Source organism: Podarcis gaigeae (genome assembly GCF_964106915.1).
Source record: "Podarcis gaigeae genome assembly, chromosome: 5".
In the NCBI taxonomy this organism is placed as follows: Eukaryota; Metazoa; Chordata; class Lepidosauria; order Squamata; family Lacertidae; genus Podarcis; species Podarcis gaigeae.
The window spans coordinates 71,057,800-71,129,888 of record NC_139681.1 but is presented as its reverse complement, the minus strand read 5'-3'; the positions used below and the strand labels follow the sequence as shown (position 1 = coordinate 71,129,888).

Here is a 72,089-nt window from a genome sequence, read left to right as displayed (position 1 = left end):
AATTTTGTTCTTTCTCATTTCCCCAATCTTTAGTTCAGCTGGCCACATTTACAAATCAGTTTGCGATGTTAAGTTGTCGTGAAAATTCACTGACATTTCAGTGCAAATTGCTCCATCTTTTGTGTGCAATTTTGCCCAATGGACACATTCTTCCAAAGCAATTTTCCCAATTTTCATCAATATATGCATTGTTAAGCACACTTTAGCCTTGTTGGCATCCATCTGTCTCAGAAGACAATGGAGTGCACCTCTGGGAGGAGGTGAAATCAAACAGCTGGAGAAACACTGGTACCCGGCAACCGTTGTCTCTTGCATTGTTTCTGCTGCAAGTCTGAGCAGTGTGTGGAGGTCCTGGAGGATGACAAGACCCTCCTCTCAGCCTTGCTGACGTGGTCCAAAGGAAAGCAGGGGAAGAGATTTGGCACCAGCTTGGCTGGTTGATGGAAAGAGGCATACAAGATGCCAACCAACCTTTTTAAGGACTCCAATTGGGATTTGTGTAGGGTTTACTCCTTAGCCTTTTCTTCTCCTGCATTGCAAAATGGATTTTTTTTCTTTTTTTCTGTTAAAACAAAGCTTATTTTATTTTGACAGGCATATAGCATTGGGTAAGGGAAAAAGAAGAAACAAAAAACAAGAACAGCGAAGCAACCAAAGAAAAGAACCGCATGAGCATGTTAAAAAGGTAAAGAACCCCTGTCAGTTAAGTCCAGTAGCGAACAACTCGGGGGTTACGGCACTCATCTCGCTTTACTGGCTGAGGGAGCTGACGTTTGTCTGCAGACAGTTTTTCCGGGTCATACGGCCAGCATGACTAAGCCGCTTCTGGCGAAACCAGAGCAGCACCTGGAAACACCATTTACCTTCCCGCCAGAGTGATACCTATTTATCTGCTTGCACTTTGATGTGCTTTCGAATGCTAGGTTGGCGGGAGCTGGGACCAAGCAACAGGAGCTCACCCCGTTGCGGGGATTCGAACCATCGACCTTCCAATTGGCAAGCCCAAGAGGCCGAGTGGTTTAGACCACAGCACCACCCGCTGTTAAGCATACATAAAAGTGATAATGCAATACTTACAGGGTTTGCAATAATGGATAGGAGCACAAAGTGAGTGGAGAATGAAAGCATTTGCCAAAATACATAGAGAAAAGGTAAGTAGCCGGGATAAAAGTCAGAGGTGTTTCCAGAGCAACTTATACTTAGCAGGGACCATGTACATGCAGTTGTGGGTGTATGTCATGAAAGCCCACCAGACAGCTGCATAATCCACTGGTTTCATTGCACTCTGCAATACTGTGAGATGGTGAGTCATGAGCTGTGGGGCAAAACCTGGAGTCAGGGAAGATCAAGAAGGAAACCTTAATTCAGGACCACAGGAAAGGATATTCTTAAGGATGTGGAGAATTGTCATTGTGGTTGCATATACACCCTACAGTTTTAGCACATTGCTTCCCACAAATAATATATCCCACACATAGCTACAGTTCCCAGGATTCGGGGGGGGGGGTTCATGTGCTTTAAGTGTGCTTTACATGTGTTTTAAATGCACAAGGTGTATGCAGCCTGTGTGTGTTTTTTTAATGGGATTCTTTCTTGCCAAAAAAATTCTGCAAAGTTGTCTTTTTTGGGGAGGGTAGGAGAAAAGGAAAGGAAGTCTCAGAAATTTTCTCAGGAGGAAAAATATTCTGAGAAATTTTCTGGCTCAGTTCTATTTATAACATCTTTGAAATGATCCTTATTGTCATAGCAGAGGTTGCTCCTGTGGAGAAGAATAATTTTTTGAGTCCTGTGTTCCTCACCACCATGACATTCTAAACATCTCAAAAACATTAGCGAAGCTAGGCAGACACAGTCGCTGCATGGATTCAGTTCAATATCAGGCCATCCCTTTTACTCCCAGACTCTTCTTCCTGTGACCATGGCAACAATAGCCACATAATAACCTTAGATGTCAGATGTGTGTTTGTGAGAGTTTTCCTCCTTTGATCAGACAAGATTTCAGTTTTAGCCGCATGGTCACGTGGAAGCTGGTTCGAAAGCAGTGCTGTCTGAGCTATAAGCATCTCAACCCAAATAGCAAGGGTGAGATGGATATTTTAAGTGAGGGGGGGGTACAAGTCACCATTCTGGCAATTTCTGCTTAAAACTGGTCTGTAGGATGAATGCTGGGATATATCCCAATCACCAGGGCTGGCCAGAGATGTTTTGCTGCCTGGCAATGCCCTCACCCCACAATGATGCTCCCAGATCTGGGTCTCCACCCCTTCCTGCCCCCGCTGTCATGCACACAATGCTGCCAGCCTCAGCACCCCAATTGTACCTTCATCTGCATCTGCATTGCCACCACAAGGCTACAGAGGCAGCGAGGGCAATGGGGCTGGGTTGGCAATGTGGGTCATGCCCTGGTGAGACTGGTATCAGCGCAGTGGTGGGGAGGGGAGGGAGGGTGTGAGGAGGGATCAGGGAGAAGGGCAGATCCAATGCCTGAAGCAAATGGCTTCATATCGCCTGATGGACAGGCCACTCCGGCCAGTCACTGATCTTAGGATTCCTTCCAGTAGCACCTTAAAGACCAACTAAGTCAGTTCTTGGTATGAGCTTTCGTGTGCATGCACACTTCTTCAGATACACTGAAACAGAAGTTTCCAGACCCTTCTATATAGTGAGAAGGTGGGAAGGGTCTGGAAACTTCTGTTTCAGTGTATCTGAAGAAGTGTGCATGCACACGAAAGCTCATACCAAGAACTGACTTAGTTGGTCTTTAAGGTGCTACTGGAAGGAATTTTTTTTGTTTTGACTATGGCAGACCAACACGGCTACCTATCTGTAACTGATCTTAGGATGTTGCTTTAGTAGCAGCATTTCAGGACCGCAATATTATTTTCCTACTTCTACGTATGGCAACGACAAAACACACACACTAGCATTTATCTCCGTTTCATGCCAGAAGCATTCCTCCTCTCTGTAATGGTTTAGCATCACTTACTGTTCAACGAAGGACTGTCATCAAGAAGGAGGACAACTTTTAATTTCAGGGCTCATCTTTGAGCAGGAAGGTTCAACAGGTGCGAGTGCAGAGGGGTAGAGAAGGTGTTTAATCTCACTATATTAAGATCTGCCTGCACTCAGTTGCATATTTTACCACATTTTTGTTGTTGATGTTGTTGCCATTTAACATTTACTGCTATTTTCACCATCAAGGCACCAATAGCTCGACATATTAACACAATTTTTATGAGTCCCCTGCTCAGGAGTGCTCTGCCTGCAGCCATCAAAAGATGAATACAATTTGTCTCTCTTAAAGGAAGTTTTGCTTTCAGCATTTGTTGTGTCTTAAAGAGCTTGCCTGCTCCTTGATATCTCCCACCTTCCCCTTTCCTCTGCAAGTGCTGTGAGCGATAATTCATTTAGGAAACCGTATCGGCGGATTGCATTCAGTTTACCATGCAGGTGATTTACTGCAGATTGCTCAGCTGTGCTCAGGAAAAGAACTGAATGAAAAACTGAGCAGGGTTTCCATAGACCAGTTCATGTCGGTTTCAGTTACAACAAATCTGGGTAGCTGGTATGTAGTGGAGTTTAGACTGAAGAAGAAAATAAGAGTGGGGGGGCTCCTTAGCACCACCCTAGTGGATCCCCCACATTGCTCAACACTACTCCTCTACCCTACCCCCTGTACTGCTCCCAGGACCATCCAAAAATAGGGGGTGGAGCCCAGAGGCTTGGGTGTGGGAAGTAAAGATGGCAGTGACTGCTGTTGCTGGCCAGTCCAATAGTCAAACCAGTAGACAATGCTGCCTACTGACTTTGCAGCGTAGCGCCACAGTACTCCCAATGTAAACTTAAGAGGCATCAAGATATAGTTCCTTCCAGTAGCACCTTAAAGACCAACTAAGTTAGTTCTTGGTATGAGCTTTCGTGTGCATGCACACTTCTTCAGAAGAAGTTCTGAAGAAGTGTGCATGCACACGAAAGCTCATACCAAGAACTAACTTAGTTGGTCTTTAAGGTGCTACTGGAAGGAATTTTTTTTGTTTTGACTATGGCACACCAACACGGCTACCTATCTGTATCAAGATATAGTGTTTAGGCTGTAGCATTTTTGCAGTTAAATACTTTTTCTGGGTTGCTGGGGAACTGTACAATGCACAGGGTGGTTTGGTGTAGTGGTTAGAAAATTGCTCCCAGGACGTCTTGGGAATAGTATTCATTTTATTGAGATTAGCTCAGGAATTTTTATTTTTACTTTTAAATTAGGCGTAAAGTTAAGCCAGTCCCTTCAAGCCAGTGGAACCTCCTTATCACATGTGGGAAGCAATTGTAAAGTTGGTGTAGGAGCGAACTGGCAATTTAAGTAAGAGTGAGGTAGTTCTGAGGGCCGAGGCAGACAAAGAAGTAAGAGAATGGTATATTGCCATCCTGTGCAGGTTTACTCCAATGCAAATCTCTCGGAATCGATTTATTTCTTTGCACAGGTTTATGCAAGTAATGATCACTTGTTTGCATGCACGCGTGTTTCAGAATCATCTCATAAACTGGAAATTAGGGGCAAGAAGATGAATCCTGCTAGTAGGCCAGCTCTTTACTTCCCTTACCCATCACCATGGACCAATTTTGAGGTGTGGGCAGCCCTGTACACCTGTCAAAGTTCAAAAGCATTGATCCACTGTTACAGTGAAGTCCATCTGTAGTCATAGTTTGGATTCAAACTACAAAGGGAACATTCTTCCTCTGTGGTCTGTCTACTGTGGTTCTAAGTACACATGCATGGAAATGGATTCCAGTGCTTCTTCTTTGGTTCATTTTAAAGTGTTTGGAATAAATGAACTAGACATTCATATAAATTGGAGTAGCTAAGCTGTTACACTCCACTTCTCACTGACTCCAACTCCCATCATCCCAAGCCAGCAGGGCCAATGGACAGGAGTGATAGAAGTCCAACAACCTCTCAAGTGCTACCTCCTTACTGCTGTATTGAATTTCACCTGCTGTGCCTGGACATGTTCATGACCCCTGATAAACATGCTCTTTGTATTGTAACATTTTGAGCAAGAGAACTGGGTCTTCCTGTGTATTTATGAGTAAATCTATTCTTCTGGTCTTTCACCATTGAAGTGATTTGTGAATTCAGTACCATTTCTGTGGGGTTAATATGAACATGGTTTCGTGTCCAATTTCACTTGCAAATTTAAATGATTTTCAGATGCTTTTAAAAGAAGGCGACTGGATTTAAAGCATGGTTACAGAGGGAAATAGCCTCCAGCTAAACTGGTAGCTAATTAAACCCTTTTACCTTATCTAGCAATTTAAACACAAAGCAACAGCACTAGAGTTATAAATAGAGCTCACTGAGATAGAAAATGAATTCATTTGCATAAAGGACCCAAGCAACTGATGAGATGTAATTGGCATCAGAATATGCAAAGGTTCATTAACACCATTGGTAAGTTCTGCAAATGTCAACAATTAAAACCTTTTGTAACAGAGCTGCTGATTCTATTCATTTTCTGCCCCGTAGGGTTGTTTTTATATAACCTTTTACGGAAATATGATTAACACACCACAAACATGCTTCCTGCATTTCTTTACCCTTTTGCTTGTGGGAGAATAATTAGTTAATCAAGTTGTCTTAAGTCAGGTCAAGATAACTTCTGACTTGCCAGGCTCAATTCAGCCCACCAGCGATGTTTTGAGGCTTGCCAGGTTCTTCATCAAACTCCTCCAGGTTTTTTTTTCAATCCCAGTCAACAAAAACAGGAGGCCTCCGTGGACTGAAATGGAGCTTGCTGAATCACAAGTGGTGGATCTTAGGTCAAGGTAGCAACCAGGTAGCAACAGCAGTAGCATTTTCACAAAAGGTTTCCACGAAAGAGAGTCTACCTAATTGCTGCTTTCCCCTTGCAATTCAGAACTTTAAACTCCTGAGCATTAAACTACAAAAATATTTCTGCTAGGCTGAGAGAGCAAGCAAGAGGGGAAGGCTGAGGAAAAGCTACAAACATTGCAAGTCCTATGCATCTGCTGAGATAAATAAATATGCTCATCATGCTTCTCGTGTCCTAAAAATAACAAGGAGAAATAAAATGTGTTTATCCTTTCTAAGCTAAAATATGAAGTTTCCATTTCGATTCCTTGTAGATGTACATATGTCATTCATATCGAATAGAGATTTCAATACGTGTTGTATGGAAACAGGTGCTATTAGCACTGTATTTTTTTAAAAAAAAATATTGTATGCCCTTCTAGGTGTATCTAAATGACATGTTGTTCAGATGCCTGATTATCGTCTTCCAAAGCAACCACTCTATTCTGAACTTAAAAATGGAAAGTGTAATGCTTGTGGTCAACAAAAGAGGTTTAAAGACTCCCTCAAGGCAAATCTTTAAAAATGTAGTATAAACACTGACAATTGGGAAACACTGGCCTGTGAGCACTCCAGTTGGAGAACAGCCTTTTCCAAAGGTGTCATGGACTTTGAAGATGCTCAAACTCAGGATGAAAGGGAGAAATCAGCTAATAATCATAATAATCATAATAATTTTTATTTATACCCCACCCTCCCCAGCCAAGGCCGGGCTCAGCAATAATACAAGCAATAATAAAAACAGGTTAAATGATTACAACTTAAAAACAAAATTAAAAAATACAACATTAAAATATTGAAACATTAAAATATTAAAATGTAGCCTCATCGCAGAAGGAGAAGGAAATGAAAAAAGAGAGGGAGGGAATCAAATTGGCTCCAAGCCAAAGGCCAGGTGGAACAACTCTGTCTTACAGGCCCTGCGGAAAGAAATCAGATCCTGCAGGGCCCTGGTCTCGAGAGGCAGAGCGTTCCACCAGACCGGAGCCAGATGTGCTGGTCCCGGGGGTAAGGTACCGTGGGTGTAAGCAGAGTCCACACGAAGAGGGGCGAGGTCCGAGGCGGAGAGCCGGGCGGGGAACAGGAACGCTGGAACAGGAGACCGAGCAGGGAACAGGAACACCGGATGATCAGGAACAGGAGGCCGAGCAGGGAACAGGAGCACCGGATGGTCAGGAGCAGGAGGCCGAGCAGGGGTCAGGAACACAGGAAGGTCCGAAGCCAACAACGACGTTGCTCCCGCAACCTGGGACCGGGCTGACTAGGCTTTTATCCTCTTCTAAGGCCAGGGCGGTCCCGGCCCCCAGGAGCCCCGCCTCCTCTGGCCTTAAGGCGAGCACTCCTCCTGGGAGCAACCAGTTCCCTTCGCCTCTCTGCCCTAAAACTCTGCAGATCAGGAGAGGCCGAAGGGTTACTGGGCCCTGGAGGAGGCTCACCTGACGCCACTGAGTCCTCAAGCACCTCTGGGGCCAGAAGGGTTTCACCTGGGGCCAGCTCCTGGTGCTCTGCCACAGGTGCAGGCTCTTCAGCATCTAGGCCTTGCCCCAGTTCAGCCGGCCCTGGAGGCGGGGACTCCTGTGCAGGCTGGGATTCCTCTGGTTCATCCTCTGAATCGGAATCCCAGGCCATCACACCATCCCCCCTCTCAGGCCCCCCCCCAACCGAGGGTCTGGACCCGGCTTGCCGGGGTACGTCGCATGGAACTCTCGGAGGCAGGCAGGTGCGTGGACGTTGGCCGCTGGTTCCCAGGAACGGTCCTCCGGTCCGTACCCCTTCCAGTCAATGAGATACTGCAGCTTTCCCCTGCGGTATCGGGAGTCCAGGATGCGTTCCACCTCGTACTCAGGCTCTCCCTGAACCAACACTGGCTGCGGTCGGGGACGGTTCGGGTGGAACTCGTCGTGTGGGGCCACCGGACTCAGAAGGGACCTGTGGAAGACCGGGTGAACCTTCAGGGTTGCGGGTAACTGGAGACGGAATGCCACACGAGAGACTTGGTCCACGATAGGGAACGGGCCGGTGAAGCGGGCGTCCAACTTCCGCGAAGGTCGAGAGGGGTGGAGGTGGCGAGTGGAGAGCCAAACCAGGTCACTGACGCAAAGTTCCGGCCCCACCTGGCAGTGGCGGTTGGCCTGGGCTTTGTACGCTTCCTTGGCCTGGTGCAGTTGCTCCACCAAAAGCTGTTGCTGGGACTGGAGCTCTTGTAGCCACTCCGTCACCGCCGGGACCACGGAAGCCGGCAGCACATCTGGAAACAGCCGTGGATGATAACCGTAACTGGCCTGGAACGGGGTCTGCTGGGTGGACGCATTCACCGCGTTGTTGTAGGCGAACTCCGCCAATGCCAGGTGGTCGACCCAGTCATCCTGCTGGTAGCTGCAGTAACACCGGAGGTACTGCTCCAGCACCGCGTTCGCCCGTTCCGTCTGGCCATCGGTCTGTGGGTGGTAGGCTGACGAGAGGCAGAACTCTGTCCCGAGAGTCTGGTGTAATGCTCGCCAGAACCGGGACGTGAACTGAACGCCCCGGTCGGACACCACGTGCTCAGGTAGGCCATGCAGGCGGAAGACATGCTGAAGGTACAGCTGAGCGGTTTCCTTGGCTGTGGGTACAGATGGGCAGGGGGCGCAGTGCACCATCTTGGTGAAATGGTCGGAGAAAACTAGAAGGCAGGTACAGCCACGAGATGGGGGTAAGTCCACTACAAAGTCCAACGAAACCGTGTGCCAAGGGCGTGGTGGAACTGGCAATGGCTGAAGTAGGCCGGGGGGTCGCCCGGTAGGGCCCTTGGCGCGCCGGCAGACCTCACAACCAGCAACGTAGCGAGCCACGTCAGCCTTCAGGCGGGGCCACCAAAACTCACGACTTACCAGATGGGTGGTCCGATACCATCCAAAATGCCCCGCTGCTGGGGCATCATGAGCCATCCGGAGAACCTCCAGCCGCAGTGGCCCTGGCGGGATATACAGACGACCGTGGTGCAGCAGAAGGCCCTGATGCAGGACCAGCCCCGGATACTGAGGGCTGGACCCCTCAGCCAGCTCCCGGAGTCATTCCTGGGCCCAAGCGTCGACCCGCTGCTGTTCCCGCACCCGAGCCTGCAGTGGCTCCGCCTCCTGGGTGGCCAGGAATGCAGCTGGAGGTAGGATCGTGGTGGGTACTGCTTGCTGTACCGTGTCTGCGTTGTCTTCAGGTTTCCGGGACAGGGCATCCGCTTTCTGGTTCTGAGAGCTAGGGATATAGCGGATCCGGAACTGGAACCGGGAAAAGAACAACGCCCACCGGATCTGTCTTTGGTTCAGCTTGCGGGTGGTCTGGAGGTACTCCAGGTTCCGGTGGTCGGTTCTCACCTCCACCGGATGTCGTGCCCCCTCAAGATGGTGGCGCCAGACCTCAAAGGCCACCTTGATGGCCAGTAGTTCCCGCTCCCACACAGTATAGTTACGCTCCGCTGGTAGGAGCTGGCGGGAATAGAAGGCACAGGGTAAGAGTGGCGCTTCAGGTCCATTCTGTTGAGACAGGACGGCACAGAGAGCCGTACTGGAGGCGTCGGTCTCCACCACAAAGGGTCGAGAGGGGTCAGGGTGTTGTAAGATTGGCGCCCTCTGGAAACAGGCCTTCAACCCCTGAAACGCCTCCTCTGCCTCCTTGTCCCAGGAAAACGGCGTCTTTGGGCGCAGTAGCCGGGTCAACGGGGTGGTGCGATGAGCATAATCTGCAATGAAGGTCCGGTAGTAGTTAGCGAACCCCAGGAAACGCTGTAGGTCCTTGCGGTTCCGGGGTGCCGCCCATTCTCGAACTGCTGCCACCTTCCCAGGGTCCATCCGCACCCCATCTGGAGAGAGCCGGTGACCAAGGAAGTCCACAGTCCGCTGATGGAACTCGCACTTGCTGAGCTTTGCATACAAACGGTCTCACGCAAGCGCTGCAGCACGGTCCAGACATGTCCCTCATGGCGAGCCGGGTCACGGGAGTAAACCAGTATGTCATCCAAGTACACCACCACATACTTGTCTAACAAGTCCTGGAACACGTGGTTGATGTAGCGTTGGAACACAGCAGGAGCGTTGCACAAACCGAAAGGCATAAGCAAGTATTCGAACTGCCCGTACCGGGTCCCAAATGCTGTCTTCCACTCATCCCCAGCTCGGATCCGAATCAAGTTGTAGGCCCCCCGGAGGTCCAGCTTGGTGAACACCTGTGCCCCTTGCACCCACTCCAGCAACTCCGAGATAAGGGGCAAGGGGTACTGGTCTGGGATGGTAATTTTGTTCAGGGCTCGGTAATCATGGCAAGGGCGGAGTTCCCCACATTTCTTCTTAACAAAGAGCACTGGTGCCGCGGTAGGCGAGGTGGAAGGCCTAATGAACCCACGCTCCAGGTTCTTGTGCAAGAAGTCCTGCAAAGCCTCGTGCTCTGGCTCTGTTAGAGAATATAAGCGACTCACTGGTAAAGGCGCTCCGGGTTGGAGGTCTATGCCGCAGTCAAAAGGCCGATGTGGCGGCAGCTGGTCTGCCCCCCGTTCCTCGAACACGTCCTGGTAGTCCTGGTACACGGCTGGGAGCGTGGGTGCTGGCTCCTCCGTGGGCGCGGCCGCCAGCGTCTCGGATTGAGCATGGGAACATGGGTCTGGGAAGTGCACAGTCCGTTTGACCCAGTCAATCTGAATGTTGTGAGCTTCCAGCCAGTCCATCCCGAGCACTAGGGGGAACCGGGGCATAGAGGCAATGTCCAAAGTTCGCAACTCCCGGTGCTGCTGGAGACACAGGACCAGGGGCTGGGTCTCCTGAGTAACGGCACCCGAACGCAGGAGCCGTCCGTCAATTGCCTCCACCTGTACCGGTTCTGGCTTTTTCCGAAGTGGCACCTGATGATGAGCGGCAAAGGCAGCGTCCATATAGGAGCGGGTTGCCCCCGAATCTACCAGAGCGTGGGTAAGAATCCAGGGCCCACCTGGAGGGTAGAGACGCACCGGAACCATGAGATGTCGCAATTCCACTGGCGAGGGCCCCTCTTGCATGGTTTGGGACCCCAGGTTGCTAGGGCCTTCGGCTACCGAGGTTGGCGGTTTTCCTGTGACTGGCATCTTCTCGGGACAGGATCGGGCGTAATGTCCACTCCCACCGCAGTAAAGACACAGGTTCCCCTCCTGACGCCGCGTCTTCTCCGAGGGGGAGAGGCGAGGTCGCACAGCCCCGAGTTGCGTTGGCTCGTCCGGCAACTCAGCTGTGGGCGTGGACCTGCTGGGAAGGACTGGAGCCAGGAGCCGGGGGTGCTGGCGGTCCCGGGCCTGGCGACGGTCCTCCAACCGATCGTCTATCTGCAGGCTCCGCTGAATAAGGTCGTCCAGCGTGGTGGGACGATCCATCATGGCCAGCTGGTCCAGTATCTCATCCGAAAGCCCCTCAAGATACTGGTCCCGAAGTGCAGAGTCATTCCAAGACAAGTCTTGCGCCAACAACCGAAATTCCATGGTGTAGGCGGCCGCAGTAGACTTGCCCTGTTTCAAACGCCTAATTGCCCGGTTGGCCTGACTCTCCTTCTGGGGGTTGCCGAACGCGGCCTCCAAATGGTTGCAAAACCCCATATAGTCTGCCAGCAAGGGGGAGTCTTGCCTGAGTAGCGGCAACGCCCACTTGGCCGCCTGGTCCTTTAACAAACTAATCAAAAAGTGCACCTTGGTGCGGTCGTCAGGAAAGTTCCGGGCTCGCCCCTGAATATACAGCTTGGTCTGGGCAAGGAACATGGGAAAGCTGGCCGGGGCCCCATCAAATTTCTCAGGCAAGGCCACTGGGTACTTGCCAGGAGCCGGGGCGTCGGCCCCAGGAGCCGGTAGGGCTTCCAAGCGCTGCTGAAGTGCCATAACCGCGTCGCTGAGCTGCTGCACGGTGTGAGTCAAGGCCTGGTTCTCCTGGGCCAAAGCCACCAGTGCAGCAGCCTGGTCAGCCATGGCCTCTGGCTCTTCCCGAACGCACCCCAACGAAGGGGGAGTGCGGGTGTGGCGGGAGCAAACTGTGCTGGTCCCGGGGGTAAGGTACCGTGGGCGTAAGCAGAGTCCACACAAAGAGGGGCGAGGTCCGAGGCAGAGAGCCGGGCGGGGAACAGGAACGCTGGAACAGGAGACCGAGCAGGGAACAGGAACACCGGATGATCAGGAACAGGAGGCCGAGCAGGGAACAGGAGCACCGGATGGTCAGGAACAGGAGGCCGAGCAGGGGTCAGGAACACAGGAAGGTCCGAAGCCAACAACAACGTTGCTCCCGCAACCTGGGACCGGGCTGACTAGGCTTTTATCCTCTTCTAAGGCCGGGGGCGGTCCCGGCCCCCAGGAGTCCCGCCTCCTCTGGCCTTAAGGCGAGCACTCCTCCTGGGAGCAACCAGTTCCCTTCGCCTCTCTGCCCTAAGCCTCTGCAGATCAGGAGAGGCCGAAGGGTTACTGGGCCCTGGAGGAGGCTCACCTGACGCCACTGAGTCCTCACCTCTGGGGCCAGAAGGGTTTCACCTGGGGCCAGCTCCTGGTGCTCTGCCACAGGTGCAGGCTCTTCAGCATCTAGGCCTTGCCCCAGTTCAGCCGGCCCTGGAGGCGGGGACTCCTGTGCAGGCTGGGATTCCTCTGGTTCATCCTCTGAATCGGAATCCCAGACCATCACACCAGAGTTGAAAAGGCCCTGGCTCTGGTTGAAGCCAATCTAATTTCCTTAGGGCCCGGGACCACAAGGGTGTTGCTATTTATGGACCTTGAGGCTCTCCGTGGGGCATACCGGGAGAGGCGGTCCCGTAGGTACGAGGGTCCTAGGCCATGAAGGGCTTTAAAGGTCAAAAGCAGCACCTTAAATCTGATCCTGTACTCCACCGGGAGCCAGTGCAGCTTGAAAAGCACTGGATGAATATGCTCCCATGGCAGAGACCCCGTGAGGAGTCTTGCTGCAGCATTCTGCACCCTCTGGAGTTTCTGGGACAGCTTCAAGGGCAGCCCCGCGTAGAGCGAATTACAGTAGTCAAGCCTGGAGATGACCGTCGCATGGATCACTGTGGCCAGGTCGGGGCGGGAAAGGTAAGGGACCAACTGCTTGATGCGGCAAAGGTGGAAAAATGTCACCTTGGTCGTTGCTGTAACTTGCGCCTCCATGGAAAGGGAGGCGTCAAGGATTACACCCAAAATCTTAACGGAAGGCAATGGCACTAATTGGGCCCCTGCAAGAGAAGGGAGTTGGTCCCTCATCCCCATGCCATCCTGACCCAGCCATAGGACCTCTGTCTTCGAAGGATTTAGTTTCAATCGGCTCCCACGAAACCATCCAGCCACAGCTTCCAAGCATCTGGTCAGTGTGTTCAGGGCTGAGTCGGTGTGGCCATCCATCAGCAGATAGAGCTGAGTGTCATCAGTGACAGCCAAGCCCAAAACTCCGGATAATCTGGGCAGGGGGGGCATAAAGATGTTAAAAAGCATTGGGGAGAGGATTGCGCCCTGCGGCACTCCACACACCAAGGAGTGGCGCGACGACATTTCCCTCCCTAGTGCCACCCTCTGTCCCCGACCAGAGATAAAAGAGCACAGCCAGTTACGGGCTATGCCTTGTATCCCCACATCTGCAAGGCGGTGGTCATGATCATGATCAACCATGTCAAAGGCTGCTGACAAATCTAAAAGGATCACCAGTCCTGACCCGCCTCGATCCAGCTGTCTACGGAGATCGTCTGTTAGGGCAACCAGAGCCGTCTCGGTCCCAAAACCAGGACGGAAACCGGACTGAAATGGATCTAAAGCCAAGGAAGGCACACTTGGCAAACCCTCACCATGATCAACTCCCGCCCGGAAACTTATGTCCCCACTGTGGAAGATACAGAATTGGCCTCCACAGTCGCTTAAGGACTCACTATTAAGATTGTGTTCATGGAAGACAATCTGACTCTGCTCTGAATGATCGCCAAAGAAGAAGATCTAAATGACAACCTAGAAGCACACTATGTGTTACTCTGTCTGTCCTTTAAAAACACACACACAACAGGCTTAAGCTAGCTACTTTTATGTGAAGAAAAAACAGCCATGGGGTCTAGATCTGACCTGTGTTTCAGAGATGGAGAACTTGTGGTCCCCCAGATGTCACTGGACTCCAATTCCCATTGGCCCCACCAGCATGGCGAATCCTAAGGGATGGTGTATCATCAAGGAGTTGTAGTACCATAACATCTGGAGGACAGCAACTTCCCCATCCCTGCCCTAGACAAGTGCCTTCTCTCACTGCTTCCTAGGGAAACCAAGCCAAAAAAGCAGCAAACAAAAACCCAGTGTTGACTATGTGGCAAGGGTCCTTAGTTCATCTTCTCCTGGTACCGGAGGTGTCTGCCATACATAGTGTCTGTTCTTTGGTCATCCTTCAAGGCACTGTGAATCTTGCCACAGTGAACTAGAGAAGAAGCTCTGACACATGAAAATTTCCCTGTGCACGCACACATGCACACACACTGGATACAATCCCCATTTTTTTAATTGATTTTCCACAAATGAACAAATAAACAAACAAACATAAATCATAACCTTATTTAAACCCATCTTAGTAACATTGTTAAGTGACTTCCTTGTATCCCCCTGGTTGAATTTCAGTGTATATCATTTTAACGGTTTTCCAAAACCAATATTCTCATAAAATTAACTTAATCACTTAACATCTTTGTTTCTTTCCCATTCGGCATTCAAATGTATTAATTCATCGCATTACATATTTAAATCCTAAGCCTATCTGGTATTTGCAAGCTTTTCCAATTAATAAAGAAACTGGATACAATTTTGGGGGGACTCTAACATGCCCAAAGATCTCTAAATATACCAGCAGTGAGTCCAGCGGCATTCACAGGTCCACACATAGACAATCCCCAATATTTCAGTGGTATCTGCTCATACCGATGCAGGAGATGGAGCTTTGCTGAATGGATGTAGAGAGCGGTAACTCACTTCAGCCGATTAGCACAAAAGCAGTATCTTTCTCTCACTCTTCTTTCTGCAAGAAGCAGATAATTCTTGGGATGAAAGGGAATAAAAGAACTGCGCTCCGTCCTTTGTGAAAGCCATCCATGGCTGTCATTTCATTTGACAACCTCTCTGGGGCGTTCAGAGGTCACTGCTAAATTTTCTCTGCAGTGCTGTGGTCCCGCTTAGTGCACTATCACCCCATGTATATAGCTATACACCGGCCCACTTGACTATTTCTTTGCTCTAGATGTGAAGCTTAATGCCTTTCACTCCTTCTGCTTCTTGGGCGCTTGGGATGACCCTTCCATTATCCCTGGCACAACAGAAAGCCACCATGAGAGCTATTTCTATATCCATTTCTCTATTTCCTTGACTCAATGGAATGGTTTCAGCACCATTTACTAGGGTGAGTGATACCAAGCTACCCCTGGCAGGTTCTTCCAAGATGGCAATTACACTCACTAGAAGCATTCAATACCTCTTATTTTTAAGCTAATAACTCCAATTCCCCAGTCAAGATTTCAGAAATGAAAACCGAATTGCCTGCAGCCTTCCACTGGCTGCAATCACCCCCACCCCTCTTAAAAGGGCTTAAAAGGCTTGCATTTTCCCTGACACCCTGTGTTGTGAGGTAAAATGGCTATAAACAAGATACAGAGGAGCCAGTGCTTAGTTATTATGACTGGCTGAATATATTTGGAGGTGTGGAGCAGGCAAAACTATTGAAGAACATTCTAAATATGCCCAACAAACATTGCCTGTTGCTTATTTCTTACTAGAACAATGGTCATTATGATGGAGGGTATAAGTCCAGGAGAGTGAAGCCCTCTGAGGGATTCTTCTAGTAATGGGGGAGAAGTTTGATTCAGTTTACATTTAAAGGCAGCTTTCCTCTGCACAGCAAAACACAGCCACTTTTGAAATCCTCCTTGGAATTTCATAGTTTGATTCTCCAGCCAAGTATTGTGGAGAAAAATGCATATACTAGGGTATAGTGTGCATAAAAATGCACTTATTAATGAAAAATCACATGTAAAAAAGCATCACCATATTTTTCGCCCTATAGGACGCACCGTCCCTTAAGGCGCACCTAGTTTTTTGGGGGGGAAATAAAGGAAAAAACATTATTTCCCCCCCAGACGCGGGGCTGGGGCGGGGGAAGCCCAAGCTTCCCCCGACCCCAGCCCCCAGAACAGGCAACTCTCCGCAAGCCGTGGGAGCCCGGCGCCGGGCTCCCATGCCTTGCAGAGAGCTGTGCAAAGCCTGGGCGTGCTGAGCTCAGTGCGCCCAGCCTTTGGCATGCAGGCAACTCTTCGCAAGCCGTGGGAGCCCGGCACTGGGCTCCCATGCCTTGCGGAGAGCTGCCTGCATGCTGAAGGCTGGAGAGCGAGAGGGGTCAGTGCGCACCGTCCCCTCTCGCTCTCCAGGCTTCAGCAAAAGCCTGCATTCACCCATAGGATGCACACACATTTCCCCTTCATTTTTGGAGGGGAAAAAGTGCATCCTATGGGGCGAAAAATACGGTATATTAAGGAGGAAATGCACGCAAAAATATGTATATTGGGTGAAATTTGCATAAAAATGCTGATGAATTTTCATGAATGCTTAAAAAAGGAAAAGGAAAAATCCCTAATGTAGGCTGTGTGCACACTACTGCTGACTCTGTCTCCAGCATGCTCTTGACATTGGTGTTTGAAGCTGAGAACATGTGATGTTAACCACAATCCATTGGTATCTCGTAGCTTCTTGAGAAATACTCCTTATTTGTGCAAGCATGGGTGCAAAGATGACAAGCCTATAAAGAACTCTTGAAAACTCACTTTTTTTTTTAGCTTCCTCCAATCATACTCAAAATGCTGGTTCTGTTCCAAACCCAGCTGAGGAGAGTTATCTGTTGCTATCAAAGGGTTAAAAGGTAGCAGAAACGCTCTAATCACTGAGCAGCTGGAGGTCATTAGGCTTCCAGGAACATGAGTTTGTATAAATAGTCTCCTGTGTGTTTGTTCTTCCCCTTCTCCCCTTTTTGGGCGTGTTTGCTGAGATGTGTGGTTCTTCGCCAGGGTTGTTTTTTGTTTTTTGTAAATAAACCTTATCTTTGAGTTACAAACCGCATGCTCCAAGACTCCTCTTTGAAAAGATACTGCCTCTCCTGCCCTTCTTCAACTGCTGTGCGAAATACTCTGCTGTAGTGGGACTTGTGACGATGGAAGCGCACTGGGCATTTACATTAAACTAATTAAAGTTTAATGGGACAGGTTATGGATGTTTGTACGTCAAGAAGGAGCTAAGGAGTGCAGTTCAGAGTGATTTATGCAAGGACTGGAGCGAAGACAGAAGCGGTTGCCGACAACGAAAGCCTTCAAAGCAGCTTGAGTCCTGCAACGTGCCTAGAAAAGTTTTAAACAGGCACTGCGCAGTTTGTACTCGCTGGAAGACATCTTATTCTTCAAGGAGCCACCTCAGCAGCTGGGAGACGGTCTACAGGTGTGTGAGTATCGTTCCTAAGCCCCAGGGAGGATGGCAGAGTCCCAGGAAAGTTTTTCTGTCCCGTTTACGCGACTCAATGGGAAAAATTGGCAAGATTGGAAGGCTAGAGTGAGGGTTTGGTTGCAAGCAAAAGAGTTGTGGAGTTGTACTGAAGCACCGCCTTTACAGGCAGCTGCAGACGCGTCTGCAGAAGACAAAGCAACAGCAGCAGCTTCACAGAAACGTGACAGGAAAGCCCAAGGTCTACTAGTTTTGGCAGTGGGACCAGAGCAAATGCCTTATGTTTCTGAGTTAAAGAACACGCATGAGGTCTGGACGGTTCTGCAGCGGCTAAATTCCAGAAACACTGCGGGGGCCAAGATCCATGCTACAAGATGTTTGTTTGATTTACGTCTCCAACCGGGAGCGTGTGTGAAAGAACATATTGCCAAAATGGTGTCTGCCTTTAATCAACTAAGACAGCTGGGCATTCCTTTCTCAATGGAGCAGCAGTCATACATATTGTTGTCTTCTCTTGATAAAAGCTATGAGACTCTAGCTCTAACTTTGGAAGCTATGCCTTCAACTGAATTAACCCTTGAATACATTTCATCTCGGCTTGCAGATGAACAGGATAAGAGGCAAAGAGAAAGAGGTTTGTCTTTAAAGGGGAGTTATGCTGTGCCTAAGAGTGTTGATGCTGAGTTTGAGCACACAGTAAATGCTTTTGCAGCTAGACACTGTTTTCGCTGTGGTTCCCCTTCCCATTTAATTAGGAATTGCACACGTGAACCTGGTCAAGACAGCACCAAGGCCGTTACCCCTAGTTACCAGACAAGGAGTTCCAGGGGACGTCGAAGAAGAGGAGGAGGTCGTGGCTACTCCCACAGCACACAGCACATGGCTTCAGTAATGGCGTTGATGCAAGGGCGTGGCCAAGGCAGCAATCTACGCTGGTTGATCGACAGTGGTGCATCTCACAACCTGGTGGCGCCATCTAGTGTCCGTTTGCAGAATTGCAGACATTTGCAAACCCTTAAAGTTGTTACAATGGCAGATTCAACTAAACGTTCCTTAGAGACCGTAGGCACAGTGTTCTTGAAATGTTTGCAAACAGAAATTGATGCCTACGTGCTAAAGGGATTGAAGGGGTGCATTTTGTCTGTGTCAGAACTTGATAGAAATGGGTTTAAAACTGTGTTTGAAAATGGGGTTTGCACTATTTCAAAGAATAACGTATCTCTTTTGCAGGTGGAATACAGAGATGGGTTATATTATTTTGAGACAAGTCCAGATGAAGTTGAACAGGTTCATGCTGGTTGTGTGAACTCACCTACCCATAATTCTTGTGTCCATTTATGGCACCGCCGTCTGGGACATATTAATTTTCAGTATGTTAAAAGGCAACCTGAATTATCAGAAGGGTGCAAAATGAACAAATGTACTAAGTATTTGGATTGTACTGCATGCAAAAGGGCGAAGGTTCATAGATGCAGCTATCCCAGTTCAGATAGGAAATCTGACAAAGTATTCCAACTTGTGCATATGGACCTATGTGGCCCAATGCCTGTTGCTAGCATGGGAGGTTCGAGGTATGCACTGTGTCTCTCGGATGACAAAACAAAGGTTACATGGTTTTTTCCTCTCAAAACAAAAGCAGATACTGCAGAAACAGTTAAAAATTGGGTTCATGCAGTAGAACTTGAATTCGGTACTAGAGTACTTGCTTTTCAGACAGACAGAGGGTCAGAATTTACCGGGTCTGTGTTGCAGAATTTCTTTAAGAAAAAGGGAATTAAGCATTGTCTGTCTACACCTTATTCCCCCCAAGAAGGAGGCGTGGCCGAACGTAAAAACAGGGTTCTGCAAGAGTTGGCAAACTCTATGTTGTTTGATGCTAAACTCCCTCAAAGTTACTGGGCAGAAGCCTGGCAGGCGGCTACTCATATTCTGAACCGAGTATATAATTCGGTAATTGCCACTACCCCATATTTTGCTTTATATGGGAAGAAGCCCCAAATTAATTACTTTCGGGTGTTTGGATGTCCAGCCTATGTACTTATCCCAAAAGCGTTAAGGAAAAAGGGAGGTCCAAGGGCTAGGAAACTCACCTTTTGTGGGTACGAACCACACGCCAAATCTTGGAGATTCGTGAACCCAAATGGGGATACTACAAGAGTGGTCCTCAGTAGGAGCGCTGAATTTTGTGAGCAATCCGGATGGACTCACTTACATGCTAACCCTGACATTTTGAGAGATGATTTAGGCATTTATGCTGAGAATGAAAGTCCAGAGAGTAGTGAGCCAGAAGAGGATGGTGCACATGGTTCAGATGCAGATTCTGACCAGGCACAAGGTTCTTCTCCTAAGGTAGAAAAGCCAGAATCTAGGAGTGTTCCAACATCGCCAGTCAGTAGGCCTAGCAGACAGCAAAAGCGAAGCAGGTCGCCTGCAACACCAAGCCCAAGGGAGGTATCTAAACGGAGGTCTTTATCCCTAGGGGCACATCCAGGTATAAAGTCTGAGACAGATTCTGACAGCCAACGGTCAGAGGGGGCACAAGAGGAACAATTGCGCAGGTCAAATCGTGCCACAAAGGGCAAGCCACCAGAGCGGTTTAAGGTGACAAGTGTATACGTAAATATGGCACAGTGTGAGCCAGATAGCTATATGGAGGTACAACAGCTTCCAAGCTCAGAAGCCGTAAAGTGGCAGGAAGCAATGGAAAAGGAGATGGCTTCAATGAAGTCTCTCGGTGTGTTTACAAGTACAGAGCTTCCGAAAGGGCAACAAGCTGTAGGTTGTCGATGGGTATATCGTTTAAAGCCCACAACTACTGAGGAGTTGCAATATAAAGCCCGACTAGTTGCAAAAGGGTTTTCGCAGCGCAAAGGTGTTCACTATTCTCAAATCTATGCCCCTACTTCAAGATCAGAGTCACTAAGAATGCTTTTAGCCTCTTCAGCTAAGAAGGGAAATAAGCTGTTTCATTTTGATGTCAATGTGGCTTATTTAAATGCAGACTTACAGGAGGAAGTCTATATGACACCACCACCGGGTTTTGAAGGAGACAAGCCAAACCAGGTCTGGCGCCTACACAAATCCATTTATGGGTTGAAACAGTCCGCCCGTAATTGGAATTCCTGCTTAAACGATGCTCTAGAGAGCATGGGGTTCAGAAAGAGCGCAGCAGATGCGTGTCTTTATCTAAAAGGCTCGGGATGTGAACAAGAAGCAGTCTTGATATTTGTTGACGATTTATTATACAGTGGAAAGGATGATAAACTTGCACAACAATTTGCCACAAAGCTTGGAGAAAGGTTTCAGATAAAATCACTAGGCAATGTATCTATTTATCTAGGAGTTAAAATTCAGCAAGATGAAAATGGGAACTATTGGCTCAGCCAAGAAGCTAAGATCCAGCAGTTGCTGGAAAGGTTTAAAATGGACAACTGTGCTGGTGTTAAAACACCAATGGAGTTAAGTTACATAAAGGATGCTCAAGCCGAGCAACAGACAGAGTTCAGTAATCCCGGGGTTTACCAGTCAGCGATAGGCAGTCTACTCCACATTGCACAGTGGACTCAGCCCGATATAACATATGCTGTCAACATGCTGTGTAGACAAGCTGAAAAACCATCAATGCATGCTTGGCAAGGAGTAAAAAGAGTTTTAAGGTATCTCCAAACTACCAAAAGGTTTCGCTTAAAACTATCAGCAGAGGGCAGCACACAACTTGAATGTTGGGCCGACAGTAGTTGGGCAGATGCTGGACCAGATAGAAAATCAGTGTCAGGAATGGCGATAAAATTTGGAAATGCACTAATTGGTTGGAGATCAAGAAAGCAATCACTTATAGCTTTAAGTTCAACTGAATCTGAGTTCAATGCATTATCAGATGTATGTAGAGAACTGGAATTTTATAAGCAACTGGTACAAGAATTGTTTGGAGAATGTTCCCTACCTATCAGAGTGTGGGAAGACAATCAACCTTGTATTAAACTAGCTAAATCAGGTCAATTCAAGGCACACACAAAACACTTGGATATCCGTTATCAAAATGTATGCCAAAGTGTAAAACAAGGTTTAATTGAACTAAAGTATTGTCCAAGCCAAGAAAACCTTGCAGACGGTTTTACGAAAGCTTTGGGTCCGCAATCTCATAAATGTTTCTGTTCAGGTTTAAATTTGAATTAAGGTTGGTACAGCTCAGTGTTACGAGCGAGAGGGGGTGTTGCTATCAAAGGGTTAAAAGGTAGCAGAAACGCTCTAATCACTGAGCAACTGGAGGTCATTAGGCTTCCAGGAACATGAGTTTGTATAAATAGTCTCCTGTGTGTTTGTTCTTCCCTTCTCCCCTTTTTGGGCGTGTTTGCTGAGATGTGTGGTTCTTCGCCAGGGTTGTTTTTTGTTTTTTGTAAATAAACCTTATCTTTGAGTTACAAACCGCATGCTCCAAGACTCCTCTTTGAAAAGATACTGCCTCTCCTGCCCTTCTTCAACTGCTGTGCGAAATACTCTGCTGTAGTGGGACTTGTGACGATGGAAGCGCACTGGGCATTTACATTAAACTAATTAAAGTTTAATGGGACATTATCCCATCAGTAGACAAGTTGTGCAAAACTGCTTTGAAGATGTCAGAGTCCAACAGATGTAATGTAATACTGGGAACAATGAATGCTTATGATGTAAAACAGGGGTGGCTAACTTTCTTCAGGGCAATACCTGTGTTGGTACCATGGCTATCCATTTGAGGACCAAAATGTAAAAGTGGGAAATTTTAAAAACCCTGTGTAATGTCTTAAAAGTAAATCAAATGGTTCTGTCACAGGCAAAACAGTATGAGTAAGTAAGAACAAACATGCTATTCTGACAGATGACAGGCTTAAATTGCCTGAGGAGGTCCAAGAATGATCAAATGGAGGCTGCACCAAACAATGCATTAATGAGGACAAGGACAATTCGTGACAGTGAGTGAACAAGTGATGCTATAATAGTAGATAGGGGCATTGAAAAATCTGTAAGGGACAAAAGTAGAAGGACATGCCTGGACAACCTTAGTATAGGATTTAGAAGAAGAAAATCAGCCTACACAAAATAAGCATATTGTCACTGTTTTCTTATTTTCTTACAAATAATGGGATTGTATGCAACAGCAGTCATCCTCAGAGCAGATCCATTGAAATTAATGAACACGACTAACTTAGGGCCATGATTTCAATGGGTCTACACAGATGATGACTAATGTTGGATATAGACCATGGTTTTGAAAGTTTCTGGCATCTAGGCCCTGGTGAACAAGCAAACAACAAAACAGTCTGTGCCCCTCGTTCTAACTCTCAGGCCTGCTTTGGGCTCTGAGCTCATCAATACTGGACTTTCTGATTTCAAAACATTGCATCCCTCTTGAGGAATAAGAGAAATGAATATTCAAGAAGTCAAGGTCAGTTCTGAGAAAGCAGTCCAAGCAGGCAGCGGGGAGGCATTGGGAACAGGCTAGCAGGAAGAGGCCTGGCAAAGCCATGGAGCTGGAAAGCAACATTTAAGGACCAGGGGAGAGACTGAATTTGCAATTTGTAAGAGGCAATGGAGCCCTGTGCAGACATTCTAATGCACATGTCCTCTATCTGTGTTCAGTGAAGTCATAAATACACACTGCTAGATAACTCTTTTGTTCAATTGCATAAATGTGTTTCTCACCAGAGTTATTTGCAGTGGGTTCACGTTGACTCCTGCCTGCTTATGTATGTTGATTTCACCACATTGTGACTTCTCATCCTGCTGCCTGTTGGATTTGCCCTTCACAAGGCAATGCTTCATCATATGTCCTCTTCCCTATGGATGAGCAGCAAAATGCTATCATCTGTTTCTTTACTGATGAAGTCTTTCAGTTCCATTCCTTACAGGCTGTGCCCCCCCCTTCTCCCATACCCAAATGCACACCTATCTATTAGATTGGGAGAAAAGCTGGTCTGTTATTCCTGTCCCTCCATCAACACCACCACTGAAACCATTATTTGGAGTTATATCCTCTTTATTCGCTGTGGGTCACGGTTTGTGGGAGGGTCATATTAAGCATGCTTTTTGATCATGCAAAATAGGCATAGACTCTCTGAGTGATCTGGAGGAAGGGAGAGATGTGTTTTAAAAGCAACGAGGCAGAAAGGGTTTCTTGGGAGAGAGAGCGAGAGATGGAAATGAAATCTGAAGGGATGAGAGAGAGAGAGAGAGAGAGAGAGAGAGAGAGAGAGAGAGAGAGAGAGCAGTTCAGCATTACAATACAAACATCTCACATGGCTTTCATCTTCACTTGAACTTGGTGCTCAAACAAGCATCACATCATGAAGAGTTTGCCTTGTTCCACTTGGAGCTTTTCTGCTTATCTCCTTTAGGCAATTTAACGTTCATCCTTGCAATATACACACACAGCTTTTTGCATTTGTTTGTGAAACAAAGACAAGGGATTCTTCCTTCAGGTGAGTGCTTTATCAAACAGATAAAGACACACAACCTATATCTATGGGGGGGGGGAGAGAGACTCTAAGTTAATTTGGCAATCACTTCTGCAAAGAAAGCACATGCACGCCTGCCTTCTAATGGATGGACACAGATGAATCTAGACTAGTGAGCTAGAAGACATTTCATCTGGGGCTCGCCTAGGGACTTTGCAGAGCCCTTGGGCCAATGTCACAAGCTTCCAAGCCAAGTGAAAAGCTCCTGACATTAATGGAAGGATGGAAGCAGTGCTATTTTTCTAGAAACGGAGGTGCATGAACTCACCACAAATACCTCCCTTGTTCTCTTATAATTGCAATAGCACCCACCTGAGAGGTGCTGGAACTGAGTTCCAGCTGGAAAAAAAAAGCCCTGGATGGAAGGATCTCTGAGCTTTGATTCTCCTAGTTTCTCATTTTCCCAGTCTTAAATTTGTTTCTCCATATTCTGCAGCAATTTGTGATGTATTGTTTATTTATTTATTTTATATTTTTTTAAAAAAACACCATGGCAGGGGTAGAACACTAAGATCTAACAGTCAGAGCTAGGGTTTGGAAGACAAACAGTTAGAACAGAAAAACAAAGTTCCTGTGAGCACATTCTGGGCCTAGGAATTTCTTTTATGCAGCAGAATTGAACTGAGATCACAGTGCTTTCATACGGAAGTCCATTCCTGCCTAGCTTTCTTCATTGTAACAGCCTGATTTTGGAGAGAAAAGTTCTATTGCTGTTGCTTTTCTTAAACAACTGTGAGTCAGAAAACCTTGCCAAACCCCTGCAAATATTCTAGAGATTTACCATTCCATTCCTGTGGCTCTCTTGGGGCAGAGCTGCATCAATAGCTGCTTACCAGGGGGGTGAGGGAGGTGGAGGGAATCTGGGCCAGTATCTAATCCTCTAACTTAATAAGAGAAGCTCTGATTCTCTGAGGCCAGAGATCTTACATGGCTTTCTAGTGAAGACAGTGGAAATCTTTGGATTCACACACTTCCACCTTAAGTCAAAGTGATAAACACTGGGTACTTAGCAACCAGAATCACAGAAGCACTGGATGTTCTGTCTTGGTGGCATTGCTTGCCATTTAAATGTGAAAAATCACATCATTTGTTATATTTTAGGTCCAGAAACAGTTGCAAAATGTTTCTGAGATGAGGCAGACAGGTATGATCATATTTAAACATTTAAATATATCTGACCTGGTGTTGCTTGACATTTGTCTTCCATCACGATCCATGATTTGTTTCTTTCCCCCTATTAATATTGTCAGTTCTTAAAGGTTGGTTTGATTTGACTTCAGTTTTTAAGGAAGCTGAGTCCTGGAAGATTAAGAGATGGGATAGCACTACATAACAGTTGTCTGACATCAGAATAAGCCTAGAACTGCCATCAGCTTTAGCACATTAAAATAAAATTTAAAAATATTTTGCTCTGATATGTGTTGCAAAATAAATCTAGTATCTCACCACAAATTCAAAGTGGAGTTTCTCATACTAATGTTTATGAATACAATGCTATGTTGCTTATTTATTTAATATGTTCATTTTGGGGTGGAACCCTTACAAGACAGTTTGCAAGAATTAATAACATAATGCACAAAACAATCTAAACTGTAAAAATAGCCAGTAAGCTAGACTACAGGTGTAAGCCCCTAAGGGCACTATTTTCAGAATTTGGAGGAGAGGGAGGGAACTAGGCTATGTCATCAAAGTTAATTGGATTAATTTCGAAGAACAACAGCTAATAGCATTCTGATAGGTTACGAGGGCCTGCCCTACCATTAGGCAGAGTGAAGCAACAGTCTCAGGTGTCAACTGCTCAGGAGCAGGAACAGCAGCTCTAGATCTTTCTCCGAAGTCCCCAGCCATTCCCTTCTGTTGCCAGATGGCCTTTTCAGGGGGCCCTAACCTGGCCTGTTGCCTCAGGAGTGGTAGGGGATGATATCGCATCACCAGTGTTGAAGTGAGATTCGACTGCCAGTTGAGTTGGCTTCTGGGAGTGGACACCCTCTTTGTCCTTTGCCTCAGGTGGTAAAATGTATTGGATTGACCCTGTAGGTTACACTTGGACAGCATTCTCCAGGTTTAAATAGAATTGATACATTCATTTAAAAAATAGGGTTCTATTGCCAAGCTCCTTGTGGGTTATTACCATGGTCTAGTAACAGTCTTTTTCAGCCAAACCTTCCTCAGTTGGTTGCTGTGAGATACATTTGGGGGGCTGTCTCCAGTTCCTTGGATGAGAGATCAAATGAATGGAAGACATTAACAGAATCATAGGCGCCGACTCCATGGGGCCTGAGGGGGCCCGAGCCCCCTCAAAAATTCGTTTGGGGGGGCTCTGCCCCCCCAATAATTTAAGAAAATTATTAGTTATATTATGCTTTGTAAAATCACAAAATTATGTTGGTATTTTTTTATTTTCCTTGTTTGACGATAGTTACCTTTTAAAATACATTCAGTAATGAGTTAAAACAAAGCCACTCCCGATCTAGAGAGGGGGTAGGGTTGCGGGCTCTCGACCCATCAACAATCTCGCGGGGCTGGCGTCAGCCCCGCGAGAAGCGGTGATTCCCCCTAGCTCATTAGTATTCACCGCCCACGGCGGCAGCCAATCGGCTGCCGCAAAGGGCGGGCCCTCACAGGTTCACTTAAGGTTGGGGCAGCCCGGGGCTCGCCCCTTTCGTTCCCCCAGCAGCAGCGGTTGGGAGGTCTTGGGCCCCCCCAATATTTTTTATAAGTCGGTATGGGCCCCCGCCCCCCCAATATTTTTTATAAGTCGGCGCCCCTGAACAGAATCAGAGAGATGGGGCTGTGTTCGGAATGAGTGCAGCAGATTAACATTGGCTCAATTGCCCTACATGGAAATATCTTTACTGCATTGCATCCTTTCTGTATTGTTCCTTCAACATGTGTGTGCACCAATTAGACCATATGTGTTTGGCATCTTGATTCTTTTATCCTTCAGGTATTAAGGAGGGATCATCTCAAGCGACCTGATCAGTCACAAACAGAATAAAGCCATTTGATTTCCTGACGTTGATGTCTGAGCTTTTAGCATGAAGAAGCTCTTGTCAGCCGCTTCCAGTATCATCTTCCATCCTAAGTTCTCCTGGGAAGGCCTGGAAGAGTCTTGTAACAAACAAACAGCTATGCATCATCACCACCAATTAACTATTATTTTGGCACTAAGTATATTTTGAAAACCAATTGTCTGAGACTGAGTTCTTATTTATTAGAGAAATTATTCACTCGTCCCACAGGATATGTTCTGCTTGCACTTTAGAGAGATTTATGGTTCTATAGTTTTCTCCCCCCCCTCCATTTTAAGGAAGCATTTAAATATTTAAGAGATTCTGCTAATGTGTAAAATGACAATTAGACCTGATGCAATGGTGGGACTTAATGACCAAGCAGCACATCTGATTGACGCCCCAGATATTATCTGCTGCGTACAAGGAACTCCTGTGCTTGCAGAGCTCTCTTATTCATGTCAACAGAGGGGCAGATTTACATACATGTTACTATTAAATAGGCACAAATGCAGTGCTTTTCTTCTGGGGGGACGCAGGGGGACATGTACCCCTAAACTGATGGTGAATGGTCAGTTCTGTTGCTACCCCCGATGGCGGCCTCATTTCCTGTTATGGTGTTTCCTGAGTCTCAGATGGAAGCAAGCATTTAATGTGTAAAGTAGGAGTTGGAATCTAGCACGGTGATTGGTCAGTTTCATTGTTACTACCTCCAATGGCGGCTTCCTTTCCTTTCCTGGTCTTTCCTGAGTCTCAGATGGAAGCGAGCATTTAATGTGTGAAGCAGTGTGGAATGTGGATGTGTGGTGTTTTACTGACGAAAGTTTGGCCTCATTGAGAGGCAGTATTTCAAGCAGAGGACCTGGGAAGTTGTTAGTGCACACAACCTCATGCCAATGTGGAAGTTCATTTGAGCTGTCAGCTGTGTAATATGAGGTAATGCGTGTTCTTTGTACTTTTGTCTATTTACTGTATTTATTTCCCCCGATTTGAAGTATAAAAAGGTGATTTTCTTGAGTCAAAATGAGAAGACCCCTAAGCATTTATTTTTTTAAGAAAAAAGCACTGCACAAATACAAATAGAATCGTTATAGGTTTGTACGACTATGTGCCATGTTCAGAAAAGAAGAAGCAGCTCTCTTTTTTCAATAAGCCAAAGGAATCAGGACACAAAGCACTATGTAGTGGCAGAGGAAGAGGAGTGCGAGGGGAGCACACCACCCCCGGCAGCGTGATCCCAGTGGGGTGCCACTGCAGCTGTCCCACCCACCCACAGTGGGCGCCACGCCCCCACAGATGGCGCGCCATGCCCCCAGGATGCGCGCCACATCCCTGTGGGTGGTGCGCCACACCTCTGGGATGCACGCCAGCTCCGCCCCCCTGGTGCCAGAGCATGAAGGTCTGCCACTGGCACTATGGAGCATATGGCTATCAGAATTAATGTGTATTAAAGTAGGTGGAGGGAACAGATATGTGCAATTTCATAGTTCCATTCGTGGATTGTGTGGAATGTTCAGCAACTGTCTGCAGTAATCAGCACTTGCTACTGCTACAATAGTGCGTGAGAGTCTTCAATCTTTTCCAGTACAGTGGTACCTCGGGTTACAGATGCTTCAGGTTACAGACGCTTCAGGTTACAGACGCCGCTAACCCAGAAATAGTACCTCAGGTTAAGAACTTTGCTTCAGGATGAGAACAGAAATCACGCGGCGGTGGCAAAGTGGCAGCTGGAGGCCCCATTAGCTAAAGTGGTACCTCAGGTTAAGAACAGTTTCAGGTTAAGAACGGACCTCCGGAACGAATTAAGTTCTTAACCCAAGGTACCACTGTAGTGCTCATGTGCCTGTAGATGTCCTCTTTTCTTCTCACAAACATTGGAAGCTGCCTTATACCACAACTACCACTGATTTGCCTAGCTTAGTATTGTCTACATTCATTGAATGCCACTAGCCAGGTTTGCTTTCAGAAAGGGGTCTTTCTTAGCCAAACGTGGAGATGCCAGGGATTGAACCAAGCAAGGGCTGGACCTAGGAATACCTATATTGGGGCCAAAATAAGTTAAGTTACAATAAAAGGCAAAAAGCTCAGAGGGAGCTCTTCTTGCTTTTCTAAAGCTTCAGTTTCAATATTCCAGTTAAACCCTTTCAGCAATATACATCGAGCCATTCCCCATTTCAGTGTGAATTAAACCAATTCTATTTAGCACAGCATGTGCATTGTATGAAACAAATACATAAAATAATTGTAGGTTGCTTATACAATTCTTTTAAAAAGGCAACCCATGAATAGAAAATGAAATGTTGGCAGTGGCTATCCCAGGAAAACTAGATATACTTAGGACAATGTGAAGGTCACTTCTTTTTTCTTCAGTAACTTGGAGATAAAAAAATAGGTATTAATCCTTCTCAAGATGTCTCTGCACATGTGGAGCACACATTCCTCTCAAAGAATCCTGGATGCTGTAGTTGGTTAAGGGATGCTAGGAAATGTAACTCTGCAAGGGGTAAACTACAGTGCCCAGAATTCTTTGCAGTGCGAATGTGCTTCAAAGGTGTAGAGCATATGCTGCCTCAGACATAGGAAGATTTGTGAACCGATTTCGATTATTGATATCAGGAAAAGTGTGGCAACAGAACTGATACAGCTTCAGCAACAAAGAAAATACACTGTTGATTGAAAACTGCATTTGATTTTCACTTCAGTATGCTTGTGGCTTTGCAAAAGGCTGCATTTAGAGATAGCCTGAGACTCCAGGTTCCGCTTGCATGGTTGCCAAGTTTTTATTTAGCCAAAAGAGTACATTTGTGAATCATTATTTTCAATCAGTTATGGTTTTGAAAGGAATATACAAAGGAAAGGGAAGTCCAAATGCTGAAGTTGGCAAAAATAATAATCTAGATTTAATTATGGACATAAAATCCCAGCAGCATCAACATCACTAAACCTTTTAGCGAATGACTGAATTTGATTTGCCATACAAATTACAGCAACAAAATGGGCAAATCTATGATACTACTGCTTCTTCAGGTGATAAGAATAATGAAATATAAGGGCATTTTTTTCATTAAAGTTTTGAATGAAAGCACCAGAAGTGTTTTGAAATATTCGCAGGCAAGTTAATTTACTGGTTTCTCTCCATTTCAGAATGCAGAATTTAATGAAATTATTATTGCCCCCTGCTGGATACATTGCAGAAGAAGATCCATGTTAATTTGAGATTTAATAATCTCAAAGTTTTGTTGCTCTTTTCAGATAAATTCTGATTTCTTACAGTGCAGAAGCCTATTTCATGTTGATGATTGTGACGGGTTAGCAAGAAATGGTTTGGGTCTGAGCTTGCACAGGCAAATGAACACTTTTTCTCTCTGTGTGTGCAGAGATTTTGTTGAGAGTAGTAATGTATGGCCCACAAATAAACTCCTGCTGCAGTTTGCTTGGGAGATATTGAATATTGCACAGAGAAAAGAAGCAGCTGACCCTATCATACATGAGTTGGCCCTTTATGTCTAGATTGAGAAATTTTGAGGAAGCAGTTGAAAAAGCACCAAAAACATACAGGTGCATTTTGGCAATACAGTGGTACCTTGGGTTACATATGCTTCAGGTTACATATGCTTCAGGTTACACACTCCGCTAACCCAGAAATAGTGCTTCAGGTTAAGAACTTTGCTTCAGGATAAGAACAGAAATCGGGCTCCGGCAGCGCAGCGGCAGCAGGAGGCCCCATTAGCTAAAGTGGTGCTTCAGGTTAAGAACAGTTTCAGGTTAAGAACAGACCTCCGGAACAAATTAAGTACTTAACCCGAGGTACCACTGTACAGTAGTAACTCGGGTTACAGATGCTTCAGGTTACAGACGCTTCAGGTTACAGACTCCTCTAACCCAGAAATAGTACCTTGGATTAAGAACTTTGCTTCAGGATGAGAACAGAAATCGCATGGTGGCAGCAGGAGGCCCCATTAGCTAAAGTGGTGCTTCAGGTTAAGAACAGTTTCAGGTTAAGAACGGACCTCCGGAACGAATTAAGTACTTAACCTGAGATACCACTGTACAGCTCTCAGCTGAGCTTGAAACTGGAAGTTCTAGACATACCTTCCTCAGCCTGGTGCCATCCAAATTCCAGAGGTCAGAGATGATGGGAGTTGTGGTCCAGGAATTTCCAGAAGGCATCAGATTGAGGAAGACTGTTCTGTACCATGATCATCTGTTCTATGAGTAGAGAAACTGGTAGCTATTTCCTGAGAAAGGAATTAATGAGCCTCGTAATGCTTTTGGGGAGCAATAATATTACTCCAGCAGGGCTTTATAAATGAGAAGGACACTGCTGCGTTCTTAGCCCTGCTGTGCACAATGGACAGGGTAGAAGCTGGAGGGGTAGACAGATGTTTGCATCAAGCTGGAGCCAGCACAGCAATTCAGGCCTGGCAGGATGTGATACAGTCATGCAATAGCATCAGGGGTGGTTCCGATGGCTCCAACAAATCCATTCCAGGGGTTTCTGCTGGTTGCTGCCAGGAGGCCAGCGGTTCAACAGGTGGAAATAGGGATCTCTGTACCAGCAGGCAGATGATGGTGGAGGCCCACAGAAAGACAGAAAGACACCTTTGTCCAACCCAACCACCACCTGCCCAGAACAAAGAGCGTTTGGATTGCTCTGCCAGTATCTTGTGTTGGACAGTTCAGAACTTACTCTCTGATTATAGTCAACCCATTACCTACTATCTGATGTTTTGTATGAAAATAAAAATTTATGAATAATATTCCAGTATTTAAGAAGAAAACAAAACACTTTGCTCTTCAGCAAAATGTCAAATTCCCCTAAAAGCCCAGCCTTCTGTCTCATAAAAATAGGGAATGACATCTAGTTCGCAGTTGTGACTGTTTCTAATATGCTTTCTGTCTGGATCCTTTGCACAAAGCTTTGACTGTATTTGCCATATGGCACTACGCCTTTTTTTTTTTTTAATAATTGCTTCTCAATACATCAGTTTTTTCTATGTTACTATAAGGGACTCAGCAGTTCAGTGCTTTCTGAACTATAACATTCTCAAGTCATCTGAAACATCATTTGTGAATTGTTAATGTTACTTTTAACACTACCTTCACAGCACAATCTTTTCAGATGTTGCCACCTGGAGAAAGTTGCCTCTAACCATGTTTCCATAATTGCTTTGCATTCTAAAACTTGTTTGTTTCTAAATTCAGACATGGACATTGATCTCAAGTCTTCTGACCCTGCAAGGCACAATGAAAGTCTTCACTTGGTTACTAAAAGATCTAACTCGATTTTATTTTTCAATTTTATTTTTCAAATTCAGATGAGATTGATTTAGAATCTCTTTGAGCAAGGACGCGTGATAGCGTATTGACAGGGTCATAATTATCTTCCGACACAGAAAGGATGAAAAAGGGATGTATGTCAACAATGAATGACAATCTTGAAAACCTAGATTTATATATGCATGTTTAATAGATTGCATGTTCCTTTTGCTAAGGAAAAATAAAGGATTTCCCACTTTTTGTTTGTTTGTGTACATAAATAATGCTTCCTTCTCTTATTCAGTTGCAGAAGCAAATGATGTTGTGTCCATTATTTCACAGTTTGACGCACAGAGATATTGCATGGGCTTTTAAAGTCTGTCTGTTGTACCAAATAATTGCTAATTATTTATAGCTCTTACAGTATAGCTGCAGAATTAAATCTGTATAACAGTTCAGCCTGTTGCTATAACAACTTTATTTTCAAGGACACAGGTGTATAAAGGTACCGGCTGCAGCATCTGTATTAACAACATCAAACAGAATTCTGCCTGGCGATGGAAACAATTATATATACAACCTTTTGCTTTGTTCGTGGTTATTTTTTCCTTCTCGATGTCATCAGAACTCAATTTCTAAAGGTTTGGTGCAAACAGCATTCCCTCCCTGCTTCATTTTTATAAGATGTCTGAATGTGAGTTTCATGATCTTTGGTCTGCTTTGCACATTCATGCCCATGATTTGATTTCCCTATACTGGAATATTGCAGATTTGATAACTGACAGCTGAATGTGGAAACTTTCTCCGTTGACAAGCACAGTGCTGCATTGGAGGCAAAAGTCTGTCAGCAGAATGTGATTTCCAATGGCTATTTCATCTGTTAATGTTATATCTGCAGTGGTCCACAACTCACAAAGAGGATCAATTATTTGGGGTGATAGCCAAAGCTTGTCCTACTCAGAGTATATCCAGTGAAATTAATGAACATAACTTAGGTCTGTTAATTTCAGTAGGTCTACTCTGAGTAAAATTTGTTGGCTACAACCCTTGATGTTACAGACATCAGGTGATGAGCACGTCTATGTGGACCAGCTCTTCTTGAAGCCCATCTTGCCACTCATTCTGAAAAAAAAAATCCATGTGGATCTATTCTACGAACAATTCAACAGTAGCTCCTTTCACACAGAGCTGCCCCAATACATTTTGCTGCCAAAGCTGAAGGACAAGATGGCACCCCATTCCACATTGGAAATTTATTCTTATTATATTATTCTAACATGGGCAGCATGTAAACTGGTTGGGTCCAAAGCTTGGTTAGCTCTATGCTGGGTGAAGCAATGGTGGCTGTTGCCTTGAAAGAGGTAGTGGGTGTTGTCTCTCCTAAGAAAACCAGCCTTGGACTCCTTGGACTGCAATAACTATGGAATCTCACCCCCTTCTTTGGGAAGTTGTTGGAGAGAGTTGTGGTAGGGCAGCTGCAAGTATTGTTGGATGACACATTTATTCCCTTCTTCGTGTGCCTCCTCCTCGAGAGGTCCGGAGGGTGGCAAAACGAGAACGGGCCTTCTCTGCAGTGGCTCCCCATCTGTGGAATGCTCTCCCCAGGGAAGTTCACCTGGTGCCTTCATTGTACACCTTTAGGCACGAGGCAAAAACGTTCCTTTTTAACAAGGCCTTTGGTTGGACATCCTATGCCCTTGTAAAATGTGGCTCTTTTTTGTGAGGGGAGATGTTATTGGGTTGTTGTTTTTATTTTGATTATATATATTGTGGTCTATGTTTGCTGTCTTTTCTGTGAACCCGCTGTGCACGTGCCTCCAGCGCGCGATTTCCGTTCGCATCCTGGCGCAAAGTTTGCAACCAGGAGCAGCTACTTCCGGGTTAGCAGAGCTCATAACCCGAAGCATTTGTAACCAGAAGCATTGTAACCAGAGGTACCACGGTATCTGCATTTAACACCTCAGCTCAGATATATGCACTGGTCTCTCATTTGCTGTTGGGGCAAGTTCAAGGTGTTACTATTAGAATATAAAGCCTTTAACAGCTTAAGAGTAGTTGATCTGTGTGATCGCCTTATTCCATATCACAGATGCCACATAATACCTTTTCTGTACTTGTAAAATATCAATATTTTAGTGTGGTAGCACCTACACATTGGAATCCTTGTCTACTGACACCAAGCAGCTGCCTTCACTGTATTTTTTGTCCAGCTTAAAACATTTGTGTTTAGGAAATCCTATCCAGTTCTGCAGAACGTTGACATGTGTCTGTTGATTTTAATAGCCATTTGAAGGCTTTTAACTTACTGTTAACTGGTTTTTTAATCTATAATTTTAATGCTTAATTTTATATTTTGGTAAACTGCTCAGTGGGTTTCTTACTCTCAGGTGGTATATAAATTTTGTTAAAGAGAGAAAATAAAAACAGGACTGTGTCCTCCACCACACTTGAGGGCAGCAGCCTAGGTTAGGGAATATAGGGCAGACCACAGGGCACACTCTGTTCTGTCCTTCAACATTTGGCCATCTCTACCTGCCCCCAGCTCCTGCCACCTGAGGCAGGTGTCTCAGTCTGTCTAATAGCACACCTGACCTTATCTTCACACATGAAAGAGATGCCATACTATTACTGGAATGGAAGCAGGGTGGCACTGCAGAGCATTCATATTGCTTGGCTCACCCCCAGATGGCAATGTATAAATAGTTGCTCATGTGTAGACTTCCAAGTATTCACACCAGTTGATCTTGAGTAGGATTCCCCTATGCAGAAAGTCCAAGTCAACACATGGTGGCCTGGGGAAAGAACCAACTAAACAGCAAAGCTTGATCATGTGGTTTCTTCTTTGCATGATTCGTGGCTGAAGGGTATTTCTGGAATGAATGCCGTCTTGGACTTGCCATGATAATGTGGTGGCATCTGTCTGTCTATTGTTATCCTGGGGCATATATAAAGGACGGAAGGGTTAATGCATCAGCCACTAAATTAGCAAAGTAGCATATGATAACGTTATTGGCATATCATCATGATCATCAATTAAAACCTTCTCAACTTGCAAAACTGACCCAAAGGGTTGCTTGGGATTATTTTAAAATGAAGCGCATGTAATGTAGCATTTTTTAACACCCAAATAAGAGCTCATTAAGTGCTCCATAATGAAACATGGCAATAGAACAACAGGAGCAGGGTATTTATTATATGAGTCAGGAGAAGCCAGCAGCAGTAAGCACTAAGCAGTGTTTCACAGCAGCAGATGGTGTTGTGATGTTCTCAGCAAGAAAGGATGGTTTTGCACAGGATAAGGAATTCCTTTCCTACTCTGCTGCTGCACGCAATAATGCACAAAGGATTGCAGGATACATCGCATGGGAAATTTCCCACCCAGGACTTGCTATTTCAACCATAAATTTTTTTAAAGGGAAACTATTTGACTTAGTAAGACCCCCACGAAAATGTTATTAGCAGAAATGAAAGGACCAGATATTAGAAGCCTGCTCCCATTCTCTAAGTAGCATTTAAAAGAGAATCCTACCATCTAAAATCTATTATCTTTGCAATGCTAACGTGTTGTATCCATTGTGATTTCCCCAGGGAAGCCTATGGAAAACTACTTGAAGGCACATCCTATTATCTCAGTTGAGCTACATTAGATTGAATGGTGCCAATCCTCTGGTTCACTAACTTCTGCTCCAGCAGCTTAAGCTGAACTCAAGTATTTTGCAAGTATGGCGGTGTTATTCCGCTCTGCCACACTTACCCCAACACTCCCTTTGTGATTTATTCTATTTATTAAAAAATAGAGAGAGCCCACTCAGCATCTATATAAATACCAGGGCAGGGTATATAACATAAATGATAAAATGCATAATAAAACAATAAACTATCATACACCTGTCTTTATTTCTTTTTAAAAAATGTAAGCTAAGAATGACAGAAGAGGCTAATCAACCATCGCTGGGACTTTTAACTATTGACAGTGGACCCGGCTTATGACAAAAGTGCATTGCACACTATGACATAATCAGCTTCCCATAGTAGTGGAGCACAGAGATGAGCCTCCTTAAATTTCAAAGATTTGGGAATTAGCCTTATCCTCGCAAGCCTATTTTTTATTGTTTACCCAAAATCCGCAAGGACATATATTCTCCCCCAGGTAGACCTATAGTATCGGACTCCAGGTCTATTCTGGAACCCATTGCGGAATATTTAGATTCATTTTTGCAACCTTTTGCGGAGGACTCACCTGCCTATCTGCAAGACACATCTCACTTCACCAGGGTTATAGAGCATACCAGAGTTACTGATACTATAGTATTAGCTCCTTTAGATGTAGCCTCTCTTTACACGAATATTCCTTTAGATGAGGCACAGTTCATTATTACACAGCCTAAGCACTCTTCCTTCTTAGCTCCCTTTTCCAAACCACACATTCTTGATGAATATTGTATTATTTCGATCGATACAATGCTAAGGCTGAAGCAGACCATTTTTGTAGTTTCTGAAGTGCTTAGGTCCATCTACAAAGTTAAATTTAGAAGTGGTCCCTAGTTGTTTTCCAAACCACAATTCCATTACAAGTAAATAATATGTGTGGGGATCTTTGACGTGATCTTTTAGCTCTTTGTGGAAATATTGACTGTGGTGGTTTTTTAAAACAAAAACCCCAGCGTTCACTACTTTTATTTCAGTGAAACACCTTTAAAAATAAGAGTACTAGGAACCGAACCCCCAAAAAATCAATAACTGTGCATTTTTCGTACCTTGCCTGAATGTTCTGTGTATCAGTTTGAAACAAGTATTTTACTGTGTTGCCACCATCACAAAGCTGAGAGGTAGTTAGCAATAAAGCTCAGTCATTTTAGATATATATAAAATTGTGAGCTGAGCTGATATTTATTAGAACAGAGAGTTCAGTATGTGATTAAAATGACACTGTATTGTAAAAATATGGAACAGGTATGGTTATATATTTCATACAGATAGATTTACTGTTTAAAAAATGAAGATGGTGTTGACTTTTGTGCCGCAGGGGGTTTAAATCAATACCTTCCCTAGGAAGATGATAATTTGGCTGTATGGCCGTACTGAAATTGAATTTAACTCTTTCTTTCTACCTTTAAAATAATTCTAGATAGCAAATGAAGCCAAGGGATCGGAAGGAGGTTTCAAGCAAGCACAAGATTTAGAAGCAAAGCTTATCTTCTGTGAATGCGAAAAAGGCTGTGGTGTAACTGGTTTGTCGCTAATATTCTACTTAATATATTTATTCATTGTATATTTTTTTTAAAAAATATACTTTTATATTGCTTTAAACAAATACAGATAAATATAAATAACCAAAATTACAAAAAAAAAATCCTTAATAATAATAATAATAATAACGGAAAAAGCTAAAAAAAACTACAAAAAATATCAAAGTACATGGTATAAAACATAGGTTAGGTAGCCCAAATGGGAAGTCAAGCATGTTCTGAGAAAACGAGGCTGCAGATTTCCTTGCCTACAGATCTCTAGCTAACTTGATTGAAATACGCATCAGGCTACTGGAATGATAAGGTCTTTTATACAAGTCCTCAGTAATGGTGAAAAGCAGATACCATTGTGCAGGGACACATATACTGGAAAAGGGCATGATGGATGGAGTTGGTAAAGTGATGGATGGTTATTGTCTAGACTCTAAGACGTGCCTCTGCACACACACCACCTTGAAAAAAACTGATTTTCAAATCACTTCACATCATAGACAAACATATACACTACACACACACACATTTTATCTATATCTATATCATCTATAAAACATCTTCTGCAGTAACGTTTTCTCATTTCTCTGCCTAGCCAGGAAGCAAGTGGCAATATAGTTGGAACCCTGTCAAATGCCGTTTACATGTACAATTATGATTTTTCTCGAGCCATAATTAATTTTTGTCGTCTGCTTTAATAGCTTGGAGCAAACCGGACATTAGAAAATGCTGAGTCAGCTTCGTTTGCACTTCCTTCATTTCCCACTTTTGCAACCTCTGCATATGTTGTGGAACAGAAAAATCAACTCAGTTTGGATAGAGGCAAAAAGATGAGAAAGGATGTGGGCTTTTACTACCTTTCAAATGGATGCTCACAGCTGCTTTTAAGCACATCTTCCCTGCCAAATGAGTTCCATGCACACATTCAATTTGCTGCAGGGGTATAAATAAAAGAACAAAGGCCTCAATTAAGCAAGACATTGCACAATTGTATAATAATATCTCACAGAGACAGGCATGGTGGAGACTCTGCATTTTAGGGCGAAACAACCTAATCTGCAATTCCTGGATTTGTATGTAGAACGCAGCATAGTTATCAACAGGACTGTGTACTTCCCCAAATTTTGTTCAGTTTTTCTCCAAGGAATTCCATACAAAACTCATATTATTATTTTTTGAAGGGAGCAATATTTCTTAGGGGAGAATATAAAGAAATCGTGTATTTTAATGAGAAATGCCTTTAGTGAGAAATTGTGAACAATTTACCGGGTAAATGCAATTTTCTGTATGGTACCCCCCCCCCTAGTCCATAGAAAATGGAACATAATGGGTGGTATGCCACACTAGTCCTACTCAGAGTAGATTCACTGAAGGTACTGGGCATGCGTAACTTAGGTTCATTCATTTCAATGGGTGAACTCGGAGTAGATCTTAGCTGAATACAACCTACTGTCCTGGTTCCTGCACCCAAAACATGGCAATGCTCTTATTGTCATGCAGGTAAGGTTCAGCATCAGGGAAACAGCTACAGTATTACAGTCCCAGTCTAGAGGTGAGGCTAAGGTCCACAAGTTCTGGGTCCAAGCACAAGAAGTTCAATTAGTCACAAGAGTGGAAAAATTGTTCCACGAGGTGGGTTTGTTTCTTTTGTGTATATAATTTTTATTACGTTTTCTGTTTTACCATTTAAAATACTCATTTCACATTCTTAAAATATCAATGACTTCCATTCTTCTCCTTCCATGGTTCATTTTACATATCATAAATCCCCGCATATGTTACAGAAACTATACCATTAAGTATTCCATTATTGCTTCCATCAAAACTTGTTTACACTGTTGAATTCAACTTAATGCTGCCAGCGTTTTCAGCTGTACACAATTATTTCCCATATATTCAATAAACGTTTTCCAATTTTCTTTAAACGTATGTTCTTCTTGTTCTCTTATTCTGCATCTTAAGTCTGCGAGTTGTGCATATTCTGTCAACTTAAGTTGCCATTCTTCTTTAGTTGTTCCACGAGGCTGACGCTCACCCATCAAGTTTTCGCAAGTGTTTCTGTCCCCAAATATGCAGCAGGTCTGCACATGGACACTGTGTCTGAGTCACTGAGTGGGTGTGTCTCTTCCCTTCTCTAAGGCGGTGCCTGATTCTGAGTGAGAGCTTTGGACCTGCTCAACCCCCAATCCCAAATCCTGCTTGGCCATTCCAGGCTCCTGTTCAGAGCCCTCTTTAGATTCCAGCAATTCTCTCTTCCCCTTAGGAAGGGAGGGAACTGGAGGTCGTATTGCCATACTAAAATGTGACAGTCACCTCTAGGCTTGACTACTGTAATTCGCTCTACGCGGGGCTGCCTTTGAAGCTGTCCCAGAAACTCCAGCAGGTGCAGAATGCTGCAGTGATGCTCCTCATGGGGTCTCTGCCATGGGAGCATATTCACCCAGTGCTTTTCCAGCTGCACTGGCTCCCGGTGGAGTACAGGGTCAGATTTAAGTTGCTGCTTTTGACCTTTAAAGCCCTTCATGGCCTAGGACCCTCGTACCTACGGGACTGCCTCACCCGGTATGCCCCACGGAGAGCCTCAAGGTCCATAAATAGCAACACCCTAGTGTAGTAAGGTGCATACTGAGAAAGAATGGCTAGCTATAAATGATAATTTGATCTTTTTCTTCCCAGATGTACTTTCATATTGTTGTGGGTTTGTGTGTGTGGGGCGGTGTCAGTCTAGAATGTCCTGATTCTGTTCCAGTTCTTGGAATTCTGTACCCAGTGAGAGCATCCAACAGAGGAGTTTGAAGAACTGGTCAGACAAGTTTTTTATAAGACCTTAGCTGGCCACTTAAAGAATGAGCTAGGTTGCAACTAAGTGATGGTGCCCTCCAGGCTAATGGGTGGGTCTTGCCTCACCTAGCTGCTAGGTAGGAGAACAATAGCTGGAGAGGGAGAGGGAGAGCTGAACTGAAGCAGGCTGAAAGCTGGAGACATGCTTGATCTGTGCTGGATCCAAATCTGTGATTAATGGAGAAACAAGATATGTTGGGGAGTTAATACTGCGAACATCTCCATCTTATGCCGGGATCAGCAAACTTTTTCAGCAAGGGGGCTGGTCCACTGTCCCTCAGACCTTATGGGCGGCCAGACTATATTGGGGGGGGCGGTGATGCAAGAGCACCACGAGCCCCGGTGGCTTACCTGTGTCTTGTGCACGACAGGGGCTGGCGGCGGAGGGACGATGAGCAGTGCGTGAAAGGGCTCCAAAGAGGGACTGCTTAAAATGGCAGCCGCTTGAGCGCCGCTGCTGCTGCTGGCATCAACAAAGCCCAGCCCCCTTCCGCTTCTAGGGGAGAAGCCAGGAGGAGGGAGGGAGGAGGGAAAGAATGTGTGCGCTGGCGATCCACGTGGCGATCCCCGAACTGTCTGCGGGATGGATCCAGAAGGCAATTGGGCCTGATCTGGCCCACAGACCTTAGTTTGCCTACTCATGATCTTATGCTTAGCTTGTACATATGTGTCAATAAAACCGTATCACCTGCAGGCATCACAGTCTCTGCTGACCCTCATTCCAAGACAACCAAACCCCAGGTAAGCATTGGAACCCCTAAAAATCTCTCACCACTTGGAGATTGGGGCTGGCATGAAAGAATGTTTTTCATTCTAACTGTCTATCCTAAGATGGATTTTATAGCTAAGCCTGCCAGTGGTGTCTTGGAATGTCTAATGTGCTGGAATTGCAATGCAAAGACAGTTTATCTGTAGCAGTTGCCCCAGGCAGCGATGTCACGCTGGCCACGTGACCCGGAAGTGTCTCCGGACAGCGCTGGCCCCTGGCCTCTTAAGTGAGATGGGCGCACAACCCCAGAGTCTGTCAAGACTGGCCCGTACGGGCAGGGGTACCTTTACCTTTTTAGCAGGTCATATGGCCTAGCTCAGAGGTGTCTAACTCAAATTCATCGGGGGCCGCATCAGCAGTTTGGTCACCCCCAAAGGGCCGGTTGTATCTGTAGAACTTACAGTACATGAGAGAAGGGTTCAGGCGGCCGTTGGATCTGTCACATCACAGGATGGCATGCACTCAATATAAAAACAAGTGGAGGTTTCCTGAATGCATGTAAAGTGGAGGTTTCCTGTGTAGAACGGCCGGCGCCGCTAGAGGGCAGACGGTCTCTGGCTTGTAGGCTGCCACGCATGCGCTGAAAAGGCGGCTTTCTTGTGTAAAAAAAAAAAGTGAGAATAAAAGGTGAAGGCTGGCGGCCGGCAGCGGCTACACGGGCCACATGACGAGGTCTGGCGGGCCGGATTTGGCCTTGTGTTTGACACCCGTGGCCTAGCTGAACAAGTTTAGGATCCCATCTAAGTCCCCCTTCAGGTTCCTCCCCAGCCCTAAGGAACACCTGCTTTCCAGGGCTTATGCTAGTTTAAAATCTGCCCAGATCAGTTTTGCTGGCTGAGCCCTGGCTGAGCCCTGGCTGAGCTGAATGAGGAACTCAGGTTTAGCATAACTTTGGCTAAACCAGGGTTTGGGATTTACACCAGCATAACCTATCTGAGCCATAACCCTCCCTTGCTCAGCTGGAGATTCACTGGGTCCTAGCTTGCCCATCCCAGCAGATGAAGCTTTAAGATTGCGCCCTATGTGGTTTAACGGGGCAACAAAAAGAATAAATGTACATTGCAATCCATTCCCCACTTTCCTGAGAGTAAGACCCATTGGACTCAACAATACTCATTTCTGAGTAGACAGTGATTAGGAATTCATTGTTAGTGAAACATGCCTGGGATAAATACAATCACCAATCCTCGGTTTGTTAGATTTCTTAATGGATGGATTTAATTGCTGTGCTGGTTGACAAGACTGTAGCAAACTGCATGCAAAAAAATCAGCTAACCTCTCTTGCTTTCTAATATACTGTAATGGGATAACTGCCTGCCTCCCAGCAGAGTCTGGGAAGAAGAATCTGCTGGAAATATCCTAAAATGGCTACCCAGATTGTAATAGTTGCAGCCCTCTGGGCCCAAACTGCATTTTATATTCTATAATCCCAGTTCCTGTTCTTTCATACATGGCTAATTTTTTTCCCCTGGGGAGCTGAAGAACATCCCTAAAAGCATATTACAACAACAAGATAAGCCGTGCTGCGTTTAATAACTTTATGTGGTCTTCTGATGATGGTTAATCACATTTGGCTCCAGTTGTGCAGAATGTATTTTAGTGCATTTGCCTAGGCTGAAGCCTTCCTTTGGATGTCATTTAGTAACTAGTCACATTTCCCTGTTATCTGTTCAATATTGTCACATGATTTGAGGGTGTTTCTCCCCCTCCCACCATGAACCATGTAAGAGTTAAAGCTTTCCCTTTCTATTGCAGGCCTGGCTCAAAGTGTTTTGCTATCAGAAGTAAGGCATTTTTGAGGGATATTTGATCCTGCCATGCCAGCATGGGCATAGCCAGAATTTATTTTAGGGGGGCTTTATTGAAACGCAGATAGGCTTGGCACATATTTTAACTGACAGCTTCGACGTCAGCAGTGTCCAGATTCTCTCGCTAGTAATCTGTTTGGGGTGATTTGAACACTTTGCATATTCATTTCTCCTTTTAAATAAGCAGCTCAGTTTTAAAGGAAGTTGTTCTGAATGTGCTCTGAGGGGCATTGTCAACAGGCAGGCAGGGACCTTAACAACTGTCATTGTCCAGTGTACTAATATATTGCAGGCAATATTTTCGCTAGCCTGCATTTACTGGAGTTAGAAAATCTGCTTGGATCAAATGAATCATTGTGAACTAACAAGGGCAAGAAGTGAGTCACCTATCAAATTAATTTTATCTGTCTGCACTCAGCTCCAGGGTACGTGACTACACTGCACAAAATGCTCTGGTTGGCCTTTCTACTTAGATGGAAGAAAACCCAATTTCATACTTGGTTCTCGTCTCTAGTGAAGTATCCAGCTTGTTGCAAATACAAGCTCTCATGAGAGGGGGCTATAATCAACTTTAAAAGCAGAGAGACCCATTTTCACAGAATTGGGGACAGAGTTCTTCTTATATAGAAAGCTACTGTACACTTGAAGGCCATCAGTAGTATATTGTATACTCTCAGGGGTGGGGGAATGATTAAGATGGTTCACCCCAGGAAACTGATGGATCTGGTTTCCTGATGGCTCTTCAGGGGTTTCCTGTTACCTTGGCAGGCAATTCTGTCAAAGCCCTGGTGGACCTCTGGAATGGAGAAATGACCAGAATGGTGGACATGGTCATTCCTGAGTATACACTCTCAGAGAGTGGAGCCAGCCCAGCTCCTTGTTTCTCTAAGGACTTGGTGATGATGAAACTCATGTTGGCAGAAAACTTGGAATGAATCCAACCGAGTACAAGCTACAGGTTATTTGAAGGCCAGTGTGGTGTAGTGGTCAAGAGTGGTAGACTCGTAATCTGGTGAACCGGCTTCGCGTCTCTGCTCCTCCGCATGCAGCTGCTGGGTGACCTTGGGCTAGTCACACCTCTTTGAAGTCTCTCAGCCCATAGCTGTCAAGTGTCCCTTATTTGAAGGGACAGTCCCTTATTCCAGCACCATGTCCTGCTGCTGTCCCTTATTGATGGATGTCCCTTAAATGATGTCCCTTAAATTTCAAAGGAAGCAGCTCCTTTCCCTCCCTCCCTCCCTGCCGGCCAGGGAGGAGGGAGGCTCCAACTGTGTTGCTCACCCAATAAGAAGTCTAAGAATGACTGGGGGGTGGAGCTTGCATGCCTTGTGCTGATCAAATCGGCTGCGTTCCTTGGGGACTCGCCTTTGCTCAGCGCTTCCCAGTGGAGAGGTGATGGTGGTTTTCCTTGAGGCTTCGTTTGGCTGCTGGCTGGGCTTTCTGCCTTTGGCTCAGAGGGGCTCAGAAGTTGAAAATACCTGTGCTAAGTGCTCGGATCAGAATCGGATGGATACATCATCAACGGCCCACTCACCCTTGCCAGCGAAAAGGTCTGTCTGGAGTGGGTGCACATGGTGGGGGGAAAGGAAAGGAGATCTTGTGGGGGGGCTTTTGAATTTGTTTTGGAGGCTCCTTCGATTGACTTATGGGGGGAAAGAAAGGAGCTGGTTGACTAAAATGGTGGGTGACTGGCGATCTCGTGGTGAGGGGGGGAGGCTGTTTGTGTGTGGCTAGTTAATGCAAGCTGAGGGGTTTTTTGAATGCTGGACGCCATTTTGTTGCACGTGCTGCTGCAAACTTTGCAGTGCAAAGCCAGGCTGCGGAGCCATCTTAAGTTGAGGCTGCATAGGCCTTGTGGTACATGTGATTCAGATTCTATTCAGTTGAACCTCTGGTTACAAAGTTGGTTGGACAGTGTTCTTGAAGCTACCAGCATGAGTTTGACCAGACTGCAGGAGGACAGGAAGACTGGAGTGCCTGGAACAGGTGAGGCTGCTGGTCCCTTATTTTCAAATCTGTAAGTTGACAGCTATGTCTCAGCCCCACTCACCTCACAGAGTGTTTGTTGTGGGGAAGGAAGGGAAAGGAGATTGTTAGCCACTTTGAGACTCCTTCGGGTAGTGATAAAGCGGGATATCAAATCCAAACTCCTCCTCCTCCTCCTCCTCCTCCTCCTCCTCCTCTTCTTCTTTTGCAGCAATGCAGGCAGTGAAATGTCTTTTTCCCCTGCTTGCATTGTGTTATCAAGGAGCCATCTAGCATGGCTGTTTTGAGTGGTCCGGGGTCTTTTACACTTTTTACATGTGAGGATCAGTTAGACCACTTGCTATGAACAATTTGCTCAGCACTTTGCTGACAAAATCAGCTCCATTCTGACTTGGATGTTATAGTTTACAGGTCTAGTGCAGGTAATTTTGCTCCCTTAGTTGTCCAGTGTTAATGGATACTTTTCAACTTGTACAACCCAAGGATGTGAATGGGATCCTTGGAAACAGGGATGGTCCAAGACATTTTGGCACCTGAGGCGAACCACAAAATGAAGCCCTGGTGGGCAGCACTACATCAGGAACAAGGGGGAAATGAAGATCTACATCAGGCTCTGCTGCCCCTGTGGATCCTGCCGCTGAAGGCAGTCACCTTACCTTGCCTCATGGGTGGGCCGGCACTGCTTGGAAATGTGACAGCTACCACATGTGTGCTAGATCCTTGCCCTTCCTGGCTCATCAAAAAAATCCAGCAGTTGATTGGTTGGGTGGGTGGGTAAAGGGAGTGGTCATTGCCTCCTTGCAATAAGCAGAGTTTCAGCAGGCCTAAAGGACACAGTTATAAGATCCTTCCGGAATCCCACCATACTGAATAATTATTAACCAGTTTCCAATATCCCAATTTGAGTCAAGCTACCAAGTTATCTGAGATGTGGGTGGCTCTGTGGTCTAAACCACTGAGCCTAGGGCTTGCCGATCAGAAGTTCAGCGGTTCGAATCCCCGCTACAGGGTGAGCTCCCGTTGCTCGGTCCCAGCTCCGGCCAATGTCATTGAGGCTACCTTCTGGGCACTGTAGTAGCTGCTCAGCTCATTTGAGCAGAGAAGATGAAACCTAGGTGGATATCCCTGGTTTAGTCCCCTTTCCTGTATTCTTAAAATAATGAAAAAAGTATCAATAACAAGCTATGATTTCCAGGATTCTTGGGGGGATGTCATTTTCTGAGTCACCTCAGGCTCCGAATCATCTTGAACTGGTCCTGATATAAATGCATTTATTAATGAAATAACATACAACACCACATTAAATGAGAGAAAATTGCTTTGCAAAAGTGTATATTAGACAAACCGGCATACAAAATGTGTATATTAGGAGAAATTTGCACTGACATGTTGCAAAAGAAATCACAAACCAAATGTGGAGAATCAAACTGAAGCCTGGAAAAATGGGAAACTGAAAGCCCGAAATTGACATCCTCACCCATCCCAACATGAAGCTTAAGCTTCAGTAACAGGAAGCTAAAACAGCAACTGCTTCCCTGTGGTTCCTCAGTTCTCATTCTCCTGCCGGCAAGACTTCAGGAGCTCTCTACACATGGCCGGTTGCTGCACTGAACTGTCCCTGACAAATTGATGAAAGAAAAATTGCAGGTTGAAGTTGGCTTCATTTTACACGAGGACCACAATTCAATTACTTGGACCATACTGCTGTGAGATAGAGGGTTATACACAGAGGAAGAGAAAGCTACTAAAATCGAAACAAAAAGTGGGAAGGAATTGAATATTGGCAGTTAGTGACTGGGGGGCATAGGGAGTTTAACACATAGTAAGGAGGTTTCCACCCCACCCACAACCACCATTCCCTTCTGCCAGGGTCACCTGACACTATTGGGCAGAATGAGGTAATATTGACTGTTGTGAAGGGCAGTAAATTGCTATTTAATTTGTCATTATTGTTATTTTTCTGCCAGAGAGGGGAAAAGGTAAGGTGCTTTGAGAGTTTTCTGCCTCAGGCCACAAAATATCTTGGTTGGCTTTGGATACAACATACTTTGATGTGGGGCAACATTTGCAGTAACTCTGCCTCAGGCACCAAAATATTTTGGACTGACCCTACCTCCTGTACTTACTTATATTCTGAGGAGTGGGTGCTAAAGGGGGAATTGTTGAATTATTTGGATGAAGGTGCCAGGTTTATTCCCAGCATGTCTTTTTTTAAAAAAAAAATGGGTGGAGGGAGTCCCAAACTTGGAGCAATAAAGCAGCTCAGGAAACAAATGCATGGAAGCTGATTTAATTTGTTATTAGGGACATTTATAAAAATGTCACTTAGGAAGCACCTGAAAATGGCATTTGTAGGTGGTGAAAGGGTCAAATTCATGTTACAGTATTTGAATATTGTCAGTTGATAATATTTCTCTATGTACCTTGACAAGAAGTTAAAGGTAAGGGTAAAGGTACCCCTGTCCGTACGGGCCAGTTGTGTCTGACTCTAGGGTTGTGCGCCCATCTCACTTAATAGGCCGGGGGCCAGTGCTGTCCAGAGACACTTCCGGGTCACGTGGCCAGCGTGACGAAGCTGCTCTGGCAAGCCAGCACCAGCGCAGCACACAGAAACGCCGTTTACCTCCCCGCTATAAAGCGGTACCTATTTATCTACTTGCACTTAAGAGTGCTTTCGAACTGCTAGGTGGGCAGGAGTTGGGACCGAACAATGGGAGCTCACCCCGCCGCGGGGATTCGAACCGCCGACCTTTCGATCGGCAAGCCCTAGGCGCTGAGGCTTTTACCCACAGCGCCACCCGCGTCCCTTGACAAGAAGTTATAAGGTAAAGGTAAAGGTACCCCTGCCCGTACGGGCCAGTCTTGCCAGACTCTGGGGTTGTGCGCCCATCTCACTCAAGAGGCCAGGGGCCAGCACTGTCCGAAGACACTTCCGGGTCACGTGGCCAGCGTGACATCGCTGCTCTGGCGAGCCAGAGCTGCACACGGAAACGCCGTTTACCTTCCCGCTAGAAAGCGGTCCCTACTTGCACCCGAGGGTGCTTTCGAACTGCTAGGTTGGCAGGCGCTGGGACCGAGCAACGGGAGCGCACCCCGCTGCGGGGATTCGAACCGCCGACCTTTCGATCGGCAAGCCCTAGGCGCTGAGGCTTTTACCCACAGCGCCACCCGCGTCCCTTGACAAGAAGTTAAGTGAAGGCAAATCAGCTTTCTCCCTTCTACAGCAAGAATTCTGCATACTATGTTTCTAGACCAGAGCTGCAGCTATGGTCGCAGTTATGGGACTGTTGCTCCCATTCCTGCATATACCCTCTTAGTAGTAATCTGTTTCTTTACAAATATACAGGTTAAGTAGAGGCACAGAAGCAATTGCATAGGGAGGAAGACTGTGCTAAAAGCTATCTCAGTTCTTTACTTGGAAATTAGCAGCCAGCTGCTTCCAACCTTCATGTTGAAAGACACCTGAGGGGTATGTGCTTGTGTGTGTGCATGTGTGTATAACTCTAAGTGTGAAGGGGTGTGTGAGACAGATACAGACAGAAAAGCAATGAGAGAAGGGAGTGGAGCAAAATAGGAAGAGTAAATAGATTTTTGCTGATACAGACTGTGTACACAGTCCTGTTTACTCTGCATCAAGCGTGCTCCCAATGCTGGTTTGGGAGGTGGCGAGCACACGACGTTAACCACAGTATATCTGTCCCGTCTCTATCCTGATTTTTATGAAACAACACATTTTGATGCATCTGCCTTTCCCCGCAAAAGCATATGCAAACTGAATCAAGAAAAAGAATGACCTGGCTGTGTTTTAAGACAGTAATGTGTACACAGCCATTGATTCCCCCAATCCTGTAATTTCCAACCATTTATTTTTATTCCACTTTCCTACAAGACTGTGCCCAAAGCAGCGCACAAGCTATCACCGGTGTTGGTGTAATTTAAACAGTGGGTTAACTTTCACCATGCTTGGTCTCATGTCTTGAGGAGCACACACCTCATTCTCCAGATGTTCAGAGATAAGAGAGAAGGTGCACTGGGGTACCTGTGACGTCAAGTGTATTATTTGCTGAGTCATTCACCCTCCCATTGGTTAATGAAATATGCCTAGGTTTAGAGATGGGTATAACTGTCTCTAGGGCATTGCTTTCATTAAGTTGTCCTGATGGTCGTATCATGATGTCCTGTCCTGCTGCATGTCCTGCTTGCTGTCAGTTTCTAGCTCATAATCTGTGAAAGTCAAGGGAAGAGGTTGTGGGTTTTACACAGCAGTGTTAGTTAGCATGGTGATAGTGTTAGTGGATCTGTAGCAGGAGTGCCAGCTTGGCCCCACAACCATGGGTGCCAAATTTTAGAGCCGGGGCCCCCGGAACCCATGGTTGTGGGGCCCTGGCTCTGAAATTTGTGGGTACCCAGTCCCTTCATGAGGAATTTTGTGAGTGCTCGGGCACCCAGGGCCCCAGGGAGTTGGCACATATGCTGCCAAACATGCAGAAACACAATTTCTAGGGCAGTACAGTTAAAGACCGGGATAAAAAAATCTACATGCAAAAGGCTTGTTGGTAGAAGAAGGTCATCAAAAGACAACAATAAAATGCTGATCAATCTATACAACTTTCCTTAAAACAATAAAAATAAACTGACCTAATCCACTAATTTAAAACTGCTTAATTCTACCACTAAAATTGTTGAAAGGCCTCGCAGTTCATTCCTCTCATCATGCCTAAGCCAAAAAGTGATGAACTACTATCATCATTATTATTATTGTTATCAATCTTGTTGTGTTTATTACCCACTTTCCAGGGCAGGTTGCAAAAAAATTAAATACAGCATTAGCAAAAATTTAAAACAGCAGACAGTCACACAAAAATTGTAATGAGACTCCCTGTCATAATTCCCCAGCCTTCACTTAATCCTTCAAGAGAATGGATTTTATTTGGATCCCAAGATGGGAAGCATGGATTTTTAAACACAGCATGTATCCTTTGGATCTAGAGTTCCCTAAATGCAGCCACATGTTTTTTCCCCATTTGATTGACAGGCCTGATCGTATTGACATCACAATACGATGTAACAATGCTGCTTTGCGGCTCCTCGCATCTCTCTGTGGCTTCATTGCAATTTAAGCCTCTCCTGAGAGCTGCCAGGGGAACATACATTCATCAGTAAAGCATCTGGTGCAGAACATTAAGCAGCCTGCAGTCCACTTGTTTACAATAACAGTATCAGCTGTTCACAATACTACACGTCAATCTATGTAGTGATACAGTGAAATATAGATAATATGACCTGGAGAGGCAGAGCTGCCTGTTACCTGTCAAATCTTCAGCATTTGCGTAAAACGGCGTAGATGGTTCACTTAATGCTTTGCCTGGATTCTGTCATATATTGACTTAACAGTCGCAAACAGAAGCCCCAAGCAGATTTCCAAAGGCAAATCTTAACAATAGGCCATGACGTCCATAGCCCAGGTCATCACTAACAAAACAAATTAAGCAGAATTGCTTATTTAAAATCAACCAGAGCGTCTTCCTTCCAGCATAATACTTTCACTGTAATCTAGCACAAACAATTCAGGTAGGCTGTACTGTAGTAGAGTAATAGTACAAACCTGGGCAGATTTACTTAAGATGTAAGCCCCACTGAGATCAATGAGACTTAGGCTGCATACACTGAAAGCACACGACTCCCTCCCCTCCAAAGAATTCTGCCAACTGTAGTTTGTTAAGGGTATTAAGAACTGTAGCTCTGTGAGAGATAAACTACACTTCCCAGGATTCTTTGGGGGAAGTCATGGGGGGAATGGGCTAAAAATGTAGTAGCAATAATAATTTGCACTATCACAATAAAATTGATTTTTAAAAAAATATTGGGCTGCCTAAGTTTTGTTTCATAAACATAAAATGAAACAGTACAGTCATACCTTGGATCCCAAACACCTTGGTACTCAGACATTTAGGCTCCCAAACGCCGCAAACCCAGAAGTGAGTGTTCTGGTTTGTGAACGTTCTTTGGGACCTGAATGTCCGACGGGGCTTTTGTGGCTTCCGATTGACTGCAGAAGCTTCCTGCAGCCAATCGGAAGCCGTGCTTTGGTCTCCGAATATTTTGGAAGTCAAACGGACTTCCGGAACAGATTCCATTTGACTTCCAAGGCACAACTGTGCTTCTTTGTTTTTACTGTGGTTCAAATGTGAGCCTAATGGATTCACTGTGGTCGCATACATGCTAACCTATCTGTAGCACAAAAATGTGTTTTTTCTCAATATGGAATTATTTATGCTTGTCCTCAATATGCTGCTTTCAATCCAGATTGATTCTGAATCCTGCCATCCACAAAGGTATATAGTTACTTTGTACCTCTTTGAAAACCCTTCCTGTGATTAGGTTGTCCACACCTTTCTCTTCCTGCACATGTTCCAGGTTAATGGAGGAGCACATGGTGGTTTCAGTCTTGGTATACATCCACCCACAACATCATTTGGCAGGTGTGGGGACACAGACACAAACACAATTGCTGGTACTGCCTACATCTGTTTTGAAATGGACACACTGTGGGAGAAATGCAGAATCAAACTGCAATGAGTTTTTCTTTTTGGAATGGAATCAGTTTCTCAAGGAGTAGTATTCAGAGGCCAAAAATCTGCAAGAAATCTAGATTGTACGTGGACTACATGGGGGTGGGGACCCAAGTACTCAGTCTCTGTGGTTTCTAGAATAAAAATAAGAATGTCTGTACCACGAGAGTGTAAGAAACATTTGAATCCCAGTGGGTGGGAAGCTTTTATCAGTTAAAACAAGGTGCTTTAAATTGCAACTGTGATTTCAAACTGGGATGACACAGACCTTCAAAGCTCGTCATGAAGAGGTCTATTTAGTGTTGCTCAAAGTAATAAATATCACAGCGGAGGCCCTCGCTGAAATGTAATTTTGGAGTGAGAAAGAGGATTTTAGGTCAGCATGGATGCTGACAGCAATTCTCACGCACGTTCCTTTCTCTGAGCTCTTTCTATGGACCCACCCTTGGTTTTGCTATTTTCTTCTAAGCCAAGGTGAAGGTGAACTATTGTCTGCTGAATAGCAAAAATAGCACATTTGCACATTGTTGGGAACAAAAGTACAAAGATCTCTCACAAACCAAACAGAAAGAAAACCACTTCATTTTTGTATATGTTTGCCTGTTGTGGTAGCAACCACTGAAAGCACTCACTGAATTAGAAAGAACAATATTAAATACCAGCCAGTAAAGCAAAAGGGGTGTAGCATGAGGGATGCCAGTGGGGCCATGCCCCTAGGCATGGTTTTTTGAGGGGGTGCAAAGCAGGCACCCCGGCAGATGCCCCCAGTGCAGCCGGGCCTAGTGCTCCTCTCCCAGAGTTGGAGGAATCAACGCTTGCAGAGAGAGGCATTGGGTTGCGCTGGGCTGGGGGCACCAGCATACAGTGCCGTAGCAAGGTCAGGTGGTACCCGGTGTAGAATTTTTTTGTCACACATCCCACATTGAAATTCCCCCTTCCTCCCTCTACCCCCATCAAAGAAAGCCGCACAGGCAGCTATCCAATGTAGATCCTGCCTTTCCCCCTCCCTCCCTTCACCCCGTCATGCCCTGCTCTCCTCCAGCACCTCGGGAGCGTGGGGGGCAATGGTGCGCCACCCGCCCATGACTCCCAAGCCTCCCCTGAGCTGTCAAAAGGAAGGGGAAAGGGTGGAAGGCCACCGGCAAAGTGGCATAGCTAGCCGCCTTCCTCCGACGGCTCAGGGTAGGCTTGGGAGTTGCGGGCGGGCAGCGCACCGAATGTCACTCCCTCAGTGTGTGCGTGCATGCGGGTGTGCTTGAAGCAACTCAACCATGAGGCAACTCAACCCTGCTTGGTTCCACAGGCAGCGTCGAGTTGCATTTTATTAAAAAAACACCTCATTGATGGCACCCGGGGCGGTCAAGTTGCATTTTGTAAAAAAAAAACCTCATTGATGGCACCCGGGGCGGTCCGCCCCCACCGCACCCCCTTCCTCCGCCAGTGCCAGCATGGTGACACCAGGTTTGCGCCCACCAAGTGTTGGCTGGCCAGGCTGAACCCTGTGCAGGCAGGCAGGCAGCACAGCACAGCCCTACTTGGCTTCATTGTGGGGCAGGGTCGCTCCACCGGGGTCAGTGGCGAGGGCTGGGGTGTCATGACAGGATCCTTCACCCTTTGCGATCTGTGTCCTGCTCCCAGTGTGTGCACACCCCCTGGCACACGTGCATGCCTGCCCCAGGCGCCAGAAGCTCACACTATGGCTGAACTAGCATGTGGGTTTTCCCCCCACAGAAAACTCTGCCCAGACTTTGCAATTCCCTTCCAAGACCCCCCTCTTTGTCATATTGCAGTTGCCTGCAGCCTAACTATTGCAGATGCAAACAGTGTTGAAACTGGGGTCGAATGTAACTTCCCCAATACTACCATGAACCGAAATCTTCATAGATGTACAATAAAATGATGTTTGATGGGCACACCTACCTACGAGTCAGTTCTGTTGAACATGGTGGGGACATGTCTCTGAGTGCATGTGTATAGAATGGTGCTGCTAATATGTGGTTTGATAATATTTTACTTAGTGGGTTTAATCAGCCCTGATTAAAGTCCAACAACACCTGGAGGGCTACAGTTCCCCAAGCCTGCTTTTCTGATGTAAAAGCTATGGTAAAAAGAATAGCCAATACAGTGCTATCCAGATCTTTTTGGGCTCCAAATCCAGCCAGGATGGCCAAGGGTCAGGGACGGTGGGTGTTGTCATCCAATGACATCTGGAGGGGTCCACCTTGGCATAATTCTTCCTTGCCTTTTTTTAACTTACCAGAGAAACAAGCAAGGCTCAGCTCTTCATTTCAAGCAGTTCTGTTCCTTTAGCTGTCCTTTGTTTATGCGGTGCTAACACTGCAGAGCTCAGTATGACTCAACGGCAATGTAACCAGTGAGTCATAACTGTGGTCTGCTTTCTTGATTGAGTCTGAACAACCCACCTATTCCCCTTGCCTGGCCTATTTTCTGCAAGGCCTTAAGGGAGGAGGGTTGAGTCCTCAAGATTTCCATACTGATGAACATCCTGGTCAGAGAACTCTTGGATCCTGGCAGCTTCTTTATTGGCATTTATATTGCTGACCAGAGAAGCTTTCACCCTTAAAGTCACCTTTATGTAAAAATCCAACCAAAAGTAGGCCCATTACATACTTAAGATCCGTTGAAATCAATGGGACAGCCCACTGACTCCCTGAGCAGCTCTCTGACCCAAATGAGTCACTACACCAGACAAGGAACATGTCCTCCTTTGCACCTACATTCTAACATCATCAAATTTTGTGTTTCCAATCCATACTTTTGCCAGTGGCATCAAACAATGCATGGCAGGTGTCAGCAAATGAATGGTGTGAGAGTGTTATGATCACCCAGGTATCATGTCTACTCTGAAGTGAGCTGTACTGAGCGGCACTGAGTTTCTTCTAAATAAGTGGGTATAGGATTGCCGCCTCTGTATTATGGGGGGAGGGCAGGGGAAACTCCATATAGGCTGCCATTTTTAGCCGTAACCCAACTCCAGGCTAACCAGCCACTCAGTAGCTCAAATTTATTTGCTAAAAACCATTGGCCATTATGAAACTACAAAAGGAAAGGACTTGATCATCTACACATCACACAATGGAAAGGGAGCATATGGACAATGGCTAAGAGAAAACATGCCATGAACGACGCAACTGATACAAATGATTTTGCTGAAAATCCCTCTGGGGAGGGAGCCCTCTCTTGTTGATGGGTTTGCAATGGCATGTTAAGATTCCTTTATCCCACAGGATAGCTGGGTCTCTCTGGGCTGTTGTAGTGGTGATGGGGTGTTCATTTCACTCCCCATCCTGGACACCGAGCCATTGTATCATAGGTGCCAACTGCCTGGGCCCCCAGGTGCCCAAGCACCCACAAAATTCCTCATGAAGGGGCCGGGCACCCACAAATTTCAGTGCCAGGGCCCTGCATGGTGCATGACACCCATGGCCCCTGGCACCCACAGCCGTGGGGCCAAGCTGGCAGTCCTGCATTGTTTCACATTTGGTTTATTGATTGTGTTGATATTGTCTTTTAAGCACTCATCTAGTTTTTTAATACTCTAAGCCATCTTGAAGTGCTTTGGAGAGAACTATTTTAGCGAAGGAATAAGTGAGTGACATAACCTAACGTTGCTATTCTCACTCAGAGAATGGGGAGGAATTTGATTCCGTTCAATTTTAAAGGTAAACCGTATAACGAGCACTTTCCAAAACAATATCCCAAGGGAAACACAGCTATCTTTTGAAATCCACGCTTTCCTGAATTTTGCATTGCAGTTTACCAGCCTATATGCAAAAATGCATATACTGAGGGAATGTGTGCATAAAACTGCATAGCTTAGTAAAATAGCATGCAAAGATGCAGTATAATAGAAAACACTGGTTTGCAAAAATGTGTGTATTGGGTAAAACTGCATAGAAAATGTGTGCATTAGAAGAAGTTTGTGCTACAATGATAATAAATTTTCATGAGGACTTAAAAAAAGAAAAGAACCACAAACTCATATGGAAATGTAGAGAACTGAATTTAAGACTGGGAAAATGAGAAACTGGGATAAATCCCCATGGACAAATTTGCTTATCTCTGTTCTCAGCTCATGGATACAAAACAGCAGGTACTGAAGGAAGATTCCCCACTTACATACCCAGGGACATTGCTTTTTAAAGTTAAGATCAGCTCACATCCCTCTAATAACTGTGTACAGCCAGAGACAATAGCTAAACAAACAAACAAATGAATAACCCCCTCCATTAATAATGGTGATATGCACTCCTCTCTTTTCCCCAATGTTCAGTCCTCTTTGGGTTTCAGGATGGGCTGTGTGTGTCACATGATCAAGTGCTCCTAAATGTAAAAGAAACATTTCCTGCAAACTAGGGTGCCATGAAGAAATCTAGTCGAGAACTCTTGTTGCTTCACATTCCAGCTTCTCATAAAGCTGGAAGGGAAAGCATTTCATTATGAATTCTGAAATGGTACAGTCCCAGGTGGTCTCTACCACATTTTGGTTGAAATTGAGTGTACAGCAGCCCACTGAGAATGTATCTCAGGGCACATTTCCTTCAGCAGGTGCAATGGCATAACTGCCAATTTCCTCCTACAAATCTCAGCACACTAAAGTAATTTAAAGCACCATGGCTGAATATATGAACATTCTGCTAAACACACACACACACACACACACACAGAGAGAGAGAGAGAGAGAGAGAGAGAGAATGTCTTGTACATTTTGTCTCATATACTTAAAAGTCTGCATTTTTAAAAAAATAGAATTTAACAGCAAAGCACAGCACTGTAGCGTTGTGAAATTTCCTTGCTCAAAAGCACTCCATTATTCAGGGAAGAATGAGAATCAGTATAATGTACCCCAAAGAACAAATCACTGGTGAGTAACAGATGAGCAACCAAGATTGCAGCAGAATGTGAAGTTGGGAAAACAATCAGCATTTACGCATAAATTATTTGTTAATAAGTGGAAGCGGTTGGGGGTAAATGGCAAGAAAATTGCTTCAGCCCAAAGGTGCAGCCACTGCTATAATCCTAGCAGGTGTCAGCAAACCTGATGATTCTATATCTACCTCCTCTGTCCCCTGGTAAGCTCTCTTTGTGGAATCCACTGGGACAGTATCAGAGGAGCACCAGGGATGTGCTGGAGGAACCCCAAATGGCACCTAGCCCAGGGCTTCCTCAAAACTAGCACTGGTCTAGCATCTCAGGCTAAGCAGATGTTGCTTCTTCGCGGAATGGAGTAAGAGAGAGATATGGCTGCCTGCTCTGTGCTATTTTGTCACCTGCACAGATGAAGCCATGCCCACCTCTGGTCACATGTAGAGGAAGTCTGTCCGAGCCCAGGGGGAAACAGGAAGTTCCAACTGGCTGGTCCAGACATCCCCTTTTTATGTCCACTCTGGGAATGTTGCATTTGACTGCTCTGTGTTTCACATCCCACAAAAAATAGATTAAGATCCTAGTTGTTTCATACCAACAACATCTCGAGGGCTACAGGTTACTCACCTGTGATTTATAAGCTGCTGCTATTGTTAACTAATTGGGAATCAGAAATCCTTGGTGATCTATCACAAATCACCCGGGGATCTACCTTCTGCCTACCTCTGCTCTATATTATCTAACTAAACTTTAATAAAATGTGCCACTGTAAAGCTGTTCCTTTAAAATCAAGAGATAAATTTGGATTCTCCCTCTTTAAGGGTTACATTTGCTAAATCTGTACACAACAGCCATCATATGCACGCCACAGAACACACAAATTACTTTTTGAACTAAAGGAGATTTTTTTTCTTAGTTTCAAGGTGTTTTCATTATCATAACAAAGAACCGATTCTCAAAAGAACCTGCAGGTGCCTTTGAATATATTACAAATGCTTAACAAAAACATAATTGTCCAAAGTGGGGTGGGGGGGGGACTCCTTATTTGTTCTCAGTCTTGGTTAGATTATGTCTCAAAAGTACTTTCTGAATACAGAGTTGTCTTCATCCATTTTATCATAACAGTAAGAGCGGGCATAAAACTTTACAGTAGGTAACCAATGAGTGGCTCTCCAATTGTTCCTGGATATGCTACCATGCGACCTCTTTGTGAGTGTTACCCTGATTGGTTTGCAAGGTTGCAAGACAACGCTGGCTGTTTCTGAGCATTCATTCAGATATGTATGAACGGAGGTAATGTGGTGTTGCAAGTGTCGTTCCACACTTCCCAGTGCATTTTGCTGCCACTTTCCTTATTGCAAAAAGGCTGGTCACTTGGGGAAGTGGGTTTGTCGCAGAAATCTTTTGTCGCACAAGATATCCCAATCATATATACTTGTGCAACCTGTATTTGGCAGTGTGTGATTGAATCCCACCTGAAGACAGCAAAAGTCTGGAAATGCCCAACAACTTCCATCACCCCGATGGATTGTACGACTACGGGTCCTTCCACCTTCATTAAAACAGTAAACTAGCTGCTATTTTAATCAGTTTCTTTGAACAGGATCTAAGTAGTAGTATTCTAAATAGTTGTCAGTTCTTATTTTCTCTGCTATATAATTATTAGTGATGCTCAGTTTCAAGAAGTTCTGTCCAGACTAAACAGTATTAATTTTGCTGTTTGTGTTCCCCTGTTTTCCACCCCCCATCTCCAAATGCACACCACCCCTATAGTCAGTCTGCCCCCTGTGGCCTTTACTTGGGGTCTGGCAACCAATCCCCACTACCCCCAAGTCCGCAGGAAAAAACCAAAACACCCAGAAGTTAACAATGATATCCTTTTACTGCCTCCTCTAAATGTTTCCATTATAGGATTGTGAAATCCTATTTGTACTGAAGAGACATACCCTGCAAAAAAATATGACTTGACGTTTTAGTCAGAGTTTACTGTTATAAAGTGAAGGCAATTCAATATGAGAACCCTGGGGAAAGCTCTTAGGAAAGCTTGCATGTGCTGTTTGTGGTGAGGCTTTGCTGCCGCAGGTACATTGCCATATACAGTGGTACCTCAGGTTAAGAACTTAATTCGTTCTGGAGTTCCGTTCTTAACCCGAAACTGTTCTTAACCTGAGGTACCACTTTAGCTAATGGGGCTTCCTGCTGCCGCTGTGCCGCCGCCACACGATTTCTGTTCTCATCCTGAAGCAAAGTTCTTAACCCGAGCTACTATTTCTGGGTTAGCAGAGTCTGTAACCTGAAGCTCTGTAACCTGAAGCACCACTGTAACAGAAAATGTTTGAGGACATGGAGCCCAACCCCAAAGTGTTTTTTAGATATGTGTTTAGTTTCGTATTGAAACAGGCTACGCTGTAGTTTTTCCTGTTCCCGCTAGGGGGAGGTTTCAATTTTAGCCACAGGGAACTGTTGCTTTTTCCAAGATCAAGAATCTTCTTTGTGTATCAGCAGGTTTTCAGAACTCAATAATAACTTGACAGAGTAGGCTAACAGTACAGGGGGCAGATGTGTTCCAATTAAGCAATATGAATCTGGAAGCAATGAGTCTCAGAGACGTTGTTGCAAGAAGTTGATGCAAAATGGGTAATCTACCCCTCTGTCTACCACGCTCAATGAGGGCTCCAATCATTCATTAATAACAGGAACTTAACTAACCTAGTGTGCAATGATGATCACCTCCGGTGCATTTTCGAATGCCTCCAATAACCTTCTAATTGTGTGCAGGCTAACCTGGTGTCTAGCATGATTGCAATGGGGCCACTGGGAACAGGAATGGGAGAGCGGCTGCAGTGACTTGGCGGTGATTGATTGCCTTCATTCCCATTTTATTCCCAGCGCTAGGTGCGCACGGCTTCTTCCACGGTGCAATTTAATGAGATTTGCAACATGGATACCCTGGCTAAACTGTTCAGGCTGGAAGTTTTCATTTGCTAGTCTACAGTTCTTCAGATGAGTCTTGAGAGAGTTCGACTCCGGCAAGATTAGTGAGGAAAGGGGGCAGGAAAAGTGAAGGGCGTTTGTCTGGTTTTGGGACAGAGGATCATCACTGTGTTTATTTGTGTATTTCATGTAGAGATTAAGGCGCAGATTGATAGGTGAAGGGTCTCGGGGAATGAGAAGCACAAAGTCTGTTTGGAACTGTCCCGTTCCCTTTGAAAATACCCTGCTGTGCTTTCCTGCAGAGCTGACATGTTGGCTGAGTTCTTCCTGTCTGCAAAACAAAACAAAAAGTCTGTTTTTCTTTTTTTTTAAAAAAAAAGCCCTGCCCCCAAGCCAAGCACGTATTAATCTAATACAGATTAGATTGTCCTAAAGGCAAAAAAAGACACCTAGATGTCTGCCTTCAAATCGATCAGCTATAATAACTCAAGGGTCATCGTCAGCGGAAGTAAACCTACATTTAAATCTGCCATTCAAAAATCACAACCCTTTGAATGTGAGAACACGAGAGTATGCAGTCGACCTGAAAAAGGGATGGATATTCTCTTATTTTCCTGTCTGCCTTGATAGAAAAAGAAAGCCCATTTATTGTTACTCTTCACTGTGTGTTAATGGACTTTATGAAACAATCACTGGATAAAGATGAACATAAGTCATACCCTCCAACATGTCCAGGTCAAAACCTGGGGCGCATGTCTTCCAGGCCGCACTCCCAGGCAAGTCACATGACTGCACACCCATGGCACAAGGTTGCGGCACCCAAACTGGCTGCCATGCCCTAGCGTGAAAAATGGGATGTCCAATTTTCCAGGGACAGTTGAGGGGTACCCAAAATTGTAATAATAGAGACCACAAGACCTTCTGACACTACCTTCAATTTTGTCTAGGGACGGGTAGTTCCATCAATTTCAGTTTCTTGTGATGTCTAATTTTTTCCAGACTTAAATACTGTTAGCTACATTTCTGCATTAGATTAGTTTTTCAAAAGAATCATAAAAATTCAATCAGCCTTTTCGTCTGCATTTCTTCTAATATACACATTTCTGCAAGTCATTTCTCCTAATATAATGTATTTTGTATGCTGTTTTTCACTAATGTGAACATTTTAAATGCATGCTTTCCCTAATATACACTTTTTCGTTGGAGAAATGTGCAGCAAAATTAAGAGAAGCACAAATGTTGAAGGACAATTATATTTCAGGCTGCTTATTATATTTGAAGTGTAAACAAAGTAGGCACGCATTGTGCAGACCAAACCAAATTTCTTTTATTGCTTTAGACTTCAATCCTAACCTCACTTACCTAGGAGGAAGGTCCACTGAATTCAATAGGACTTACTTCTGAGTAGATTTGGATAGGTGCTGTCAAGATCATTATCAGCTTGAAGCAGAGTTCCCGGTGTAAAAAAAATGGTAGAGGCAAAGGACCCCTTGACGGTTAAGTCCAGTCAAAGGCGACTATGGGGTTGTGGCGCTCATCTCGCTTCAGGCCGAGGGAGCCGGCATTTGTCCACAGACAGCTTTCTGGGTCATGCGGCCAGCATGACTAAACCGCTTCTGGCGCAATGGAACACAGTGACAGAAATCAGAGCGCACAGAAACGCTGCTTACCTTCCCGCCAGAGCGGTACCTATTTATCTACTTGCACTGGCATGCTTTCGAACTGCTAGGTTGGCAGAAGCTGGGACAGAGTGACAGGAGCTAACTCCGTCCTGGGAATTCGAACTGCTGACCTTCTAATTGGCAAACCCAAGAGGCTCAGTGGTTTAGACCACAGCATCACCCGCATCCCTACTCTGATGTACACTCTTATCTCTTTAAGAGATCAGAGAGTAGAGTCTGATCATAGGCATGTCACCTTCACTGGAATGAAGCCATTGTTGTTGGGTGAGAGCTCTGTGCTTATTTTAGAGCCTCCATGCCTTAAAAAAAAAATGCTAGGGTGGGCCAGTAATTTTCCTTAAAAAGCTATATCACATCTGTTGCTGCTTAAAAATGTGAACTAGAATTGGTATTTTCCATTTATTCTTGCAGGTTGTAGAACGCTTTACAAAAGGGGGAGAAAAAAGAATAACACATTTTTAGCAAAACTTGCTGAACTTTTTATGCATGGAAGCATTTTTATCTTTCTTACATATAAATGTGTTGGTCATTGTCTTTTAATTGTTCTAATGGCTTTTATATATCAAAATGTGGCATTGTTTTTCTTTTAAGATCGCTTCCAGATATTTGATGGAAAGTGATGCACAAATGGAATTAAATAAATGAATAGATACACTTTGAAATTTATCAACGTTATGCAACTGGGTTGTTATTTCCATCCAGTTGTGGCAGCCATAAAAGCTATCATGATCGCTCTAGAAAAGGCTGCAGTTGCCATTATTTCCACTCCAGCTACAAGCAGGATGGACAGGAAATGTCACAAGAAGATCTGTTCTCATGTGATACCTCCCAGCAGTCTTCTACTGACTTCATATCATTTGGATAAGTTTCAAGGCAACCCTGTATAGGGTATGCAGCTACGCAAATGCAGAGGAAATGACTTGTGTCTGCTTTCTGTCTGCATCTTCCAAGTCAGGACTGTCTGCGATAATCCACAGGAGGCAGCACTGTGTTCAAGGTGGCCTGCTATATGAGAGACCCTCTTTGCTTCTAGTAATCAGAACTAATTCAATATGGGTCATTTATTCTCCAAACACTAGCATGCCATGCAGATGAACTTAATAATGCTGCATTGCAAGTGTCTGTATAATTAAAGCCAGGAAATAACATTGGATGTTATTTTCTAAGTGGCATTAATGAAAGTACTTTTTCACCCAATTCACAATTAATATATGCAATTCATGGCTACAAGAGGTGGTGGTGACCAGAAGTCTAGTGTCAAATTACACTTGACATTAAACAAGTGGCCTAAGAGTGTGTTTTTCTTCTACAGCTGATAGCAGCTGGGGACTCTAATCATAGCAGCACAATGATGATTTCATTGTTACTGATTACTGATAATTTCATTGTTTTATTCTTTTTGTGAACCGCTTTGAGGTTCTTCTTTTTTCCGCAGTCGATCAATATATACATAAATAAATGGGATGGGGGGGGTCTTTCCTTCCACTCTGCAATAGTGATTAATATTGCCCCTCTGAAGCTGCTACTTGGCAGGTGCATAAAGCCTCCATAGGTGCCAGTGGTAGCTGTTCTCCCATGCCATATAGGAGCTTTAAAAGACAGATTTATTTGTAGAGATGATGGTATGGGAAGACAAGGCAAATCCTCCACATGTTTCAAAGTCACATGTAGCCGGGCCCCATGTTAACTTTATAGGTGGTGCTGTGGTCTAAACCACTGAGCCTCTTGGGCTTGCTGATCAGAAGATCGGCGGTTTGAATCCCCGCAATGAGGTGAGCTCCCGTTGCTCGGTCCCAGCTCCTGCCAACCTAGAAGTTCGAAAGCACGCCAAAAAGTGCAAGTAGATAAATAGGTACCGCTCCGGCGCAAAGGTAAGTGGTGTTTCCGTGCGCTGCTCTGGTTTCAGTGTTCTGTTGTGCCAGAAGCGGCTTAGTCATGCTGGCCACATGACCTGGAAAAACTGTCTGCAGACAAACGCCGACTCCCTCGGCCTGTAAAGTGAGATGAGCGCCGCAACCCCAGAGTCATATGCGACTGGACTTAACTGTCAGGGGTCCCTTACCTTTTTAGACAAATATATGGGGAAATCTCTTTACAGCTCATAGCCATTATGTGGCTAATAACCATATTACAGCTGCTAGCCATAATTTGGATTACTAAAAGTTGTTGGGACTCCTCCACAACAAACCTACTTCCCCTAAGAATTGGACTTTTCCCAAAAAGTGATAGGAAAATGCGCCTGAAAGTTTGGGGGAAGTTTGCTTGGCACAACATCATTACCTTCTCTGTAAACAAATCAGAACGAATACTCAATGTCTGCTCTCCCTGCAGGCAGATCAGGATGAATGCTAGTAAACAGGTTGTCTGGAAGTGACATTATAGGGGTATAGATGTGCTTGGATTCAGGAGCTCAACAACACCATGTGCCTTTAAATTATTATTTGGCAATCTTGTCCCCACTTCTTTGAGAACAGTGTCTACTGAAGCTGATCCATCGACTGTGCAGACAAAAGGAGTGCACTTTTCTCAGTTACTCAGCTGCCTTTTCCTATTCCGGATGTGAAAATCCATTCCAACTTCTCTGCCAAAGAAAAGTGAAGCATTTGAAAGAATAGCGCGCGCAGTTTGTTAGTGACATGGAAGAAGGTGTGGGTCTCCTAGTTCTACTGCGACACCTCTTCACAAGGTCAGGCTGTAGACCAGAATTTCTGGTTGTCATTAGACACCCTGGCTTTTTTGAAAGGCTGATGAATCTTGCCCAGTTTAGCTGCATGAGCTAGTTCCCTGTTGGAAACTGTTATGTGCATCCAACACAGGAGAAACTGGTTTGTGCAGCCAAACTGAACAGAATTGAAACCCTAAACAATTCCTGCGGGGAACTGGTATGTGCAGCCAACACAGAACTGAATCCCATGCTCTGCCCATCAGCTGACATCATCTGCCCATTGGAGTGATGTAGCCTGATTGACAGGTGGGTGTGGCTTTGATAAAATAGTCTCATGGGCCAAATTGGAGAACCCAGAGGGTCAAGATTGTCCTATGGGACAGAGGTTCCCCACTACTGCTCTATAATACAATCTCAAACATATCTGGGAGTAAGCCCTGTTGAATTCAATCGGGCTTACTTCTGAGTAGACCTGGTTACTATTGTGCTGGAGTCTACAACCTGATGTTCCTTCTATATCCATACCAGGGGCAATCATTACATCATGATGTTGTTGTTGTTGTTGTTGTTGTTGTTGTTGTTATTGTTGTATATTTATACCCCACCTTTTCCCCTGACATGGACCCAAGACTGCTTACAAATAAAAATAAGAACAGCTAGTCATTCAGGTCAGTACAATTGTATCAGAGCTTCCTTTAAATTTGCTATCCGCGCAACTCTTATTTGATCTACGCTAATCATCGCCCACTTTTTTTGGCTCTGCCACTGGAGTCCTGAGCAATACTTTCACTGTCAAGCTCCATTACCTGAAACTTCAAAGGACCCCTGAGTGATGATAAGCCATTTTCTGAAAAACATGAGTAGGTTAGTAATCAAGATGAAGAGTCCAAAACAGAGGCTTCTGAATGATCACTGCCACTTGAATATTCAGGGAAGATTGGCTAAATTCTCCTTGTTGTGCTTCCAAGGAGGGATCAGTCAAAAGTCAAATTAAGTATATGTCTAGTGTTTTTTAAATATCAGCCAAATAAATACAAGTGGTTTCACTAGAGGAAACAGTTCGTGGTGGTATAAGGAGTAAGATTCTTGTTATTCCAAAACCGAATGTTTTCGCCTAACAAAACACATGAAAGACAGGTTAATTCCATTCACTCTGCTTTGTAAAAATGGGACCCAACAATAAAGTTGTTTGATCCAGACAAATCTGGACTGAAACAGACCATTTCAGGCAGCTTGTCTGAGTGAAATCAGGATCTCTTTGAAGTTCCCCGGAAGTGGAAACCTCCCAAAAGTTTTTCCCCAAGCTTGCCATAAAAAGCTATTCATGGTGGTTCTGTGGACCAGAGTGGTGATGTTTGACCTGCTTAAATGGGTTGCACACTTCAGCACAGGTGCATGATGAATAATGCTTTTAGATTTGCCTTAACTTTGGATTCCCAAGTGGCATATGTGATAATAAGCACCTTTCATTAGCTGTGGACCCTTCTTGAGAGAGATAGCCTTGCTGCTGTTATCCACATTCTCATAACTTCCAGATCAACTTTTGTATGTGGAGGTCCTTCGTTTTAAGCGTCTCCTTAGAAATTTTTATTAGCCTAAAATACTGCTGCAAGACTAGTGATTAGGCCCAGCCAGTTAGAGCACATCTTGCCAGAGCTTTAATTTCCATCTGTTCAAAAACCAATTGTTCTAATTTACCACTGCTGAGCAGGATACTTACAAATATGCAGACCTTCTATAAACCAAGTTTATAGAGTGAGCCTTAAAAAGTTTAATGATAGGTTTCGTTGGCTATGCTTAAAATTCCTAGTGAATCTACAGCATTTACAAGTTCTGAAAACCATCTGAGAAGGCTGAAGAAATCTTGACCCTGGGAAAATATTTTTTTTCCCCTGATGGAAGTTGTTCAGTTATGTTTCCATTTAAATAAACACGTATAAAATACTACAAATCTGTATTCAACAGGGAAATTCTCCGTCTAGAATTGTGATCTCAAAAAATTAGAGTGGAAGGGATGGACAAGAAAAGGGGACTAATTTCCTGTAAATACCAAATGCATCACTATGGAGAAAAGTATGAGAAATTATTTGGAATCAGTAGCTTTGGAATAATTTGTTGAATGTTCCCAAAAGTTTGCCCTGAGTGGTATGGGTAATGACATTCCTATTTCTGAATGTCATCATGTAGTCTTATTTCCTGATAAAAAAATGAGCCATCCTACACCAAGAGGGAAGAAAACAGAGTGAAATAAGGAAATGAGTGGAGCAATGTCAATTTTGAAGGTTTGTTGTTTTGCACATTCAGTTCTCACCAAAAGCAGATTAAATTTTCTCCCATAATGATCATTCAGAGCATATAAGAAGAATATTGATCTTCTTGTTATTATTTCTTTAACTCAAGGGCATTTTCACTGTACTGTACTTTTAGCAGCTTTACTTAACGTGCAAGCAAAAGATGAAATCGCTGGGATATAGACTGTGGGAAGAAAAAAAGACTGAATAAATGAAACAGAGAGTATGTTTGTAAAAGAGAGGTCTCATTAATGTGGATGTGAAAGGCTCTTCTGACATCCTGTCTTTCCATGCAGAGGGGTTTTCTAATCAGCGACGGACATAAATATCAGTCACATGAAATGACAGATGGTATGAAGGCAATCAAATCAGAGAGCAGTGATTATGATAGCCCCAAAGCATGCTTGTGAAAAGGGAGGTTAAACTGTGGAGTCCTCAGAGTGCTATAAAACACAGGGAGAGAAATGGCCAGCAGATTTAAGTACGCCCTAGTGGTTTGCGGGTGGGGTGGGGGGGAATCAACAATCCATACTCCAGCTAGAAGAACAGAAGGCTAATGATTAATCTATGACTGAGCATTCAGATTCCTGTAGGGGAAAAGGCAGAAGGAAGGAAGAGTCTTTACTTTATTACTCATTTAAAAGGAAGCTTGAAAAGCTATGCCAAATTAATACCCACATAAGTTCCAGAAAGGTAATGGGAAATGCAAGATCTCTCCTTTTTTTAATTGCACAGTAATGAATACTGTAGGCTCCAGCAGAGACTGAGTCACCTGCCTGCCATCTTATGGCAACCAGTCAAGGGTGGCTCTGCCTGTCCTTGGTTCGGGCTTCCCCTGCTGCCTTCGCCCTTCCCTCACTTCCACCCCGCCAGTCCCTATGGGCATCAGCCACCACTGGTAGGTTCAGCTAGTGCAGTTCTAATGAACAAGAACTAGTTAAAATATGGTTACAATCAATTTAAAACACATGCAATATGGAACCCTCTAATTGTGAAGGCGAGTGGGTGGTAACAGCCTCACTAAGACACAAATATATGAATCAGGGCGTGTGTATATATATATATATATGTTTTGATTCATATATATGGGTGTTTGAGTGTGTTGTAAATTCACTACTGCAGTGTCTCAATGAGACCATTGCCAATGTAAAAGGTATCTGTTGACATGTGTCTATGTTCATGTTCCACCCACTTATGGCTCAGGCTCCAGCTATGGTTAACATTGGCTCCAGCCCCCAATCCTTCTCTCCAGGGATTTTATAGAGCAAAGGTTCCCTGCCTGTTTCAAAATAAAACTTCAGAATTACAAAGGCAGCAACTCAGGTTAGGTGGGAGATCTGGACTTGAATTCTGAAGCTGTCCCATGCCAGACGGCTTTGCATTTCCCTCTTAAAAATGAAGGATAAAATTCTTGCAACCTTACTTCCTTTCTCCCAACACACATATATTCTGCAATCTTCCTAACAGAAACATTTGCCTTATGTGCCCGTGACAGGCAGCTGGAAGATTCTCAGGAAATTGAACTTGTTTCCAGATCAGCTAAAGATATAAAATGGTCTCCATGCCCTGACCGTGATAGTCCAATTAGAGACAATGCTTAATTAGATCTCCACCAGAGCCATGTCAGATATGTTATCTTCTTTCAGACATGTTTGGATCTCCAGTTCAGTCATTAGCAAAATACTGAGATGAACTTTTCTTCAGCATAGTAATAATTGAATCCGATTTCATCAGTGATTTGAGTTGCTTCTGTCACCATGCTGAACAAATTATAGGAATGGGGCTGGCTGGTCGAGGTCAATCTGACACGAGACCATGATGACCTCGTTGCCATCTGCTAATGAGGAGGGAGAATAATGTACAAAAATATAAAGGAACATGTGCTAATTGTCTATGGGAAACAGCTTGGTTTAATTTAAATTTGTGTTTGATAATTAAATAAATATTGGCTTCTTGAGTCCTGTGGTGGCAGAAGTTCCCTTCTCATACTAGGTTTCCAGAATTCCAGTATAGGAGTGCAGCTCCTTCCCATACTTCTTCAGAAGACCTGACACCGCCAAGTGGTGTAGCTCCTCATCTGAAGAGAATCTTCATTCCTGGAAACTTGAGTGACACTGCTGAGGGGAGGTCCTGTCATGTCAGTTTTTCTCCTGTGACACTGCTGAGGGTCCTCCTGCTTCCTTTGCAGCATGGGCAGGAAGCATGCTTGAGTGGCTTCACACTGCAAAGATAAGGTGGGAAGGACTTGTAGCTTATTCCAACATTTCTGCAATGAAAATGGGGACGTCCTACCATAACCTCCATCATTTCACTGATGAAAATAGGGATGTCCTAAGGAAAAGCAGGACATTCCATGGTCAAATCAGAAATCAAGATGGCATCTTTAAATCTGGGACATTCCCTGGAAAATAGGAACACCTGGAAGGTCTATTAGCACACATGGGACTTGCATCTCTACACACAGATAAAACCTTCTTTTCCCACCACGACCAGAGAACAAGCTCCTCAGGAACACAAATGACTCTGGGGAAATCGGAGTATGTGATTCTATCTCTATTGTTGCTGGTGTCAGTTTGGCAGAACTGGCCCAGAAGCCAGCACAGTTTGTAAAGGAAATTTGGTAGAGGTAGAGGAGTGGTCTTGGGAGGAAGAAACAGAGAGACATCAGAGATTAATTTTTATACAGTGTAGGATGCACTTCACATTCAGAAAAGTTCTAGGTTCAATCCCTGCCATCTTCAGGTAGGGCTTTGAATTCCCTATCCCCATCTGACACCCTGGAGCACCATTGCCAATGGGCAATATTGAGCTTGATATATCAATAAGACAGATTCTTATGCTCCTTTGAATAAAGCAGGCATAGGCAAACTCGGCCCTCCAGATGTTTTGGGACTACAACTCTCATCATCCCTAGCTAACAGGACCAGTGGTCAGGGATGATGGGAGTTGTAGTCCAAAAACACCTGGAGTGCCATGTTTGCCTATGCCTGGAATAAAGTCATTGATGCAAAGAGTACTAGGATTTGTTGTTTTGGAAGAAGGACTGTGGCTGAGTAGTAGATCACATGTTTTGCATGCAAAAGGTTCTTTGTTCAGTCCCTGGCAAATCCAAGTAAGGTTGGAAAAGTCAGTGCAGGTTGGATGGATCAATGTTCTGAGTCCAGGTAAGGCATTTGCCTCTGTTCCAAAGGAATCCTCATGCAGCTCTGCTGCCATCATTGAAAGGAAATGGCAGCCCCGGTGAATGGATAATCTCTGTGTGCATTGCCCACAATAAGAATTTGTTGCATTTTGCTGAAAACATTGGCTTTTCCTCCTAAGTATTAAATTGCTCAAACTGCTCAGTTAAGGGCTTTATTTTCAAGTCAATACTATTGAATTTCTGCAGCCAGGCAGAACATGTTCTCTGAGGCAAATTTGGCTAATGTGTGTTCTGTCCGCCTGCTATCTCACAAAACCTTTTGGCAGGTACATTTTCACCCACTCAGATTGTATGGATTTTTAAGTCTTTCATTAAGGTATTTGGCTACAGAGTTGGGTCAATGCAGTGAGAAGAAATCAGATTGTTAGTTCTTTAGCATTTGTTGAAAACTCAAATCAACGTAACTTTATAAGCAATGACTGATAGGAAAGCTGCACCTGTTGAATCACTGTCTCCAACAGGCCACTGATAAAGGCACAGGGTATCTGTCAAGAAGGACTTCTGGTCAGTCATCACTACATTTTAGCATCTTTCTTCTGACAAATACAAGATTGCCACCAAACAGCTCTGCCTCACTGGTCTCCTCCATCAGTTTCTAATATAATCAAGTATAGTCGTATTTTGGAAATCAAACGGAATCTGTTCCAGAAGTCTGTTCGATTTCCAAGATGTTCAAAAACCAAAGACTGGCTTCTGATTGGCTGCTGGAAGCTCCTGCAACCAATCAGAAGCCGCGGAAGCCCCATCAGACGTTCGGCTTCTAAAAATAGTTCGCAAACCAGAACAGTCACTTCTGGGTTTGCGATGTTTGGGAGCCAAAACATTCGGGAACTAAGCTTTTCGACTTCCACGGTATGACTATATCAATGGAACAAAGCCTGATTAAAGAAAACAGTTTTATTATGCACAATGAAACATATTATATATGCCTATATGCCACATATAAATCTAAGCACATATCTACCCATGCACAAGAGGTGGCAACAGGTGAATCTTCCAAGCTAAAGATTATGTTTTTCCTGCCCAAGAAGCTAACTGCTCATTCTTGACTGCTGAGGTTCATGGAGGTGGGGAATTATTGACCAGGGATGGGAGCAGAGAGCTGCAATGGAAGTGTTTACTCCACTGTGGCTCCTGCTAGGATCAAGATGCAGCTCAAGCTTTTCCAGGGTTCTGTTACTAATTTCCCCAGTCAATAAATACAGAAACTGTATGCATTTAAATAATTTCAGTAGCTTTTAACTTTAATGGAAGGGGAGCAACACATGAATTTAGATAATGTGCTGCACATTGACATATCAAGATTGAGGATCAATTCTCTTTAAGCAATATAGCTTATGTTGCTTTTCTAGGGTAACTGTGTGGCCCACTTTAGAGAAGATGGTACAGTGCTACCTCAGGTTACATACGCTTCAGGTTACAGACTCCCCTATCCTAGAAATAGTACCTCGGGTTAAGAACTTTGCTTCAGGATGAGAACAGAAATCGTGCTTCGGCAGCGCAGCAGCAGCAGGAGGCCCCATTAGCTAAAGTGGTGCTTCAGGTTAAAAACAGTTTCATGTTAAGAATGGACCTCCAGAACGAATTAAGTACTTAACCCAAGGTACCACTGTACTCTCGTTTGAAAGGCTGCCCAATCCATGTCTGGTTTAAAGCAGGCATGGCTAAACTTGGCCCTCCAGCTGTTTTGGGACTACAACTCCCATCATCCCTAGCTAACAGGACCAGTGGTCAGGGATGATGGGAATTGTAGTCCCAAAACAGCTGGAAGGCCAAGTTTGGCCATGCCTGGTTTAAAGGTAGTGAACCAGAAGAAGGGAGAGAGGGAGCCCTGAAGTTGCCCATAAACAGTTAGCACCTTGGACAGTAGCCTGAGCTACTGAGCTATAGGTCACTCAGTCAGTCTTCCTCACTATGGGAAGACATATTGCATTTCTATTTAAATTATTTCGAAAGTTGCATTCATACCTACAAATTAGCATATGCTATTTTTATGCAAATCTGAGTCCTCTTTTGTGGTGCATAACTGGCCTTCCTATGCTTTCCTGCTGAGTTGAAAATAATATGGAAATAATGTTTCTTCAAAAAAAATTCCTTCCAGTAGCACCTTAAAGACCAACTAAGTTAGTTCTTGGTATGAGCTTTCGTGTGCATGCACACTTCTTCAGGGTATCTGAAGAAGTGTGCATGCACACGAAAGCTCATACCAAGAACTAACTTAGTTGGTCTTTAAGGTGCTACTGGAAGGAATTTTTTCTTGTTTTGACTATGGCAGACCAACATGGCTACCTATCTGTAACTGGAATAATATTTCTTGTTTACTTAAGAAAGGAGAGTCCTTAGAAAACAGCCTGAGCTCAGCCACTGAATAAGAAGTATTAAACCAACAATAGACATGAAGGGAGTTAAGCACACTTTTTTTCAAAGGATTGGAAAAAAGGAAGAAAAATTACAGGAATTTGTTTCCTCACGATACACAGGAAGAGAGACCTAATCACTCTCAAAAATTCTTGCAAATGGTGACAGAGTGATTAGAACCCTCCAAAGGATTGTGAGGAGACGACAATAACCAGAAAGTTGAGAATATTACAAATACTTTGGATGGTGGGCGATGTCAGAAAAACAGGAATGTTGCAGCGTCAGAATAAGGTAGAAACAGAAAGATAAAACCCAGGACTGTCAGCTAAAGGAAATTAAGCCTAGCGGATGTTGGGACAAGGTGACAACATTACTCAAACCCAAGATTCATTGTCAAATACTATGGCTTTCAGATAACCTGGTCCCAAGACGTTCAGGGCTTTATATGTTAGCATCACTTAGATCACCTGTAAAAAAATTACTCATGCCATTGCAACTGATAGAATATGGTGACCTGAAAACAGGAATTGTCCACCATTGCCTCTGGAATTCTGGAATTGCTTCCAGAATTGCTTCCAGAATTTGCGAAGTCGTATCATTTTGCCTAGGCTTTCCTTGATCTGTAATTGATCCCTGCTATTGCTGAATTTGTCTTTTTCCTAATGTTGCTTTTAGCATTTGCATCTTCGCTTTTATGACAACTCTTTTACTGTCTTTGTGTTGTATTTTTGTATACAGCTTAGGGGTGTTTAAATATTAAGTGGTTTAGAAA

At 44.7% G+C, this 72,089-nt stretch overlaps 2 long non-coding RNA genes across 2 annotated transcripts; one reads left to right on the top strand and one right to left on the bottom strand.

The window, feature by feature from the left end:
• Window positions 1-14,382: 14,382 nt before the first annotated feature.
• On the bottom strand, window positions 14,383-23,129 carry LOC310844497. Its single transcript, XR_014564163.1, has 2 exons — window positions 23,001-23,129; window positions 14,383-14,862 (listed from the first exon to the last, which is right to left on the bottom strand). It is a non-coding gene; the product is annotated as an uncharacterized lncRNA (long non-coding RNA).
• Window positions 23,130-24,843: 1,714 nt separating this feature from the next.
• Window positions 24,844-27,001, top strand: LOC310844473. The gene is made up of 2 exons (XR_014564155.1): window positions 24,844-24,956; window positions 26,760-27,001. It is a non-coding gene; the product is annotated as an uncharacterized lncRNA (long non-coding RNA).
• The last annotated feature ends 45,088 nt before the right edge of the window (window positions 27,002-72,089 follow it).